At 44.1% G+C, this 72089-nt stretch overlaps 1 protein-coding gene and 1 pseudogene across 1 annotated transcript; both read right to left on the reverse strand.

Annotated features, from left to right (window-relative positions):
- Positions 1-19140: 19140 nt before the first annotated feature.
- LOC148508376 (uncharacterized) lies at positions 19141-19750 on the reverse strand (annotated as a pseudogene).
- Positions 19751-28096: 8346 nt separating this feature from the next.
- Positions 28097-33488, reverse strand: LOC148508377 (uncharacterized). The gene is given in 6 exon segments (XM_088444648.1): positions 28097-28161; positions 28164-28653; positions 29759-29893; positions 29895-29995; positions 29998-30173; positions 33427-33488. Coding segments are annotated over 6 exon segments (1029 nt in total).
- Positions 33489-72089: the final 38601 nt, after the last annotated feature.

Here is a 72089-nt window from a genome sequence, read left to right on the forward strand (position 1 = left end):
CTGCACCAAGTGAGCAGGTCACGGCCCTCTGGATAGGTACCTGGGAATGGCAGAAGACCGGAAACTATAAAGAATGCAATAGCACTGGAGGTGAATGGAATGAATGAACTCTGGAAATAGAACTGAATGCTATAACACAGGCATGGACTGGAAACAGTTAAGTATGCAGAAAAACACAGACATATACTGGGGATAGCTAAGGCAAGAGCAGAGTGGACTCAGGGAATATATGGGAATGCTAGAAATGATTGGAGCTGATTACCAGAGACAAGACACTGAGCAAAGAACACAGACATATACTGGAGATTGCACAGACAAGAGCAGAGTGGACTCAGGGAATATATGGGAATGCTGGAAATGATTGGAGCTGATTACCAGAGACAAGACACAAAGAGAAGTCAGGCATACACTAGGAGAGTGCTAAATGCAAGTGCAGATTTGCACTGACAAGACACAGGGCAGATTGACACAGATATGTGCTGGGAAGTCCAGTTGTGAGCTAATTAATACCAGCAGGTAATCTGACACCTCAGTGACACAAGGAAGCTGCAATACCAGCAGCACATATACAAAGACACACAGACATAGAAAACAATAGAGTCTGGATACTGGGAGAGAACTACTCTCAGACTAAGAATAGCTTGGAAGCTAATTCTGTAACCTGGAGAACTGTGAATAGGCTGAAGTAACTCTCTGAAAGATTAGCACAGAGCAACGCTGGGATCACTGGAACAGAGAAGAAGTTGAACAGCAACTTCCTGGAGTTCTGGAGGCGGATTTATACCCAGGGGTAGCAGATTACTGGAGCACAGCATCAGCTGACTGAATCATGCTACCATAGGTTAGGAGTACTGTCACATGAGAGGAACTGTCATGGCGGCGCCCATGATCGGAACTCCGATCCCAAGCACACACAGCCAACCATGGAAGCTCGCAAAAAGCACCTAAGGCAGAATACTCAGCCCCACATCCATCACTGCACCAGACGTCTGACCACAAGGAAGTCAGGGGAAGCCGGCAAGGAGGTGAGAGAGGCCGATCCTAGGCTGAACCCTGACATGTATGTTGGTGTGGTTTGGTTAATGGCCTTATGTGTAAGTAAAAGTATTTTGTATTGAATACGGTAGAAAACTGGAAACCAATGGAGGGACTGACAGAGCGGGGCAGCAGACGATGAACATTTGGCAAGGAAGATAAGCCTCGCAGCTGCATTGATAATGGATTGTAATGGTGATAGCCTGTTATTGGGAAGACCAGTAAGGAGACTATTACAATAGTCAATGCGGGAAATAATGAGTGCATGGATTACAGTTTTTGCAGTGTCTTGTGTGAGATATAGTCGAATTATGGATATGTTTTTTAGATGTATGTAACATGATTTTGAGACAGATTGAATGTGGGGAACAAAGGTCAGTTCAGAGTCAGGATGACACCAAGGCAGCTAGTTTGTGGGGCAGGGTGGATTATCAAGTTATCAACAGTGATAGAGAGATCAGGTTGGTAACTGTTAGTCGTTGGATGAAAAATAATTAATTTTGTTTTAGAAATATTAAGTTTCAGGTGGCGAGATGACATCCAAGATGAAATGGCAGAAAGACATTCAGTGACACGGACCAATACAGATGGTGATAAATCTGGGGAGGATAGGTAGATTTGAGTATCATCCGCATACAGATGGTACCGAAATCCAAAAGAGCTGATTAGTTTGCCAAGAGAGGTGGTATACATTGACAATAGCAAAGGACCTAAGACAGAGCCTTGCGGTACTCCAACTGATAGAGGTAGCAAAGAGAAGGCAGAGTCAGATAAACTAACAGTAAAAGAGTGATCAGATAGGTAGTAAGAGAACCAAGAAAGAGCTGTTTCCTTAAGAGCTAGGGATTGTAGTGTTTGTATGAGAAGAGAGTGGTCAACAGTGTCAAAAGCAGCAGAGAGAGAGAGATTACAGATTTTTACTTAGGGTTGGGATGAGCACAGAAGACAGAACTTTACTGATTTGTGAGGTTATAGGATCTAGAGGAGAGGTAATAGAATAGGAGGATGAGAAGAGTGTACATACTTCATCTTCGTTTGTGAGGTCAAATGAAAAGAATGTGCCAGAGGGTTCAGGTAGGGAATTGAGCAGGTCACTAGCTGAGGAGTTGTATGGAGTACGAGACTTTCACCACTGACGTTCTACTATACGTGAGAGTTTTTGTAGATGCCTTGTTAAGTTAGAATGCCACAGTTGATGTCTAAGTCTATGTGGTGTATGATGGTTAGCTGTAGCTACTTCATCGAGGGCCTTTTCTAGAATCTGGTTTAGGTGTGATGCAGCAGTCTCCGGAGAAGTGGATGTAGAAATTGGTGAGAGTCGTTGTTGTAGAGAGGTAGATAGTTGTTGAAAGTTAATAGCATTAATATTTCTGCGGGTTTTAGGCAGTTTGGTTGATTTCAATGATTTCAAGGTTAATGTAATGGAGGAGAATGTGCAGGTGATAAGGTTGTGATCTGAGAGAGGGAAAGGAGAATTAGTGAAATCAGAAACTGAGCATATTCTAGTGAAAACAAGATCAAGGCAGTGGCCCTCCTGATGAGTAAAGGAGTCAGTCCATTGGGAGAGGCCAAGATAGGAGGTTAAAGTGAGTAGTTTGGAGGCATGAGGAGATTGTGGACCATCAATGGGGATATTGAAATCACCCATAATGATGGTGGAGATGTCTGAGGATAGGAAGTGAGGGAGCCAGGCAGTAAAATGTTCCAGAAATTGTTGGGGTGGCCCAGGTGGGTGAGAGATAGCAGCAACTTATAGAGAGAAAGGGTTGAAAGTCCTGATAAAATGTACTTCAAATGATGTAAATGTGAGTGAAGACACCTGTGGGAGAACTGTGTAAGTGAAAGATTGGGACAGTAATATTCCTGCCCCACCCTTTACAATTACCAGGCCTGTAGGTGGGTGAGAAGTATAGGTCACCATGTGAAAGTGCAGCAAGGGAGACAGTGTCTGATTGTGTGAGCCATGTTTCTGTTATCGCAATGGGATAGTAAGGAGGGGGACTAGTTTTGTGTTAGGGAATCAATATTAAGGGCTGTTCCCCAGACTGCAGCCTCTTCTTCAAGACAATGCTTCCCTTCCTCCCTCTTTTGGTTTGTTTGTCTCTTGGTGGCAGGAGTGAGTGTCAGATCTAAATCATGCTGTGCTAACAGTGGTACACTCTCCTTCTCAGAAGGGCATTTACTGACTTAGGCTGTATGGAAGTCAGCGACACCACTTTGCTGGGTGGGTCATCCTTTAGTCATTGTATAAGGGAGTAAAAGGGAGTAGGTGGAAACCATTTGTTGGCAACTTTGTGCAAATGTGAGGCCACTGCTAGATTAAACGATATGAGTGTGGTAGTATGATCTGATTGTTTTCTCCTTGCCACCATACAAGTTATATTTGTAAAGCTTCTTTCATCTTTTTTTGACTAACAAAATACCATCTGTGGTTGGCCTTATGTGTATATTTTGCAGACAGAAGTGGAGAAAAGCAGGGAAAAGATAGTTCTCTTCCTGCTTTCTTCATGCTGCTCTATCCTGGCTCCTCCTCCATTCATCCTAACAGCACCTTTAAAGGTGACAACACATGTTGGGCACATCCTTAATTCCTCTCTTCCTCTGTGCCCACCAACTGTATCTCTGTGCTCTCTCACCTTGGGCTCCTCTCACTGGTTCCTCATATCAGCTTGCTCTGCTGGGCTGCCCGTCTCTTGAGCTAAGTCTGTCCCACACTGCCCCGTGTATCACTTGATAGATATTGGGGGTAACGTAAGACATACTCTGCTCATACGCAGTGGAAATTCTACATCTCGCACATGTGAAAGTAGTAACTATATTCCTCACCATGACAGCCATTGTTTCACATGGCTGGTAAATGGCATACAAAGGATAATAATAATGATACAAAGGTGGATCCAAAAGTCCGTGTGCTGACATAGTAGTAGATGTTGCCCTGTATTGATTTTCTGTATGTACTAGAGGTCTTAGTAGAACACTGTGGAAAATTACACCACAATTATTTTTTGATTTTGAAAGATATTGAATAATAAACAGAATATCATCACTAACATTTTGGAACAACATCACTAAAAGTTGGGAACAACATCACTAAATGATGAAAAATGGAGAAAATTGAAAATCAAGCTGTCATTAAATATCTGCAAATGAAGAAGATGACGTCTACTGGAATTCATACTCAAGCTCAAGGAAAAAATTTGTGGGAAGACTCTTGCGTCTGATGATGATGTCATGACTGTTGTACTGGACTGGTTTGAGGACCAATCACCAGACTTTCTCCTGAACAGAATCAAGAGTTTGGAGCATAAATGGCAGAAGTGTATTGAATTAAATGAAGACTATTATGTTGAAAAATAAATGCCATTTTAAATTTCTCTGTTATTCATGGTAAGGAGTCAGGACACCAACTTTTGGATCCACCCTTGTACAGTACAAAGTGAGCTGTTTTTCTAACACAGGAAAGTTATTTTAATCTTTTTGCTTTTAAATTTTTAGGCATCTAAAAAAATTAAAAATGTAGAGAAAATCTTTGGCCATAACACATTCATATTCCAGAATTTTAATTTTGCTGTAGTGTATCATATACTGTATTTATTATTGTGTTTTAGATAGTCTGTTGCTCTTTTTATATATGATTAACTAGGTTTTATTGCATATTTACTTATATCTACATACTACAGCTTTAAGGCACGTTTTGTGTATACTTCTTATTTAACACTTCAATTCTCTTTTGGGAGAACATTCTGAGATTCTAACAACTGTTCTATGACAATGTACTTCCTTACATTCCCCTGTAGATATTCACTCTCCTGCTTCAAAGTATGACCTCTTGTTCTAGCACTTTTCTTTTCTCAGAACTCTTTTTCCCATTAAAACTTTTTTTGCTGCATTTGATTCTTGTCTTTTGACTACTCCTTTTTTTTACAGTTTTAGTTTTTTTATATTATAGTTTCATAATGTTATTTATAATAGTAGCAATACATAATAACTTGTATAGGTATAGGTATAAGACCTTTTACCTGAAAAGTCTTTATCTGGAATTTTATAAAAAAACAGACAAAAAAGTAAATAATTGCTGCTATTTGGCAATGATGTCATGCACACAGATTTGATCAGGAAAAAAAAGCGTTTTGGTATGGTCACTGTGAGGAGCACTGATATAATAAGTAATGAGGAGGGGAGTATTTAGGGCCAGTCAGTATAGTTTAGGTAAAATCAGTTCTAGATTAGAAAAATCATCTGAATTTCTCAAATATTAGAATTCAGTTTCCACAACAGCCCTAACTGTGTGGAGTTTGTATATTCTCCCTGTGCTTGCATGGGTTTCCTCCCAAAATATACTGGCACGCTAATTGGCTGTAAACAAAAATGACCCCTAGGGGTAAATTTACTAAGATTCGAGTTTTGTCGAGTTTTTTCGTTTTTAAACTCACTTTGCTTCACCAAACTTGGGTGAGTTTTCCCTTATCAAACCCGCAAATTTACTAAGAAATGAGTTTAGCTGAAATGAGTTTTTCGATGGTGAAGCATATCGAGTTTTTTCTTCCAAAATGTAAGTTTAGAGGTGAGTTTAGAGGTGAGTTTAAGGAGAGTTTAGGTGAGATTACTCACCCGAGATTGCAGTGTTTTCTCTCTTCCAAGCAGCCTGCACATATCAGTGAGATATGTCTAAGCTGTTTGTGTGTTAAGACCTGTAAAAAATGGGTTAAATAATTTATTAAAAAATGACATAAGGTTCCCCCCCTAAAGCTTAACCAGCCCCGGACTTGCCAGCCTGTCCTGGTTCCTAAAATTATGGGAAACAAAATGAATATGGTTCCACCATAATTTCAGAACTAGTACCAGGCAGCAGAGCCAGACCTGGTTTTAAATATAGGGTTATTAAAAATTGCAAGAGGTTTACCCTATATTTAAAACCAGCTCCAGATCTTTTTCTAGCAGGGGACTAATGCCACAGCCAGGGGAGTCCTTTCACCGCGCCCCCCAGCCGCAGCATCAGTCCTGAACACTAGTCAGTCCAGGCCAGGGATCCCTGGGGAGTTGGGGATCCCTCCAATAAAGGGATCCACCTCCCCAGGGCACCACTGGCCAAGGCTGATAGCCTGGGGCTATCCCCACCACTCCTGGGCGGCGGGTGACAGGTTGATAGTGTAGGTGTAGTGTGTAAAAATAAGAATAATTCACATTGTCTTTACAGCGGAACTACAGGTCCCAGCAAGCCTCCCCCACATGCTGGTATTTGGAGAACCACAAGTACCAGCATGCGGGGCATTAATGGCTCAGTGGTACATGCAGTTCACCTGTAAAGAAATCAGTAAAAAAACACAACACACATTTTGAACATAAAGTTTTATTACATACATACATACACATACATACTCACCTGCTCCCAGATGTTCACGTCCCCTGGGACCCACGTGGGCTTAGCCAATGTGCGGCTCCTCCACATGGGTCCAGTGTCAGGCGGCCGCTGAATGGCTGGCCGCCGGACACTAATGATAGCTCAAGCCCGGAGCTGACATTAGCGCTACTGTAACAATATGCTGTAGCGTCTTGTTACAGTGTCTCCGGGGCCCTCTTTGGAATACTGCCGAGAACATCGTGGGACAAAAGTTGAGTATTGTTTTTTTTTTTACAGGTACTTCCATTGGATACTTTACGTTGAGATGGGAACGTGAACATCTGGGAGCAGGTGAGTATGTATGTGTATGTATGTGTGTAATAAAACTTTATTTGCACGCTGTGTGTTGTGTTTTTTTACCCATTTCTTTCTAGCTGAACTACAGGTACCAGTGGCCCCTTAATGCCCTGCATGCTGATACTTGTGGTACTCCAAGTACCAGCATGCAGGGGAGGCTTGCTGGGTATACTATAAAGACAATGTTGTTAATTAAATTTTTAACACTACACCTATACTATCAACCCGCCACCCACCGCCCTAGGGTGGTGGGGATAACCCCCGGGCTATCAGCCTAGGCAAGGGGTGCCCTGGAGAGGGGGTCCCCATTATTGGAGGGGTCCCCCAACTCCCCAGGGATCCTTGGCCTGGGCTGACTAGCGGTTAGGGCTGATGATGCAGCTGGGGGCCCGGTGAAAGGGCGCCCCTGGCTGTGGCATCAGCCCCCCGCTAGAAAGGGTCCAGTGCTGGTTTTAATTTTAGGGGTACCCCATCACAAATTTTTTACTCCTATAATTAAAACCAGGACTGACCCTACAGCCTGGTGCTGCTACCTAATTTACGGCGGAACACTACTCGTTTTGCTCCCCGTAATTTTAGGTACTAGGACAGGCTGGCAAGTCCGGGGCTGGTTAGTCTTTTGGGGGGCGGACCTCACGTAATTTTTTTAAAAATAAATAACACTACTTAAACAAGTTAAAAAAAACAAACAAAACACAAATCACAGCTCAGAGTGTTTAAAACTTCTTTTTCACAGTGAGTTTGCCACAATCTCACACGAGTTTGGAAAACTCGAATCTTAGTAAATTTGCAAGTTGCATCTTTTTCATCTAAAGTACTTCCTATTTTGGCCAATGGTGAGTTTTTTCGAGTTTGCAAACTCACATGAGTTTCAACAGTGAAAAAAGAGAACTCACTTCAAACTCACTTGAGTTTGTCTTTAGTAAATTTGCAAGATGAAAAAATTGCAAACTCACACAAACTCGACCCTTAGTAAATGTACCCCCTAGTGTGTATGTGTGTGTGTGGTAGGGAACATAGGGCCTGATTCACTACGGATCGTAATTCTGCTTATACGCACGCATGGCAGTTGCTAATATTAGTGGTGCTATTTAAATGTTTGCATTCACATTGCGAACGCAGCCCACATAAGGATGCTAACTTCTCCTTACTCACATCCGTATACTAGGGCAACATAGCGAAACAATAGGTAACATCGAATAATCGGACCTATATGTACACTTGCACAAGCCCTGACCTTACTCAGAAATTGCTAACAGCCACGCATGCTATCAATGCTATGGCTGTTTATGGCCATGCAGTGGATAATTTATGTATGCCCCTGCAACGGTGCTGAAATGCACTGATACGGCCCCGTCACCACCCACAAATGTAACTTTCTGTCAATCACTCTGCTCTGGGTCTGCATAGCCTCTGCAATCACAGTTCCCATCGCAATTGTTAGTTCGCGCATATGCACTACGATGCATATGTATTCGCAGAATGCAACAATCGACCGATTGAGTGTGTATTAGCAACTGCGTTCCTTGCTGAATCAGGCCCATAGATTGTAAGCTCCACTGGGGCATAGCCAAATATTCCCTGTAAAGTGCTGCGGAATATGTGTGCGCTATATAAATATCTGGTAATAAATAAATAATTTCTCAACTATATTTCATATATATATCCATCAATAGCCTTATATTTTGTGGGGTGTCACTACAGAACTCTTATAAGCATATACGTAGAACAAGAAGAAAATAGTTGAAGTGAGTAGCACAGTTGTGCTATAATGCAGTAGTGCTGTAGTGCAGTAGTTCTGTAGTGCTGTAGATCAGTAGTTCTGCAGTGCAGTAGTTTTGTAGTGTTGTAGTGCTGTCGATCAGTAGTAGTGCTTTAGTGCAGTAGTGCTGTAGATCAGTAGTGCTGTAGCGCAGTAGTGCTGTAGTGCAGTAGTGCTGTAGATCAGTAGTGCAGTAGTGCTTTCGATCAGTAGTGCTGTAGTGCAGTAGTTCTGTAGTGATGTAGATCAGTAGTGCTGTAGTGCAGTAGTTCTGTAGTGATGTAGACCAGTAGTTCTGTAGATCAGTAGTGCTGTAGTGCTGTTGATGAGTAGTGCTGTAGTGCAGTAGTGCTGTAGATCAGTAGTGCTGTAGTGCAGTAGTGCTGTAGATCAGTAGTGCTGTAGTGTAGTAGTGCAGTAGTGCTGTAGTGTTGTAGATCAGTAGTGCAGTAGTGCTGTAGATCAGTAGTGCAGTAGAGCAGTAGTTCTGTAGTGCTGCTGATCAATAGTGCTGCAGTGCAGTAGTGCTGTAGTGCAGTAGTGCTGTAGATCAGTAGTGCAGTAGAGCAGTAGTGCTGTAGATCAGTAGTGCAGTAGTGCTTTCGATCAGTAGTGCTGTAGTGCAGTAGTTCTGTAGTTACAGTATGTAGATCAGTAGTGCTGTAGTGTAGTAGTTCTGTAGTGATGTAGATCAGAAGTGCTGTAGATCAGTAGTGCTGTAGTGCTGTTGATCAGTAGTGCTGTAGTGCAGTAGTGCTGTAGATCAGTAGTGCTGTAGTGCAGTAGTGCTGTAGATCAGTAGTGCTGTACTGCAGAAGTACTGTAGTGCAGTAGTGCAGTAGTGTTGTAGATCAGTAGTGCAGTAGTGCTGTAGATCAGTAGTGCAGTAGAGCAGTAGTTCTGTAGTGCTGCTGATCAATAGTGCTGCAGTGCAGTAGTGCTGTAGTGCAGTAGTGCTGTAGATCAGTAGTGCAGTAGAGCAGTAGTTCTGTAGTGCTGCATATCAGTAGTGCAGTAGTGCTGTAGATCAGTAGTGCAGTAGTGCTGTAGACCAGTAGTGCTGTAGAGTAGTAGTGCAGTAGAGATGTAGTGCATTAGTGCAGTAGTTCTGTAGTGCTGTAAATCAGTAGTGCTCTAGTGCAGTAGTGCAGTAGAGCAGTAGTGCAGTAGAGATGTAGTGCATTAGGGTCTCATTCAGACCCGCTCGCGAGCGCAGGATGCTCGCAAGCGGGTCGATGTTACCCCAATGTGCATGTGCACGACAGAGGGAGCTCCGTCGTGCGCATGCGTGAGACCCGGACAGCAACAGCCAAGCTGTCGCTCCGGGTCTTGCACCAAAGGGGGTGTGCTGTCGATGGTGGGTGTGCCGGGTGCGTGGCTGCCAGACGGAGGTGTTCCCATGGGAACGCCTACCATCTGGTCCGGCCCCACTGACATCACTAGTGATGTCAGTGGGAGTGATTTTGGCTCTGATAGAGCCAAAATCACTCCATGGCTTGCGGCAGCGAGACCCTACCGCAGGGTCTCGTCGCAAGCCCGATGGTCGCGATGGTCTTGACCATCGCGACCATCATCATGGACGCTCGCATAAGCTGTGGGTGGTAACCCACAGCTATGCGAGCATCCGAAAGGCCGCTCCAAATTTAAATAGGACGGTCCTGATTCAGAGCGAGCGCTCTGGTCAGAGCGTCCGGCTCTGAATCAGGGCCTTAGTGCAGTAGTTCTGCAGTGCTGTAAATCAGTAGTGCTGTAGTGCAGTACTCACTTGAATTCTCTTGGACTCTCTTTCTGCTGTATGTATATGCTTCCTAAAGACAGCTCAATTGAAAATATTAGTAATATCTCTGGTGTATAAGTACATACAACACAGAATTGGGGCTGATTTGGAGTCAGACGCAAAGTGGCTGTGTTTGTGCGATTCTGTGGTAGCCAGATTTACTACATTATGCTAGTGTTGGTTTCAGTAAGGCTAATGTGAGGATTTGGGCGGCTTCAAGCTGGAAGCCGCTCCGCTCACTGGGCCTGATTCAGAGCCGGACGCTATTTGCAGTCGTTCGTTCTGAAAAAAGGGGTGGCTATTCAAATGAACCGTTCGCTCTTTGCGGTCTGTTCACACCTCTAGGTCTGAACGAGCGAACAAAACTTGCGGTCGTTTTTTTTGGAAACTATGCGTAGATGCCCTATTGCGCACGTCATCTCCTGGAAGTGTATGCAACCATCGGTACATCGGGGTCCATCGGAACTGACCGCAGCGCTTGCGGTTGACTGCACCATACCGCAAGCACTGCGAGCACTTCGGTGTATAACAGTGTCGATAGCTTCAATGTTACGTTTAGTGATGGTGGCTTTCGGAGGTAGAGGAGGGGAAGGAGAGAGGGATAGTTTAAAAGAGAGAAAGTGATGGTCAGAGATGGGGAATGGGGAATTGGATTAGGCAGAAATATCACAACGGTGAGTGAAGACCAGATCAAGCAAATGCCCACTCACATGGGAGGGTGAGGAGGTCCATTGGGAGAGGCCAAATGAGGAAGTGAAGGTGAGGAGTTTGGAGGCAGAATATTCTGTCAATTGGATATCAATTGGGATATCAATTGGAATATTCTGTCAATTGGATATCAATTGGGATATCAATTGGAATATTGAAGTCACCTAGGATAATAGAGGGAAGGTCTGAGGAGAGAAAATGAGTCAGCCAGGAAGCATCGTTGTCAACAAACTTGGAGGGAGGGCCAGGGGGATGGTAAATGACAGCTACTCAGAGGTGTATTGGTTGGAAGAGGCGTATAGCATGAACTTCAAATGTAAAGAATGTAAGGGATGGTTCTGAGGGTATGAGTTGGTATGAATAACCAGGGGATAGAAGGACCCCAACACCACCAACACCACCCCCCTGGCGACCCCCAGGCTGGGGGGTGTGGGAGAATGTAAGGCCCCCATAAGAGAGAGCTGCAGTAGAAGTGGTGTCAGAGGGTAAAATCCAGGTTTCAGTAATGGCAAGGAGATTCAGGGAGTTGGAGATGAAAAGGTCATGGGTGTGGGCCAGTTGGTTACAGACTGATCTGGCATTCAAGAGGGCACAGGATAGAGTGACAGAGTTGATAGGAGAAATGTGAATGAGATTATCAGGGTTGCTATAGCATGGAGATAAGATTATTTTGGGAGACTGAGATGAATAGAGTGTAGGGATCATGCACATTCCTGCGCTAGGAGAGGTACCTGTAGGATGTGGGCAGGGAGGGAAATTAAGGAGACGTGGATAGAGGTGGGATGAAGTGACAGGGAGAGAAGTGAGGGAGGAGAGATTATCAGGGGGTAGTAGGATCCTGGGGGGTATAAGAGGAAGAAGATGGAGTGATGGCAGAAGAGGGGGAGCAATGCAGAGAGAGAAGGGGAGATAGGAGGAGGTGGAGGAGACCGGGGAAAAGGATAGAGGTGGAATCAGGGGGCAGAACAAAAGATTAGGTGGAAACTGAGTTGAAGATAACATGGTGATGGTAAGGATTAGGTAAATAGGAGAAGGAAACTTTGAAAGTGTGAATGAAGAAATTATATAAGAGAACATGCAGATTTCCAGGAATGTTACAAAAAGTATCAACACAACAAAAATATATTATTGAGTATAGTAAAAGTGGAGATTAGATGGGAGCAAAAATTGAATATTAGAGTAGAGAGTGGTAATAGCTAGATGATGTAAGACTAGGCAAAAGGGCCAGGGCCGGATTGAGGGCCACATGGGCCTGGAGCAGAAAATGACCAAGGGCCTATTATGAGAAGCAGAGAAGGCGTGGTCAGTGCTGTGTGGGTGTGGCCAGTGCCATGTGGGCGTGTACACCTCTATACTCTCAGCCCCAATGCCCCCCCTAATTATGTAAAAGAAAAAAATAGAAATACAGTGTTACTATTATATGATGTATGGCTGGCCGTGTGGAGAGCAGATGGCCAGTCATCATGTTGTCATGACAATGGGCCAATTTTTATGTGGAGGCCTGGAGCTGTAGCTCCATCTGCCCCATTGTTAATCTGGCCCTGAAAAGAGCTAAGGTAAAAATACATTATTAGAGAAGTGAACTGACATTAACAGTGTTCATTAAGATTGTATGTTAAGCAGATGTAGTTCAAATAGTAGCAAGTGAGGCTCAAAGTTTTTGTAGCAACCAGAAGATGCACAATAATGCATAAATTAGCTTCTGCGCATATGCTATGTATTAAAACTCGCTATATCCATCCAGATATTCATCTGCCAAATAGGTTTATAACTAGGTACTAGAGATAAAATTGCTTGCATATGTGTACATACAGTATGTTTAAAATGCAGCAGAGTTCCGGAGAGTATAACCCGCAATATCCCTAATACTAATCCCTAACTCCAACCTTCCTGCTAGTGCCTAACCCTAACATCCTCCCCTGCAGCCTATTCCTAACCTTCTCGGTGTGGCCTAACCGTTGGCATCACCAGACTGTTGACTCTTTGTACATATAAACGTAGGGGGAACACTTTTTTCTTTAGCTTTAAGGAAACAGATTTATTAAAAAAAAATATATGATTTTCTATAACAGTGTTAGTTTTCTTTCCATAAAGTACACTTCCATCTTCTAGCATCCAGTTACATACATGTATGAAATAGTTTCATATTTATTACCACAGTCGCTGGTCAAAAGTTAAAGAACAGTCGTTTGACCTCTGATTTTTAAAAAAATGTGTTTAAAGGGGTTGGATACAGGATTTCGGCGCTCGGGGCCCCGGAGGTCAGAATCTTGATGCTGGCATCCTGACAGGGTTAGGATATCGACAACTGTCGGTCAGTATTTTAACCCCCCCTCCCCCTACCTCTAATCCTCCCTCCCCGATGCCTAAACCTAATCTCCCACTGCACCCTAAACTTCTCCCCTTAATGCCTAACCCTAAACATCCTCCTAGTATCTAACCCTAACCCCAGTACTTGCCGTCGGTATGCCGGCAGTCGGGATTCTGACCGGTGTTGGGATTCTGGCACCGGCATTCTAAGCGCCAGCATCCCGACTGTCAGTATTATGACTGTATCTCATTTAAAGATGGGCCTGATTCAGAGCAAAAAGGGCATAAAAAAGGAGCAAAAAAACCCAAATAATCTGCATCTTTGGCAAAACCACACTGCAATACAGGTTGGCAGATTTAAAATGATGTGCACTAAGATTTAAAGATGATAAGGGGTGTGTCCTAGCTTAATTGTAGATTTCAGTGTAAAAGCAACCTGCCCAGTATTTGTGGGCTTCATACAAAAGCAGCCAGTATTTTCCCTGCATGCAATAAAGGAGAAAACATTCTTTGCATTCCTTGTATTGCAACTTGGTTTGTTCCGTGAGTACATTGGTCTTTTGTTATTTGCTCTTATCTTTGTATCAAGCCCAATGTGTCTGATGCCTATGGAAAAGACATTAAAAAATATATAAAGTAAATATGTTAATATATAAAGTAAATATGTTATCTTTCATAAAATAGATTGATACAAAAGTTTAATGCTTTTTCAATTCAAATTTATAGTGAAACTTCCTGCAGCCAAGTTTTAGTGAATAAATATCAGCTGAGTGCTGAAAAGAGGAATAGGTTTTTTTTAATTAAAATCTTGCTAACCTTATTTTTGCTTACATTTTCCCCATTAGGTAAACAAGTCTAAAAGAAAATGTTATTAAGAGTAAGCTGGAAAAATCACCAGACCTGGATGTCAGTCTTCTATTTGGGACTTATTTTCTATTATTGCCTCATTTTATTCACTCTCAGCAACTTCTTGTTGGCAGTGGAATGTTCAGCTGTGGATTTGCTTTTCCCCCTCTGACATTAACAGACACTGGGTAGCTCCGCGCTTTGTCCTCCGATGACAGCTACAGAAAAGGAGGCTCAGATCAACACTCCTTTTCCACTCTTTAGTTACCAAGATTGTAAATAACACTCCTTGCTTGCTAAAGATGTGTATTAGACTGAAGAAGAAATGTAGATATATTTAACAACCATTGAAAAAAATGAAAAACGTTTTTCCATAAACCACCCACAATAATAATTGACAGATCATTACTTTTATTGCTACATTTAACTGAACGAAGTCTCCAGTGTTAAAATCTAGCAAATTGCTGGGTGACTGATAGCGCTCAGAATACTGAGAATGAGACAATTTGCAATTAGTTACAAATGTGGAAGGCTTTCTCTGTCTTCAAGAGCTGGATCAGTGATCATTTTGCTACTTAAGATGACAAATGTCCCTCACTTGGGTGTTCTTATAATGGTGATATTATTACAATAATTACACCATTTAATATGAATGATTAGTCATTCTAAAAGTGCTATTACTATCAAAATAATCTGTAATAGTTGGCTCCATCATTGTTATGACATGATCTTTCCTACTGTTTGTTGACCTTTCAGTTGAAGAGGGTGGTTACATTCCCAGCCCCCAAAAGCTTTAAGAAGCTGAATCCATGGTTTCGTTCCCAGCTGGAATGTTTAGAAACGCTCACGCCTAAATACTTTGGTGAACTACTTAAACACCAACAAGAGCCTTGTGGGGCCTTGCCCAACTTTAAACATATCTTTTTTTGTTCCGAATTTTGCATTCTGCTGCCATTCTGCAGGCTAATTGTGGTTCAAATTAAAGATACCAAACTTATTGAAGTTTACTGAATTGCACTGAGTTGGTTTTTGTTCCATTCTCTCTTAACTTCACCCCCGACTGGGACTGGGCAGCTTTCCTTCCACTGGAGCGTGCTTTAAAATAGCCTAAAGAAGAGGAGAAAAAGGGGGAGAGAGTAAACCAAAAGGTGCAGCTTAGTCCCATAATTAGCCTTGATCCTCACAGTCTAAAATATTTTAATGCCAGGTTTCTAATTGCACTGCAGCAAAGTGGATAGGGAATCCAGAAAAGTAATTAGGTCTGTGCTCTGAAGTGTGGAGAACATTTAAAAGTGAAATCTTGGGTACTAGTACATTCTTGGCAGCTCTAATTGTTGTATCTTATAGGTCCTTCTAATGGTAGAGGTGATGGGCTCCTTGCAGTGTCATTAAAACTGTGAAAGTCACTTGCTCCTCTTTCACCTACAGTTTAATATTTATTTAATAAATAAATAAATAAAATAATGCAAGTGTCACACTGTATAAAGACAAAAAAATCTTGATCATATTTATTATGTATTTTGCTCTGATGTTATTTATTGTTTTGTTATACTTTATCATTAGTAAATAATAAACAGAATTAGTTTTTTACATTAAATTAAAAAAATATTTTTGCAAGTTTTTTGAAAACTAATTTTGCTGTTAATTATTTTTGAAGTTTAAATTCACAAAATGCATGTAGATGTGATGTTTTTGTAGATTATATTTTAATAATAAAATAATGAAATTGCTCAATAAATAATACAAAATATGTCACAATATGAAAATAAATTGTCAAGCCCAAAACAAATAAGTAAACATGAAACAGTTACTATAAGAGCAACCAATATGTAATTTTGAGAAAAAAAGCTTTGTGATGAGCAGAAATGTGATTATGTCAGTATTTTACTTGAAAATAGTTTAATAAATAGTATACCCTTGATTAAAAAAAATGCACATTCTGGGCCTGATGCAGAGTGTTCATTATGCTGGCTTGTGTAGTGTATATTGCATGCATCTTGCTCTGTGTATATACAAAAAACAGATGTATGGATATGTGCTTAAGCAAACCTGTGTTGTTCTGGCACTTATACTACGAGCCTACACCTACAGATTGGAGAAGGATGGGGTGTTGGATCGTAGGCCGCGTACAGTAAAGTCTTGTTTATGTAATTGTGAATAAATGCAGATGGTTGCTGCACCAGCGAACTGATTGTAATTGGCTGTTTGCGTATATACTATAGACAGAGAAACTGAAGGACCATTTTCTTTGTTCTAGCATATAATGGAAGATATGTACTAAGCCTTGGAGAGTGAAAAAGTGGAGAGAGCTCCTAACTGTCACATTACAGGCTGTGTTTGGAAAATGTCAGTTAGGAGCTAATTGACTGGTACTTTATCTCTCTCCACTTTATCACTCCCCAATATGTTGTGAGCAGGTGTTTTTTGCACAGGAGATGGAGAGATGTTTTTGCTGTATTAGAGATGTTTTTAAGTTTTATTGATGCCCAATTAATGGGCAATGTGTATTTTGCAAGTAAAACATTTAAACATGGGTGTAAGTAAGATGTTTAATTTCAGGATAACCGTATTAAAAAAAATACTTTACAATCGGCATGAAGTTATACATAAGTTGTCTATGACAGTCATATGTTCAGTCAGTCATTCATTCAATCAATCAATCAATCAATCAATCAATCAATCAATCAATCAATCAAATCATATCTTCAGATCATGCAGTCACTCAGTCACTAGAGGGCACTAAATAATTGGAGACTATCAGGTAGGTATACCATTGCTGAGTTAATTATCATAACATATACTGTATTCAGCAAAGAGGAATAAACAAATGCTATCACTTAAATGCCATATTTACATTTTTTTGGGTAATGTGTATTAAATGTACTGACTTTTGACCATCCCTTGCTTCAGGGAATTAATTTAAGCCATTACTCTATTGGTTCAGTTTTCATAATCATTTGCTTCAACTTTTTTGGCCCGGTCAAATAATGGGGGCTGTATTTATAAATATAAAAGTATTAGCAGTAGCCATGGGCTACAAACTAGGGCCCTCATTCAGAGCCGGACGCTCTGAGCAGAGCGCACGCTCTGAATGAGGGCCGCCCTCCTAAAAAATGGAGCGTCCTCCTGGACGCTCGTATAGCTGTGGGTCACCACCCACAGCCTATACGAGTGTGCAGTTTGATGGCCGCGATGGTCTTGACCATCGCGACCATCGAAACTGCGAGCCGGAGCTTGAGGTTGAGGTTTTCAACCGCAAGCTCCGGAGTGATTTTGGCTCTATCAGAGCCAAAATCACTCCCACTGACATCACTAGTGATGTCAGTGGGCCGGCTTCTGACGGGAGGCGTTCCCGTGGGAACGCCCCCGTCAGGGAGGCACGCCCCCGGCACGCCCACCAAAGGGGGCGTGCTGTCAAACAACATTGACAGCACGCCCCCTTTGATCAGACACAACGAGCAAAGGACTTTCCTTCGCTCGTCACGTCTGGCGCATGCGCACGACGGAGCTCCCTCCGTCGTGCGCATGCTCAGTGCAGAACATCGACCCACTTGCAAGCGGACAGCCGCTCGCGAGTGGGTCTGAATCAGGGCCTAGGTTAGAAAGAGCTGCTTAGGCACTAAAATACACCGGAATTACTTGCCTGGTACACACATTTTTTATACAGAGTGCTGGTTAATCTAAAGGTGCTCACTCACTAAATGACTCGCAAACAATGCGATGTCATTAACGATTTCCCTTTATATCCCCGGAAGCCCTTGACAAACGATATCATGCATTGAACTGTACAATCTGACAAACGATCTAACGATATATTGTGTGATGTAAATGTTTCCCAAATCGTTAGATCGTAATTGATCTATCTGATGATCATCTTAAAGATTTCTTTTACATTTTTAATAATGGGTTGGACTATAGGGGATATATAAAGCGGCCGCCATTTTAGCTCTGTGCACTTCTTCTCTATGACTAGTGAGGCTTGGTGTATACCTGCTGAACGCTGTACATTGCTATTGTGCTCTGTTTTGTTTTTGGCTTGTCTTAACAAAGTTTGTTTATTCTGCATTCTATCCTGTATTCTATCCTGCAGTGATGGATAGTTATCGGTATAGACTTCTGCTTGCCTATGCTGGGGTGAAGCTGAGAAGGAGAGGGCCCAGCAAAGGAGGAGGCTGAGGTCCTGCTGGACGAAGGAGTGACTGCTGCAGAGGGATAGTCGCTCCTACATGCCGCTGCTGATTGAGATTAGGGAAAACAACCCAGATATTTACCGCAACTTTCTACACATGGATGACGCCACCTTCCAGGACTTTCTACGTCTGGTGACCCCTATATCCAGAGGCAGAGTACCAAGTGCGGAGGGCATCCCTGCTGAGGAGAGGCTGGTGGCTACCCTGAGGTTCCTGGCTACAGGAAGGTCCATGGAAGACCTGAAGTTTGGCACCCGCATCTCCCCTCAAGCTTTGCGTCTAATAATCCTTGAGACATGCAAAGCGATTGTGAAAATACTGCAGTACAAGTTTTGTGAGGAAAGAAACCAGACCACACTTTTCTAGAGACTGACAAAAGTTTTTTATTCAACTTTTTTTTTATAAATTCTTTTTTTGGTTTATAAAGTGTAAAACACTTTAAAAATGGTTTTTGGTGCCAACATGGCTGCTTTCTTCTATAAATTATAAAACAAATGTACAACTGTACAAAGAACCAGACTGCTTTCTTCAGCAGACATTCCGTACACAAAAGTGTGTAATACAAAATACAATGCAATGTGAAAATCTTATTATCATCAAATGTTATCAGCCCCAATACACTATGATATATTTTGCTTCTGGCACAGATCGGAATAGACATGTGATGTAAGAGCAAAATGAGGTCCCGGGCCTATCAATTTGCACTTACATCACGTGTTTATTGACCTACTTCAATCTGCGACAGAAGCACAATATACCATACAGCCCCCTAGTTATTGGGGCTGATAGAAGTTGATGATAATTGAAATAAATTTTATAAATTAAAAAAGTCAGGAGTATCCTTCACTGACTTTATCAAGGCAGTGAATATTGTGGAGGGGTAGGTGGGTGGGGGAGCAGGGTGTGTTGAGATGGATGGGTAGGTGGTCAGGGAAGCAGGGTGTACTGAGGTGGATGGGTGGAAGGGTGGGGAAGTAGGGTGTAATGGGGTGGGATATATCCCTCTAGTGGGAGGGGCACTGGTGCTGGTTCCAGGCTGCGTCAGGCAGGTATCTGCAGTTAGGAGCCGCTTTCTCCCCTGGGATATAAGGCTGGAGACTATACGCTCAAATTGTACCTGCATGTCAGTGTCCATCTGCCGGACTGCGCTAGTTATGTATGTAGCAAGGTGATCAAAATGATCAGGTGGTTTCCATAAAGCTTCTTCAGCCTATTCCAGTATGTCATTCTCGCATTGTGCGTCATTTTTTTTTTCTGCGCTGTTTCTTTGGAGGTGGTTTGGTTGTTGGTGGATCAGAAGAATGCCCTTTGCTCTCGGCGAGTAGGCTTAGTTCAGGCATGTCCGGGAATTTTTTTATTTTTAGTTCCCTACAAGCGTGAAGGAGTGGAAAGCCATCGCAGAGGAATTCAACAGGCGTAGGCATTTTTCAAACTGTGGGAGACCGATCGATGGGAAACATACCCGGGTAACCCGACCTACCAACTCAGAATCTTACTACTACAACTATAAGGGGTACTTTAGTATCGTTCTCAGGGTGGTGGTAAATGCCAACAACTTGTCTTTGTGGATGTTGGCAAGAATGGCCATGCTTTAGGATGGTGGTGCCTTCAAAAATACGCCATTCTATGAGAGACTTACCTCCAAGACCCTTCATTTGAAGCTAAGCGCGGCCTAAATTTTGTATTTATGGCAAATGAGGCTTTCGCACTTCACGAAAACATCATGAAGCCATAGCCACAAAGGGGCCTGACAAAAGAGTGGCGGAGCTTCAACTACAGGCTTTCTAGGGCCCGGCGTATAGTTGAGAACACCTTTGGAATACAAAGCAACCGTTTCCACATATTCCACGCCCCCATCAACCTGCACATTGACAAAATTGACTGGGTGGTGTCGGCGTGCTGTGTCCATAACTTTCTCTGGCACAAAACCACACAGCAAGGACAACAGGCACAGCAGGACCAGAAGACCCAGAAAAACCAGATGTCTTCTATGGCAGCACGTCCTCTGCAAAACAGGGGGACCATATGGGCAAAACAGGTCAGGGTGGAGTACCTGGCCTATTTTAATGGAGTGGGTGCAGTGTCATGGCAGGAGGACTCAATTAGATAAATCAGAGGAGGAGACAATTTTGACATCAGAAATAAATTTTAAAGAAAAACAGGACTTTTACATTTCACAAAAACATTTTGCTTGGAACTAGAGATGCGCTGTTTGTTTTTATCTGGAAATGTTTGGATCTAAAAAACAGCATCTTTTTGGCTATCTGCTATCATGTGTTTTGGATAGCCAATAAGAGAAATCTCAACTAATAAGAACTTGCGAAAATTTTGGTGAAAAGAACCGAGGAAAACCGAACCCGCACATCTCTACTTGGAATGGTTTCTGAACTTACCAATAGTGCCTCAGATGAGTCACCCACATCTTCGGCCTCCTCTGCAGTGTCTTTCTCAGCCATTATCACAAGGCCTGTCCTCTGCGGCTTGTTTCAAAACCTCAGCTTATTAAAGTACTACAAGGTGGGTTCGTACGTATATCTCATCCGCCCCTTCACCGCACTTTTTCGAATCTTCAATTTTCTTGTTCTCCTTTGTGAAGACAGTGCGGAGGTTTTGTATCTTTTGGCAGACCAATCCACCATTGCAGGACTGTAATATGGCCTGCAGTAGTCAACCAAGTCCTGCAGTGCCTGAGTTTTCTTTGCTTTGTTGGCATAGTCCCTGCTTTTCACTTGCCACAGACATTTGTTCTCTCTATAGAGATTAATGAAACCTGTGATAAACTGGTTGTCTCTGTCCAACGCCATTTCTCTGCAAAAAGATTAACAGAACAATAATTTAAAATTTTTGGAAAATTATTGTGTCCCACAAACTTTTAAATTCTTTTGAACATTTTTAAATTTGTACATAGTTAGATGTTTATAAAGTTCAGTTAGTAATGCATTTGTGGGTATATTTTGATGTTTAATAAAGTGTTAAAAAGTAAAAATTTTATTATTTGTAATAAATACACATATATGGAACAGTAGCATGTAATTCACAGTTGGGGGACAGTAGCATGATACACACTTGGGGCACATTACCATGTAGTGCACATTTGGGGGACAGTAATGTGTAAACACAGTTGTGGGACAGTAGCATTAGGTACACAGTTGGGGGACAGTAATCTGTAAACACAGTTGTGGGACAGTAGCATCAGGTACACAGTTGGGGGACAGTAATGTGTAAACACAGGTTTAGGACAGTAGCGGCAGGTACACAGTTGTGAGACAGTAATGTGTAAACACAGTTGTTGGGACAGTAGCGTCAGCTACACAGTTGGGGGACAGTAATGTGTAAACACAGGTGTGGGACAGTAGTGTCAGGTGCACAGTTGTAGGACAGTAATGTGTAAACACAGGTTTGGGACAGTAGCATCAGGTACACAGTTGGGGGACAGTAATGTGTAAACACAGGTGTGGGACAGTAGCGTCAGGTACACAATTGGGGGACAGTAATGTGTAAACACAGGTGTGGGACAGTAGCGTCAGGTACACAGTTGGACAGTAATCTGAAAACACAGTTGTTGGGACAGTAGCGTCAGGCATAAGGTACACAGTTGGGGGACAGGAATGTGTAAACACAGGTGTGGGACAGTAGCATCAGGTACACATGTGGGGGACAGTAATGTGTAAACAAAGGTGTGGGACAGTAGCCTCAGGTACACAATTTGTGGGACAGTAATGTGTAAACACAGGTGTGGGACAGTAGCGTCAGGTACACAGTTGAGGGACAGTAATGTGTAAACACAGGTGTGGGACAGTAGCGTCTTGTACACAGTTGTGGGACAGTAAAGTGTAAACACAGGTGTGGGACAGTAGCATCAGGCACACAGTTGGGGGACATTAATGTGTAAACACAGGTGTGAGACAGTAGCATCTGATACACAGTTGGGGAACAGTAATGTGTAAACAAAGGTGTGGGACAGTAGCATCAGGTACATAATTGTGAGACAGTAATGTGTAAACACAGGTGTGGGACAGTAGCATTAGGTACACAGTTGGGGGACAGTAAAGTGTAAACACATGTGTGGGACAGTAGCGTCAGGTACACAGTTGGGGGGCAGTAATGTGTAAACACAGGTGTGGGACAGTAGCGTCTGGTACACAGTTGTGGGACCGTAATGTGTAAACACAGGTGTGGGACAGTAGCGTCAGGTACACAATTGTTAGACAGTAATGTGTAAACACAGGTGTGGGACAGTAGCATCTGATACACAGTTGGGGGACAGTAATGTGCAAACACATGTGTAGGACAGTAGCATCAGGTACACTATTTTGGGACAGTAATGTGAAAACACAGTTGTGGGACAGTAGCATAAGGTACACAGTTGGGGGACAATAAAGTGTAAACACATGTGCGGGACAGTAGCGTTAGGTGCACAGTTGGGGGACAGTAATGTGTAAACACAGGTGTGGGACAGTAGCATCAGGTACACAGTTGGTGGACAGTAATGTGTAAACACAGGTGTGGGACAGTAGCATCTGATACACAGTTGGGGGACAGTAATGTGTAAGCAAAGGTGTGGGACAGTAGCGTCAGGTACACAATTGTGAGACAGTAATGTGTAAACTAGGGGTGAGCGGGTTCGGATTTCTGAAATCCGAACCCCCCGAGCCCCCCCGATCCGAGTCCGATCCGAGTCAGGCTCGACTTTTCCCGCCTGACTCGGATCTGAAATCGAGGCAAAACGTCATCATCCCGCCTTCCGAGTCTCGCGGGATTTGGATCCTATGTAAGGTACCCGCGTCGGCGCCATTTTCTCACTCGGCTGTGGACAGTGAAGAGGGAGGGTGGGAGTTAGGGCTGTGTAGTGTAGTGTAGTGTAGTGCTGCTGTTGTCCACTACTTCAAAGTCCATAGGGCCTGGCTGTGTTGTGCTGTACTGCTGTTGTTAATAGGGGCTGTGTCCACTACTTCAAAGTCCATAGGGGCTGGCTGGACTGTGTTGTGCAGTCAGTTCTCCATAGGGGCTGTGTCCACTCCAAAGTCCTGTGCAGTGTCCCAGTCCAAAAGGGGTGCTGTAGTGTTGTCCAGGGGGTGCTCTGTCCATCAGGGGTGCTCCCCCCAAGTGCTAAAAAAATAATATATTTTCTGTGTTTGTGAATTGTGAGCGCAGTAGACGCACGTGCATCAACAAAGTAGTGCCAAGCGTGCGCCTGTGTCATAAGTAAAGGGCCGGCTGGCTTGACCGTTAAAGGGTGCTGTAACCCCCAAAGTACACTCCAGTCCAAAGTAAAAAAAAAATTATTTTCTGTGTTTGTGAAATGTGTGCGTAGTAGCCGCACGTGCATCAACAAAGTAGTGCCAAGCGTGCGCCTGTGTCATAAGTAAAGGGCCGGCTGGCTTGACCGTTAAAGGGTGCTGTAATCCCCAAAGTACACTCCAGTCCAAACTAAAAAAAAATAATTTTCTGTGTTTGTGAATTGTGTGCGCAGTAGCCGCACGTGCATCAACAAAGTAGTGCCAAGCGTGCGCCTGTGTCATAAGTAAAGGGCCGGCTGGCTTGACCGTTAAAGGGTGCTGTAACCCCCAAAGTACACTCCTGCCCAAACCAAAAAAAAAATATTTTCTGTGTTTGTGAATTGTGTGCGCAGTAGCCGCACGTGCATCAACAAAGTAGTGCCAAGCGTGCGCCTGTGTCATAAGTAAAGGGCCGGCTGGCTTGACCGTTAAAGGGTGCTGTAACCCCCAAAGTACACTCCAGTCCAAACTAAAAAAATATTTATTTTCTGTGTTTGTGAATTGTGTGCGCAGTAGCCGCACGTGCATCAACAAAGTAGTGCCAAGCGTGCGCCTGTGTCATAAGTAAAGGGCCGGCTGGCTTGACCGTTAAAGGGTGCTGTAACCCCCAAAGTACACTCCAGTCCAAACTAAAAAAAAAATAATTTTCTGTGTTTGTGAATTGTGTGCGCAGTAGCCGCACGTGCATCAACAAAGTAGTGCCAAGCGTGCGCCTGTGTCATAAGTAAAGGGCCGGCTGGCTTGACCGTTAAGGGTGCTGTAACCCCCGAAAGTACACTCCAGTCCAAACCAAAAAAAAATTATTTTCTGTGTTTGTGAATTGTGTGCGCAGTAGCCGCACGTGCATCAACAAAGTAGTGCCAAGCGTGCGCCTGTGTCATAAGTAAAGGGCCGGCTGGCTTGACCGTTAAAGGGTGCTGTAACCCCCAAAGTACACTCCAAACCAAAAAAATATATATTTTCTGTGTTTGTGAATTGTGTGCGCAGTAGCCGCACGTGCATCAACAAAGTAGTGCCAAGCGTGCGCCTGTGTCATAAGTAAAGGGCCGGCTGGCTTGACCGTTAAAGGGTGCTGTAACCCCCAAAGTACACTCCAGTCCAAACCAAAAAAATATTTATTTTCTGTGTTTGTGACTTGTGTGCACTGTGGCTGCACGTGCATCAACAAAGGAGCAGCGCGAAGCGTGCACCTGTGTCCCATAAGTAAAGAGCTGGCTGGCTCATTTCTTAAAGGGTGGTGTAACCCACAAAGTGCACTACTCTCCAGCAAAAATAAAAAAATATTTTCTGTGTTTGTGTGCGCTTTAGCCGCACGTATATTTCAATATAACATAAATGGAGGACCAAACTTTCTCCGATAAAAATAAAATAGGGAAAGATCAAGAACCACTTCCTCCTAGTGCTGTTGCTGCTGCTGGGAGTTGTTCATCATCCCAGAGAGGAAGTAGGAACATCACTACTTTTACTAAACAATTGACCCTCCAACAGTCCCTAGTGATGAGGATGAAGTACGACAGCAGTCATCCTGAAGCAAAACGTATAACTGAGGCCTTGACTGCTATGTTGGTGTTAGACGTGCGTCCGGTATCCGCCATTAGTGCAGTGGGATTTAGACAATTGATGGAGGTAGTGTGTCTCCGGTTCCAAATCCCGTCTAGATTCCACCTGCATCCTCAAAGCAGCAGCGACAAGCGTGCGTCTGTCTGTTAAAGGGTGGTGACACCCTCAAAGTGTGCTACACAAACAATAAAAATATTGTTCTTTTTTTTTCTGTCTTTGTGAAATGTGTGGGCTGTAGCCGCACCTGCATCCTTAAAGCAGCAGCGACAAGCGTGCGTCTGTCTGTTAAAGGGTGGTGACACCCCCAAAGTGTGCTACACAAACAATAAAAATATTGTTCTTTTCTTTTCTGTCTTTGTGAAATGTGTGGCCTGTAGCCGCACCTGCATCCTCAAAGCAGCAGCGACAAGCGTGCGTCTGTCTGTTAAAGGGTGGTGACACCCTCAAAGTGTGCTACACAAACAATAAAAATATTCTTCTTTTTTCTGTCTTTGTGAATTCTGTGGGCTGTAGCCGCACTTGCATCCTCAAAGCAGCAGCGACAAGCGTGCGTCTGTCTGTTAAAGGGTTGTGTAACCCTCAAAGTGCGCTCCACAAACAATAAAAATATTCTTTTTATTTTTTCTGTCTTTGTGAATTGTGTGGGCTGTAGCCGCACTTGCATCCTCAAAGCAGCAGCGACAAGCGTGCGTCTGTCTGTTAAAGGATTACATCGGTGACAGCATCCAAGTAGGCATGTCAGACAGTCCGTACCTGTACTGGCAGGAAAAAGAAGCAATTTGGAGGTCCCTGTACAAACTGGCTCTATTTTACCTGAGTTGCCCCCCCTCCAGTGTGTACTCCGAAAGAGTGTTTAGTGCAGCCGGGAACCTTGTCAGCGAAAGGCGTAGGAGGTTGCTTCCACAAAATGTGGAGAAGATGATGTTCATAAAATGAATTATCAACTCTTCCAGGGAGACCAGCCTCCAGAACGTACAGAGGGACCTGTGGTTCCAGCGGGGACGAATTAATACTCTGTGAGGATGAGGATGTACACACTGAAGAGGGTGAGGAATCAGTGGATGAGGAGGATGAGGATGACATCTTGCCTCCGTAGAGCCAGTTTGTGCAGGGACAGATTAATTGCCAGCTTGTTTTGTGGGGGCCCAAACGAACCAATCATTTCAGCCACAGTTGTGTGGCAGACCCTGGCGCTGAAATGATTGGTTTGTTAAAGTGTGCATGTCCTGTTTATACAACATAAGGGTGGGTGGCAGGGCCCAAGGACAATTCCATCTTGCACCTCATTTTTTTCTTTGCATTATGTACAGTTTGGGGACTAGTTTTTCAAACTGCCATTCTGTCTGCCACTGCAGTTTCACGCCTAGATGGGTCACGTGTATGTGCCGCCCACTCGTGTCGCTTAGCATAGTCATCCAGCTACCTCGGTGCAACCTTTTGGACATAAAAACACTATTGTGAGGTGTGAGATGTTCAGAATAGACTGGAAATGAGTGCAAATTAAGGTTATTGAGGTTAATAATAGCATAGGAGCAGAAAAACCTACAAATTCTGTGATTTTAGCTGTTTTTATGCTTTTTAAAAAAAAAATACAGATCCAAAACACAAAACCCAGAACCCAAAACACGGAAGGGTGGTTTTGGCAAAACCAATCCAGATCCAAAACACGAAGAAAGATCCAGATCCAAAACCAAAACACAAAACACGAAAAGTGGCCGGTGCACACCCCTAGTGTAAACACAGGTGTGGGACAGTAGCATCAGGTACACAGTTGGTGGACAGTAATGTGTAAATACAGGTGTGGGACAGTAGTGTCAGGTACACAGTTGGGGAACAGTAGCATCCTACCTTGTTGGGGGACATTATTGTTTTTTACCCATTAGCAGCATATTATACATATATGGGGGACAGTGTAGGGCAAACATATAGGTAGGTGTTCAGTGTATATAAACATTTGAGTTCAATGAAATATACTTTATTAGTGGGCCAACAGAGGTGTACAGTCTATTGCTGTTCCGGGGAATATACATTTGGGTGGGCAAACATGGGTGTTAAGGGAAAAAAAACATTTGTAGGCAAACATTGGCACTGAGTCCATCCAGGGGCTGTGTGCTGAGTCCATTCAGGGGCTGTGCTGTCCAAAAGTTAAAAAGTCATTTTTTTGTGCTGTACCCCAGTGTATCCATATAAGCATTGTGACGCTGCAGGTCATACCCCAGTGTATGCTTCCATACCCCAGTGTATCCATATAAGTACTGTGATGCTGCTGGTCATACCACAGTGTATGCGTCCAAACCCCAGTGTATCCATATAAGTACTGTGATGCTGCTGGTCATACCCCAGTGTATCCAGATTCCATATAAGTACTGTGACACTGCAGGCCATACCCCAGTGGATAAATTCAAGTACTGTGACGCTGCAGGCCATACCCCAGTGTATCCATACAAGTACTGTGACACTGCAGACCGTACCCCAGTGTATCCATATAAATACTGTGACACTGCTGGCTATAACCCAGTGTATGCAAATTCAATATAAGTACTGTGACACTGCAGGCCGTACCCCAGGTTTTGGTGCCAACATGACTGCTTTCTTCTATAAATTATAAAATAAATGTACAACTGTAAAAAAACCAGACTGCTTATTCAGCAGACATTCCATATACATAGTGTGTGATACAAAATACAATGCAATGTGAAAATCTTATTAGAATCAATTGTTATCAGCCCCAATACACTATAATATATTTTGCTTCCGGCACAGATCGGAATAGGAGAATAAACATGTGATGTAAGAGCAAATTGAGGTCCCGGCCCCATCAATTTGCACTTGCATCACATGTTTATTGACCTACTTCAATCTGCGACAGAAGTACAATACAGCTCCCTAGTTATTGGGGCTGATAAAACTTGATGATAATTGAGGTAAATTTTATAAATTAAAAAAGTCAGGAGTATCCTTCGCTGACTCTATCAAGGCAGTGCATATTGTGGAGCGGTAGGTGGTGGGGGAGCAGGGTGGGTTGAGATGGATGGGTAGGTGGTCAGGGGAGCAGGGTGTATTGAGATGGATGGGTGTAAGGGGGGGGAAGTAGGGTGTAATGGGGTGGGATATATCCCTCTAGTGGGAGGGGCACTGGTGCTGGGTCCAGGCTGCGTCAGGCAGGTATCTGCAGTTAGGAGCCGCTTTCTCCCCTGGGATATAAGGCTGGAGACTATACGCTCTAATTGTACCTGCATGTCAGTGTCCATCTGCCGGACTGCGCTAGTTATGTATGTAGCAAGGTGATCAAAATGATCAGGTGGTTTCCGTAAAGCTTCTTCAGGCTGTTCCAGTATGTCATCCTCACATTGTGCATAATTTTTAGTTTTTCTATGCCGCTTCTTTGGAGGTGGCTTGGATGCTGGTGGATCAGAAGAATACCCCTTGCTCTCAGCGAGTAGGCTTAGTTTAGGCGTGTCTGGAATGTCCAGGCCTGGGGTGGAAATCTGTTGGGGAAAAAAACATAAAGATCAAGTTTTAACCATTTTTATTTTTTTATTTTTAGTTCCCTACAAGCATGGAGGAGTGGAAAGCCATCGCAGAGGAAATTGACAGGCGTTGGTATTTTCCAAACTGCGGGGAAGCGATCGATGGCAAACATATCCGGGTAACCCCACCTACCAACTCAGAATCTTACTACTACAACTATAAGGGGTACTTTATTATTGTTCTCAGGGTGGTGGTGAATGCCAACTATGAGTTTGTCTTTGTGGATGTTGGCAAGAATGGCCATGCTTTGGATGGCGGTTCCTTCAAAAATACGCCATTCTATGAGAGACTTACCTCCAAGACCCTTCATTTGAAACCAAGCATGGCCTAAATTTTGTATTTGTGGCAGATGAGGCTTTCGCACTTCACAAAAACATCATGAAGCCATAGCCACAAAGGGGCCTGACAAAAGTTTGGCGGATCTTCAACTACAGGCTTTCTAGGGCCCGGCATATAGTTGAGAATGCCTTTGGAATACAAAGCAACCGTTTCCACATGTTCCACTCCTCAATCAACCTGCGCATTGACAAAATTGACTGGGTGGTGTCGGCGTGCTGTGTCCATAACTTTCTCTGGCACAAAATCACACAGCAAGGACAACAGGCACAGCAGGACCAGAAGACCCAGAAAAACCAGAGGAGATATTTCAAATGTCTTCTGTGGCAGCACGTCCTCTGCAAAACACATGGACCACATGGGTAAAACAGGTCAGAGCGGAGTACCTGACCTATTTTAATGGAGTGGGTGCAGTGTCATGGCAGGAGGACTTAATTAGATAAATCAGAGAAGGGGACAATTTTGACATCAGAAATACATTTAAAAGAAAAACAGGACTTTTACATTTCACAAAAACATTTTGCTTGGAACTAGAGATGTGCGGTTCGGTTTTACTCGGATATGTTCGGATCTCAAAAACAGCATCTTATTGGCTATCGGCTATCACGTGTTTTGGATAGCCAATAAGAGAAATCCGAACTAATAAGAACTTGCGAAAATTTTGGTGAAAAGAACTGAGTAAAACCGAACCCGCATATCTCTACTTGGAACGGTTTCTGAACTTACCAATAGTGGCTCAGACAAGTCACCCACAACTTCGGCCTCCTCTGCAGTGTCTTTCTCAGCCATTATCACAAGGCCTGCCCTCTGTGGCTTCTTATAAAACCTCAGCTGATTAAAGTACCACAAGGTGGGTTCGTACGCATATCTCATCTGCCACTTCACCGGTCTTTTTCGTATCTTCAATTTTCTTGTTCTGCTTTGTGAAGTCAGTGTGGAGGTTTTGTATCTTTCGGCGGACAAATCCACCATTGCAGGACTGTAATATGGCCTACAGTAGACAACCAAGTCTTGTAGTGCCTGAGTTTTCTTTGCTTTGTTGGCATAGTCCCTGCTTTTCACTCGCCACAGACATTCGTTCTCTCTATAGAGATCAATGAAACCTGTGATGAACTGGTGGTCTATGTCCAATACCTTTTCTCTGCAAAAAGATTAACAAAACTATAATTTTAAATTTTAGGAAAATGATTGTATCCAACAAACTTTTAAATTCTTATGGACGTTTTTAAATTTGTACATAGTTAGATTGTTTATAAAGTTCAGTTAGTAATACGTTTGTGGGTATTTTTGGATGTTTAATAAAGTGTTAAAAAGTTTAAATTGTATTATTTGTAATAAATACACATATATGGAACAGTAGCATGTAATTCACAGTTGGGGGACAGAAGCATGATACACACTTGGGCTACATTACCATGTAGTGCACATTTGGGGGACAGTAATGTGTAAACACAGTTGTGGGACAGTAGCATTAGGTACACAGTTGGGGGACAGTAAAGTGTAAACACAGGTGTGGGACAGTAGCATCAGGTACACAGTTGGGGGACATTAATGTGTAAACACAGGTGTGAGACAGTAGCATCTGATACACAGTTGGGGGACATTAATGTGTAAACACAGGTGTGAGACAGTAGCGTCAGGTACACAGTTGAGGGACAGTAATGTGTAAACACAGGTGTGGGACAGTAGCGTCTGGTACACAGTTGTGGGACAGTAATGTGTAAACACAGGGGTGGGACAGTAGCATCAGGTACACAGTTGGGGGACATTAATGTGTGAACACAGGTGTGAGACAGTAGCATCTGATACACAGTTGGGGGACAGTAATGTGTAAACACAGGTGTGGGACAGTAGCATCAGGAACACAGTTTGTGGACAGTAATGTGTAAATACAGGTGTGGGACAGTAGTGTCAGGTACACAGTTGGGGAACAGTAGCATCCTACCTACATTATTGTGTTTTACCCATTAGCAGCATATTATACATATATGGGGGACAGTGTAGGGCAAACATATAGGTAGGTATTCAGTGTATATAAACATTTGAGTTCAATTAAATATACTTTATTAGTGGGCCAACAGAGGTGTACAGTCTATTGCTGTTCCGGGGAATATACATTTGGGTGGGCAAACATTGGTGTTCAGGGAAAAAACATTTGCAGGTAAACATTGGTGTTCAGTTGATTTGACATTGGTGGACAGCAGTACACACATACCAAAACAATGTAGAATGGGGCCTGCAAATTGTAGATCAGTCCCAGAGCTGCTCTGTGTGCTTCCTCTCCAATCGCCCTCACAATGCTGCACAAAATGGAGGATGGGAGTGTCCAGAAATACAACTCACATGACGCTGATCAGAAGATATATCGTTAGATCGATTGGCAGTGCAAAAACACAATCTGCACCAAATCACTTACAAGATTGACAAATCTTACGTGTAATAGGTAAGATCTGAAGATACGATTAACGACCCACGGGACCGCACATCGGGTTTGTTTTCGTTCGTGAAGTCTGCATGATTTGCACAAATTTGAATTATTTATTACTTCATTAGGCATCCCAGACCAATTGCCAACCCTCTGTGAAGTTTTCATCAAAATCCATCTAGTGGAAGGCCTAGGAGAGGCTCCCCGGGTCAAAGTTCTGCCCAGCATTCTCGGGTCAAACTTCTGCCCAGTGTACACCAATGGGAGCTCCAACCGGGACCTCAAACCCCTAGTATGTCTTCTGAGATCCAATGTTACCACATGGTGGTTTTCATCCAAATCCATCCAGTGGCAGGCCCAGAACAGGCTCCCGGGTTCAAAGTTCTGCCCAGCATACACCAACAGAAGGTCTGACTAGGACCGCAACCCCCCCTAAAACCTGGCCAGGATCCAACTGGACCACCTCGCATTGGTTTCATTGCAATTGGGGCAGGGGTGTCTGAATGCATAATCGGACAGATAAACAAACAAACAGACCAATGAATTTTATATATAAGATGTACCCAAATACAATAGTGCAAAAATTAAATTTTTAATTTTATATATGTACTGTATATACACTACATGGCCAAAAGTGGTCACCCGATCTAATTAGTGTTTGCCCATTTCAGCCACACCAACAGCTAACAAGAGAATACATTAAGCAGGGCTGTAACTAGGGTGGTGCGGCTGGTGTCGTCGCACAGAGCGCAGTTTGCCCTGTGGGCAGAACTGGCCATCACTACCATTATCTGTAAGTGCCCCCACTGCCTAGCACCCATTGCAATGCATATTAGTAGCGTTGCGCCCAGCTCCTACACTGCCAGGCTTGACAGTCAAGAAGCATTTGTGTGAGGTAACGGGTGATTGGGGCTTAAACTTATATATGTCATGACCATTTATGGGGCATGATGCAGCCTGCGTTTACAATTCCATACCCAGTAAAAATGGTTCTGGTGTCTCATTTCCCATAGTCAATGTGTGGGGAAGCAGACGGGAAGCAGATGGGAAGCCGACGGCTGAAATCCAGAACACCAGTTTACCGACTGTCTAATCCCGGCAAGGTACTAATGACAGGCATCGAAATCCCGACGCATGTCATCAGAGGTACGCCAGGAGCCCGACACCCGGCATACCGATCAAAGGTAAGCTGGGTGCCGGGCACGGACAGCCGCGGGGGGGAGGGTTAGGTTAGGGGCTCCCATGGGGGACTTAGGGTTAGGAGCCCCCCGGGAAGGTTAGGGTTAGGCTAGGGGAAGGGGAGTTTAGGGTTAGTCACCCCCGGGGGGAGGTTAGGATTAGGCACCCCCCGGGAGACTTAGGGTTAGGCTGCGGGGAAGGGGGGGTTAGATTTAGGCACTTAGAGGGGGTTAGGGTTAGGCACTTGGGGGGGAGGTTAGGGTTAGGCACCCCTAAAGGAGGGTTAGGGTAGGGAATTAGGTTAGCGATACTTACCAGAAAGAACGATCGGGATCTTCACCCCTGCTGGGCTGGCGCTGTCGGGATACGGCCACCGGGAAAACATACTGATTCCATTTTGTGAGACCATAGGATTGCTCAGATGACTGGTTATCGACCGACGTGAGTGCGATGGTAGCGTCCCCGTATGCTAATGCTCACTGGGCGTCTCAATACAAAGCTAGGCGGTTGTGACATTTGCACATTTTTATAAGAGCGCTGCATAGGGGATCGCAGCTGAGAAGCCATTTGCATCCACCTCTAAGTTAGGCCCCAAATATGAATAGTTTGTGCGCCGAATGTAATTCCTTCCAGTGGAACAGCACGTGACTGGTATATAGAGCAGTAAGCATACAATAAGCAGAATAATCAAAACACTTCTTTCCCATTTATCATACAAAACATTAAGAGCTCGGTAACTAGAAACTCCACCGTTGTTTATTTCTGTATAAAATGGAATAATTTGGCAAACCTGCAAATCTGCACTCTTTCATATTTTCCTTCATCCTTCTTTTTAAATACCTTTGGATGCATGTTCGCCATAAAATGAAGTATAGCTTTCATAAAAAAAAGTATATAAACAATTAAAGATCAGATCTGCACAATACCAAAAACTGTAAAAAACAAAGCATGTGGACTTGGTGAGAATAAGTAACAGATGTGCTGAGACATGAAAATGCAGTAAAATAAGCAAATGTGTACAATATAAAACAGCTTGGAAGTAATTAAATATTACATATTGCAATATTCTCAGAAACAAACACAAAATAGAAAATGCTTTATGGCTGTAAAATGCCTAATTTTATAATATTTTAGGAAGTTAAATGTTCTATTCAGTGACAACATGTACTTCAAATGAACAATTTTAAATAACAATCTTTGCAAAGGGCATTTTTAAATGAGGAATTGATTTCCTAAATCTTTAAAGTTAGTAAACATGCTGCAAGTGGTGTGTAAGTATAAAGCAATTTTTGATTATTATAGCTAAACCTTAGATCCCCTGAGCGAAACTGTTTTTCCAGCCAAAGAATACACAATCTTTAAAAGGTACAGACAGTAATGCTTTTTGTCATATGAGTATACAGTATATTGTAATCTTTGTGTGTATGACATCACCATGGAGAGGAACTCTTTTGTCATATATACGTATACTATACAGTATATACTAACCTTTGTGTGTATGACATCACCATAGACAGGAACGCTATTGTCATATGAGTATACAGTATACATAAACCTTTGTGTGTATGACATCACCATGGACAGGAACTCTATTGTCATATGAGTATACAGTATATACTAACCTTTGTGTGTATGACATCACCATAGACAGGAACGCTATTGTCATATGAGTATACAGTATACATAAACCTTTGTGTGTGTATGACATCACCATAGACAGGAACTCTATTGTCATATGAATATACAGTATTTTCTAACCTTTGTGTGTATGACATCACCATAGACAGAAACTCTATTGTCATATGAGTATACAGTATATTCTAACCTTTGTGTGTATGACATCACCATGGAGAGGAACTCTTTTGCTATATATACATATAAAATATATACTAACCTTTGTGTATATGACATCACCATGGAGAGAAACTCTTTTGTCATATACACGTATAAAGTATATACTAACCTTTATGTGTATGACTTCACCATAGACAGGAACTCTATTGTCATATGAGTATACAGTATATACTAACCTTTGTGTGTATGACATCACCATAGACAGGAACTCTATTGTCATATGAATATACAGTATATTCTAACCTTTGTGTGTATGACATCACCATAGACAGGAACTCTATTGTCATATGAATATACAGTATATTCTAACCTTTGTGTGTATGACATCACCATAGATAGGAACTCTATTGTCATATGAATATACAGTATATACTAACCTTTGTGTGTATGACATCACTATAGATAAGAACTTTATTGTCATATGAATATACAGTATATACTAACCTTTGTGTGTATGACATCACCATAGACAGGAACTCTATTGTCATATGAATATACAGTATATTCTAACCTTTGTGTGTATGACATCACCATAGACAGGAACTATATTGTCATATGAGTACACAGTATATTCTAACCTTTGCGTGTATGACATCACCATAGACAGGAACTCTATTGTCATATGAGTATACACTATATTCTAACCTTTGTGTGTATGACATCACCATAGACAGGAACTCTATTGTCATATGAATATACAGTATATTCTAATCTTTGTGTGTATAACATCACCATAGACAGGAACTCTATTGTCATATAAGTATACAGTATATTCTAATAATACAAAAGAAGATACTGTAGGTATGGTAAAAATCACATACTAGTTATAAATTACTATAAAAGGTTTATTAATAATAAATTGACCGGTCAAATAAAATAAATGTAAACTTCACATATAATTTCCATACACAAGAAATACACATTCATCATTAAAATAATTGTAATAAATTAGCCTGTAAAAAGACATAAAAAATAGCTTAATTAAATTGTTAAAGGAGATGGATCTATAGGTTTCCAATGAATCAGATGTTGAAGAAACAATTGCTGTGTCCACACCTACAATATATCAGAGTAATCTCAGGTAAAGCCGTGTCCCATTTACTCCAGGTGGTCAAATCTCACAGTCTTGAAATATATCATTTCACCATTAAAAGGTTCAGCTTTTATATCTCCATATAGATACGAACATAGGAGCTCATTCAGACCCGGATCTCTCCGCTCTCACGCAGCTTAAAGGGGCCGGGTATGCAAATGCCACGATCGCACTGTCTGGTGGAAGGATGCCCTGTATGCCTTAGAGAGCGACGGCAATGAGCGCACGCCAGAGTATAAAGACTCCCAACTTTCTTTCATAGCACACGTCATGTCCAGGAAGTGTATGATTAATCGGTGACATTGAGAGCCATCGGAGCTGCTCGCAGCGCTTGAGGTAGACTTTACCCCACCGCAAGCACTGCGATCATGGCAGACTGAAATACAATACAATACCTCTCACCACCCCTATGTGTATCTTATATGTTTACACCTTTTTTATCGTTGTTTGTTCTACTATTAAATTATTTCTTCTAGGGGTGTGCACCGGCCACTTTTCGTGTTTTGTGTTTTGGTTTTGGATCTGGATCTTTCTTCATGTTTTGGATCTGGATTGGTTTTGCCAAAACCACCCTTCCGTGTTTTGGGTTCTGGATTTTGTGTTTTGGATCTGTATTTTTTTTAAAAAAAGCATAAAAACAGCTAAAATCACAGAATTTGTAGGTTTTTCTGCCCCTATGCTATTATTAACTTCAATAACCTTAATTTCCACTCATTTCCAGTCTATTCTGAACACCTCACACCTCACAATAGTGTTTTTATGTCCAAAAGGTTGCACCGAGGTAGCTGGATGACTATGCTAAGCGACACGAGTGGGCGGCACAAACACGTGACCCATCTAGGCGTGATACTGCAGTGGCAGACAGGATGGCAGTTTGAAAAACTAGGCCCCAAACTGTACATAATGCAAAGAAAAAAAAGAGGTGCAAGATGGAATTGTCCTTGGGCCCTCCCACCCTCCCTTATGTTGTATAAACAGGACATGCACACTTTAACAAACCAATCATTTCAGCGCCAGGGTCTGCCACACAACTGTGGCTGAAATGATTGGTTCGTTTGGGCCCCCACAAAACAAGCTGGCAATTAATCTGTCCCTGCACAAACTGGCTCTACGGAGGCAAGATGTCATCCTCATCCTCCTCATCCACCGATTCCTCACCCTCTTCAGTGTGTACATCCTCATCCTCACAAAGTATTAACTCATCCCCACTTGAATCCACCACCACAGGTCCCTCTGTACGTTCTGGAGGCTGGTCTCCCTGGAAGAGCTGATAATTCATTTTGATGAACATCATCTTCTCCACATTCTGTGGAAGCAACCTCCTACGCCTTTCACTGACAAGGTTCCCGGCTGCACTAAACACTCTTTCGGAGTACACACTGGAGGGGGGGCAACTCAGGTAAAATAGAGCCAGTTTGTACAGGGGCCTCCAAATTGCCTCTTTTTTTCCTGCCAGTACAGGTATGGACTGTCTGACATATCTACTTGGATGCTGTCACCAATGTAATCCTCCACCATTCTGTCAATGGTGACAGTATCATATGCAGTGACAGTAGACATGTCAGAAATTGTTGCCAGGTCCTTCAGTCTGGACCAGATGTCCAAACTTGGTCCTGCCTGCCCTGCATCACCGCCAGCGGGTTGCTTAGGATACCTAAGTTTTTTCCTGGCAGCCCCAGTTGCGGGAGAAAATGAAGAAGGAGCTGTTGACGTGTCACGTTCCGCTTCAGCTGACAGTGTGTTCACCAGCAGGTCTTTGCACCTCTACAGGCTTGTGTCGGCCGGAAAGAGAGACACCACATAGGCTTTAAACCTAGGATCGAGCACGGTGGCCAAAATGTAGTGGTCTGATTTCAACAGATTGACCACCCTGGAATCCTGGCAAAGCGAATGAAGGGCTTCATCCACAAGTCCCACATGCCGAGCAGAATCGCTCCGTCTTAGCTCCTCCTTCACTTTCTCCAGCTGCTTCTGCAAAAGCCTGATGAGGGGAATGACCTGACTCAAGCTGGCAGTGTCTGAACTGACTTCACGTGTGGCAAGTTCGAAGGGCTGGAGAACCTTGCACAACACGGAAATCATTCTCCACTGCGCTTGAGTCAGATGCATACCCCCTCCTTTGCCTATGTCATAGGTGGATGTATAGGCTTGAATGGCCTTTTGCTGCTCCTCCATCCTCTGAAGCATATAGAGGGTTGAGTTCCACCGCGTCACAACCTCTTGCTTCAGGTGATGGCGGGGCAGGTTCAAGGGAGTTTGCTGGTGCTCCAGTATTCGGCATGCAGTCGCTGAATGGCGAAAGTGGCCTGAAATTTTTCGGGCCACCCAAAGCGTCTCCTGCATGCCCCTGTCGCTTTTCAGAAAATTTTGCACCACCAAGTTTATTGTGTGAGCAAAACATGGGATGTGCTGGAATTTGCCCAGATGTAATGCCCACACAATATTGGTGGCGTTGTCAGATATCACAAATCCCCAGGAGAGTCTAAGTGGGGTAAGCCACTGGGCGATGATTTCCCTCAGTTTCTCTAAGAGGTTGTCGGCGGTGTGCCTCTTACTGAAACCGGTGATACACAGCGTAGCCTGCCTTGGAACGAGCTGGCGTTTCTGAGATGCTGCGACTGGTGACGCTGCTGCTGTTGCTGCGTAAGGTGATACATCTACCCAGTGGGCTGTCACAGTCATATAGTCCTTAGTCTGCCCTGTTCCACTTGTCCACATGTCTGTGGTTAAGTGGACATTGGGTACAATGGCATTTTTCAGGACACTGAGGACACTTTTTCTGACGTTTCTGTACAGTCTCGGTATCGCCTGCCTAGTGAAGTGGAATCTAGATGGGATTTGGAACCGGGGACACACTACCTCCAGCAATTGTCTAAATCCCACTGCACTAATGGCTGATACCGGACGCACGTCTAACACCAACATAGCAGTCAAGGCCTCAGTTATACGTTTTGCTTCAGGATGACTGCTGTCGTACTTCATCCTCCTCGCTAAGGACTGTTGGAGGGTCAATTGTTTAGTAAAAGTAGTGGTGTTCCTACTTCCTCTCTGGGATGATGAATGACTCCCAGCAGCAGCAACAGCAGCAGCGGCAGCAGGAGGCGTAGCAATGCAGGATCCTCCGGAGGAATCTGGGATAGGAGAGTCAGTCATACCATTGACATGGCCTGCAGGACTACTTCCGATCCTGACTAAGGAGGAAATTGACGAGGAGGGAGTTGACGGTGTGGTTTGCAGGTGCTTGGATACAACAGGACAACGGGATTTAGGTGTCCCTGGACTGCTTACGGTCTTACCCAAAGTTTCTGAACTTGACAGTAACTTATTATGAATGCGCTGCAGGTGCCATATAAGGGAGGATGTTCCTAGGTGGTTAACGTCCCTACCCCTACTTATTCCACCTTTACATAAGGTACATATGGCAAGACAGTTGTTGTCCGGATTTGGATAGAAATATTGCCAGACCAAAGAGGTGGAATGTTTGGTCTTCTGCCCAGGCATGACCGTGATGGGCTTTTTCATCCCACGGACAACAACTGTCTCCCCTGGAGCCTGATTTAAACAAACCACATCACCATCAGAATCCTCCTCGCCAACTTCCTCCTCAGCGCCAGCTACACCAGTATCCTCATCCTGTTGTACTTCAACAGTGACATCTTCAATTTGCATATCAGCATGTGGACTGTGGGTGCTCCTTTCAGCACTTGCAGGGGGCGTGCAAATGGTGGAAAGAGCCACCTCTTCCCGTCCAGTGCTGGGAAGGTCAGGCATCGCAACCACCACCACACTTGGACTCTCCATGGGGATTTGTGATATCTTCTTAGAAAGCACAGTTCTTCGCTGTGCTTTTTCCAGCTTAACTCTTTTGATTTTTTTAGTGGGAGGAGGGCTTCCATCGTCATGTGAAGCTGAACCACTAGTCATGAACATACTAGGGATCGACCTTAGCCGTTCCTTGCCACTCCGTGTCGTAAATGGCATATTGGCAAGTTTACGTTTCTCTTCAGCTGATTTAAATGTTTTTTTCAAGGTCATTTTCCTGAACTTTGTCATTTGGGATTGTATGTGCCCTCTATTATGACATTGGGCATTGGCCTTGGCAGACGACGTTGATGGCATGTTATCGTCTATGTCATGACTAGTGGCAGCAGCTTCAGCACTAGGAGGAAGTGGTTCTTGATCTTTCGGTATTTTATTTTTATCGGAGAAAGTTTGGTCCTCCATTTATGTTATATCGATTTGATATATACGTGCGGCTAAACACAGAAAATATTTCTTTATTTTTGCTGGAGAGTAGTGCACCTTGTGGGTTACACCAGCCTTTAAGAAATGAGCCAGCCGGCTCTTTACTTATGGGACACAGGCGCACGCTTGGCGCTGCTCCTTTGTTGATGCACGTGCGGCTACTGCGCACACAATTCACAAACACAGAAAATACTTTTTTTTTTGGTTTGGACTGGAGTGTACTTTGGGGGTTACAGCACCCTTTAATGGTCAAGCCAGCCGGCCCTTTACTTATGACACAGGCGCACGCTTGGCACTACTTTGTTGATGCACGTGCGGCTACTGCGCACAAAATTCACAAACACACAAAAAATATTATTTTTTTGGTTTGAACTGGAGTGTACTTTGGGGGTTACAGCACCCTTTAACGGTCAAGCCAGCCGGCCCTTTACTTATGACACAGGCGCACGCTTGGCACTACTTTGTTGATGCACGTGCGGCTACTGCGCACACAATTCACAAACAGAGAAAATAATTTTTTTTTTGGTTTGGACTGGAGTGTACTTTGGGGGTTACAGCACACTTTAACGGTCAAGCCAGCCGGCCCTTTACTTATGACACAGGCGCACGCTTGGCACTACTTTGTTGATGCACGTGCGGCTACTGCGCACACAATTCACAAACACAGAAAATATTTTTTTTTTTGGTTTGGACTGGAGTGTACTTTGGGGGTTACAGCACCCTTTAACGATCAAGCCAGCCGGCCCTTTACTTATGACACAGGCGCACGCTTGGCACTACTTTGTTGATGCACGTGCGGCTACTGCGCACACAATTCACAAACACAGAAAATAATTTTTTTTTTGGTTTGGACTGGAGTGTACTTTGGGGGTTACAGCACCCTTTAACGGTCAAGCCAGCCGGCCCTTCACTTTTGACACAGGCGCACGCTTGGCACTACTTTGTTGATGCATGTGCGGCTACTGCGCACACAATTCACAAATACAGAAAATATATATTTTTTTGGTTTGGACTGTAGTGTACTTTGGGGGTTACAGCACCCTTTAACGATCAAGCCAGCCGGCCCTTTACTTATGACACAGGCGCACGCTTGGCACTACTTTGTTGATGCACGTGCGGCTACTGCGCACACAATTCACAAACACAGAAAATAATTTTTTTTTTGGTTTGGACTGGAGTGTACTTTGGGGGTTACAGCACCCTTTAACGGTCAAGCCAGCCGGCCCTTCACTTTTGACACAGGCGCACGCTTGGCACTACTTTGTTGATGCACGTGCGGCTATTGCGCACACAATTCACAAACACAGAAAATATATTATTTTTTTAGCACTTGGGGGGAGCACCCCTGATGGACAGAGCACCCCCTGGACAACACTACAGCACCCCTTTAGGACTGGGACACTGCACAGGACTTTGGAGTGGACACAGCCCCTATGGAGAACTGACTGCACAACACAGTCCAGCCAGCCCCTATGGACTTTGAAGTAGTGGACACAGCCCCTATTAACAACAGCAGCACAGCACAACACAGCCAGCCCCTATGGACTTTGAAGTAGTGGACAACAGCAGCACTACACTACACTACACTACACAGCCCAGCTAGCCCTAACTCCCACCCTCCCTCTTCACTGTCCACAGCCGAGTGAGAAAATGGCGCCGACGCGGGTACCTTATATAGGATCCAAAACCCGCGAGACTCGGAAGGCGGGATGATGACGTTTTGCCTCGATTTCAGATCCGAGTCAGGCGGGAAAAGTCGAGCCTGACTCGGATCGGACTCGGATCGGGGGGGCTCGGGGGGGTTCGGATTTCAGAAATCCGAACCCGCTCACCCCTAATTTCTACTAATATTTGAATTAAAAGTTAGAATAGTTCCCTTTCTATGTTTATTTTTTCCTCTTTATATAATATTTTATAGTTTTCAAATGTTCAGTAATGGTGTGAATGTGACAGAGGGCCTGATTCACTATGGTACACAATATTGCATACGCACGTAGTTTAAATACGATAGTATGCTAATCCATTGCGATCGCAGTGCAAATTCAGCACTACATAAGGACGCCCACTTTACATTGCATAAATCCTTAGCAGAATAGTGAAAACATCGGTACAACCGAGTACCATCGCAGCCTCATGCACCCTTGCACACACCCTGTCCTTACTCAGAAATTGATAACTTCCACACATGCTATGAGACATCACACTGCGTATGGATCGCAGTGAATAATGTATGCACTCTCCTGTAACAGCGTGCAAACACACTGGCATGCCTGCATTTCCCCGACCACCCCACCGTCACCACCCACAAACGGCACTTCCTGTTAATCAATCTGCGAGGTGTCTGTGTAGCCTCTGCAATCCCAGTCCCGATCGCAATAGCTAGTTCATGCATACGCACTGTGATGCATGCGCAGTACGCAACAATCGGCCGATTGTGTGTGAATTAGCAACTACGTTCCTTGCTGAAACAGACCCAGAGTGCTAAAGCCCTCACCAAATCCTCTCCCGCATACATTTCTGACCTTCTCTCCCTTCACACTCCCGCCCATCCACTTCGCTCAACAAATGCACGCCGCCTCTCTTGCCAACTGATTACTTCCTCCCACTCCCGCATCCAAGATTTTGCCCGTGCTGCTCTCTTTGGATTGCTCTCCCTCTCCCCATCAGACTCTCCACCTCTCTACAAATCTTGAAACGGGCTCTCAAGACTACTTCACAAGGCCTTCCAGCACTCATCCTAACCCACCTCATGCTCTTGCCTCCCTATCTTCCCCTTCTGTGTCACGCCTGTCTGTCTGCTCTTTACAATGTAATTGTTTCTTGTCCACCTATTAGTTCTATGTACTATGTAAGGCGCTGCGGAACACTTATGGCACCATATAAATAAAGGATAATAATCATAATAATCAGGTGAAATCCCTTTTACCCATATTCTTATTGTTGATTATTAAGGTGATCTGATGATGCTTAAAGAAGAAATAGAAGATTTAGTAAAATTTGTAGTACAGCAGGGACTGGGTGAGACAGGTAATGATTAGCCATCAAACCATTGTGATGTATGTATGTTTGTCTATTACTGTATGTATATAAATGCATGTGAATGTACTGTATATGTACTGATATACTGGTATACTACACTCCACTGTATGTGGCTAAGCTGACACCTCTCATAAATATTATCTTAAATGTATTCTGCCATGGTTCTGTCTGGTAAGAAGCTCTAATGGGTCTATTTAGGGAAAAGTGAGCTAAACAGTATGAAAGTATCTGCAGTTTTCGCTGTTAGCTGTCATTATCGTACTGTATTTACAGTATATGAAAAGACATGCTGGACTGACCATGTGGTAAAGGCAGGGTTGCCTACCGAAAATTGGGTGGCGCTTCCGGCTCCCGCAAGACCAGGCAACTCTCCCCGGTTGGCTGCTGCCCCCCGCTCCCCCCGTGCAACCCCTCCTTCGCACCCACTTATTGAGCGAAAGTGGGCAGTCCAGGGGGGGAATTGCAACATCATAGCCCCACCCCTGCTTTAAAATGCTGGTAATATCAGCATTGTAAAGCATGGGACAGGGTTTGCGCCACCACGTCCCCCCCACCATACACTTACACCGCCGCAATGCCCCCTTCTACACAAACCTGTACCTGTGTACCGAAAGTCATTACGTATGGGTAAAGGACTCTCCCAGGAAAGAGAAAACTGGTTCTTTTATGCCATCTTTGGCAAATGTGAATGATGGTAACATATGACTGAAGCCCAGTGCACGTGAGCCTGCCAGCGCATGTGCAGAATATGTAAGAGGAACCTGTGAAAGCAATGCAGCACAGACGGTGTAATGGTTAGCGTTACTACCTCACAGCACTGAGGTCATGGGTGCGATTCCCACCACGGCCCTAACTGTGTGGAGTTTGTATATTCTCCCTGTGCTTGCTTGGGTTTCCTCCGGGTACTCCGGTTTCCTCCCACACTCCAAAAATATACTGGTAGGTTAATTGGCTCCAAAACATAAAATTAACCCTAGTGTGTATGTGTGAGAGTATGTGATAGGGAATAGATTGTAAGCTCCACTGGGGCAGGGACTGATGTGAATGGTAAGATATTCTCTGTAAAGCGCTGCGGAATATGTGTGCGCTATATAGATAACTGGTAATAATAATAAAATGCACTCTGGGGAGAAAACAGATAGAGGCATGTTTCTTTCCTACTTTTCTCCAGTGCATCCAGAGATGGCATTATGGGCCTGATTCAGAGATATACAGATTTACAGAGCCGCACACAACTCTGATGCAAATACAGAAGGAGGTGTCAGACACCTCTTTGCTGCATTTGCGATCCCAGTACTGCGACCGACATGGAAGGCTGGGTTCACCATTGCAACCATCGCGATGCTTGCTCCTTTGGCCAGGCTATGGGAGCTGAAGAACGGGTCCTGCACAAGCGAAGATATGGAAACATCGGAGATGTACTTTCATCATCGCATGAACATAAATCTCTGATTCAGGCAATATGTTATTAAACAAAAGATAAGAGAAGCAAACATTCTCTCAACTTCATAAATATAATTCTTTATCATTTCTGCACAGCATTAATCTTATAGGTGAAACAAACATTCTCAGCATTTTTCTCTTCTCTCTGGGTTTGGCAATGCCATGCTTACTGTGGAGCTGACAGAGAGCTACCTAGAGGATCCCAAACCACTAAACTTTGCGAAAGAGTAGCCCATAGGCTACTATGGGCTAACTCCATCTTCACAGGCTTGGTAAATCTGATGGTTTATCAGCTCACTTAGAAACTTATGAGTGCTGCTTTTGCGGTCGGAGCACTATGGGGATGGCTGATGAGAGGGCTGGCAGACAGACAGAAAGCAGGAGGTGTCTCTGATATCTCCTGCTCTCTATATTGTTACATAGCAACAATACTGTATGGATTTCCCTTAAACATGTGTATATTTGAAGGGCAGAATTTGTTAATTAATAGGCCCCATAATCCGTCTATTATGGGTTTTATTTTTAATTTGCAAGCTTGTGAGCAGGGCCCACTTACAGATGTGTCCTCCTACATCTGTCCTAAATTCACCACACAGTGCAATTTACATCAGGTCTGACCAGCCGTAGAAATTGCAAGTCCCGTTGCACGCAGTGAGTACTCAAGAAGTGTATGTAATCGCAGTGGCTAATTTATGCACGCCCATGAAATGGGGTTCAAGCGGACATACACGCCTGCGTTTTTATGACCACTCCCCTGTCACCACTCCCCAAATGCTCACATTCTGTCACTCACTTCGTGATGGCTTATTCTGTGCGTCCATAATCGCAGTGCGATCGCAGTGCAGCTTTTATGCGTGCGCACTAGTGAAAAATCGTCTGATCTGTGTACGCAGTTGCATCTGCGAATGCTGCTGAATCAGGTACAATATGAGCTCATCCACACTGCATCTACCGTTACAGTATCTGTTTGTTGTAATTGGTGGTGAAGGTCTTCCCCATAGAATTTGTAGTTCATTTTGATTAAAAAAATCAGTTTTTCCACAATTTTTGGAAGTAGCCTCCTACGCCGATCGCTCACAAGGTTGCCGGCTGCGCGAAACACTTTTTATGAGTAAACACTGGAGGGTGGGCAGCTTAAGTACACCATAGCTAGTTTGTACAAGGGGCTATAAATTGCCTTTTTTCCTCCCAGTATTCAAAGGGACTGTGTGAGATGCTAATTTCTACACTTGATCATTAAAGTGATACTCCATTATTCTATTTATTCTTACTGTATCAGATTGAGTAATGGTAGAGGTATCAATTAGAAATGTGCAGGTCCGATTCTCAGAGAACCGACAACAACCAAATTTAGGGGTTCTGAGTCGAACCGAGTCCGAGTTCGAAATCACTTTGGGGTACCGAGTTGAACCAAGTCCCGATTCGGAGCTTCCCACGGTTAGGAACTTAGATTTAAAAACCAAACTCGAATTCTGGATTGCATGCTAACAGGTCAATATGATGTAATTTTAGCTGTTTTTTTATTTAAAAGAAAATACAGAACCAAAACCAAAACACAAACATGAATCAAGATCCAAATCCAAAACACGGGGGTTGGCGCCCATCTCTAGTGTCAATATATGTAGGCAATTCTTTTAAGCCTGGCCAGATGTCATAATGTTTCACTTTGGTGCCCTGAGCAGACATGACATCAGGTAACATGTCCCTCCTTTCCCTATCTATTTGCTTGACGAGTACATCATGATGGCCTGTAGCTCTTCCTTCAGTCTCTGTTGGAGGCATGGCAAATTGAACTGTTTTTGCAGCTGCTGCAATATTCTACATGCAGTGGCTGAATGCTGAAAATGCCCTGAAATTTTGCAGGCCACAGCCAGCACCTTCTGCTGCATGGACCTGTCATTTTTTAAGAAATACTGAACCAAGCTTATTGTGTGCCCAAAACATTGTACTTGTGCAAATTCACCCAGTTGTAAATCTAGTACAATGTTACTTGCTGAAATCTCTTTCTGAGTACACACTGAAGGGTGGGCAGCTTAAGTGAAGCAAAACCAGTTGTGCAAGGGCCTCCAAATTGCCTTTTTTTTCCTGCCAGTAGTCAAAGGGACTACATGGATGTTATCATTAAAATAATCCTCAACCATTCTTTGAATGGTGACCGCATCAGATGGAGTTGCGGTAGAGGTGTCACTAATTTTAGGCAATTCTTTTACACCCGACCAGATGTCAAAATGTTGTGTTGACTCATCGGTATCATCAGTGGGTCTCTTAGGAAAGTTGAGTTTTTTCCTGGCAGCCGCAGTTGCTGGAGAAAATGTAGGAGGAGACGTTGCCATGTCACATGCCACTTGAGGCGACAACTTGCTTGCCAAGACCTTTTTGTATCTCTTCAGATCTATGTCTGTTGGAAAGAAAGACACAATATATGACTTAAACCTAGGATCGAGCATGGCCGTCAAAACATATTGATCCAATTTTAAGATGCTGACAACCCTTGGTTCCAGGCATAGTGAATAAAGGACTTGATCTACAAGTCAAACATACTTCATTGCAGCTTCTCCTTCAGTTTCTTGAACTACTTTTCCAAAAGTCTAATTATGGGAATCACCTGACTAAAGCTGCCAGTGTCTGAACTCAGGGCCTGATTCAGAGCCGGACGCTATTTGCGCTCGCTCGTTCAGAAAAAGGGGCCGGCTATTTAAATTGAGCGCTCGCTCTTTGCGGTCTGTTGACGCCTCTATGTCTGAGCGAGCGAACGAAACATGCGCTCGCTATTTTGTAAAGACGCCCCCTGGCCGCTCGCATCATACGTCATCTCCGCTATTTATTTGATTAATCGAGTACATCGAAAGGCATCTGAACTGCTCGCAGTGCTTGTGGTAGGATTTTCCTACCGCAATCATGCGAACAGTTCAGGCTAAGAAACAACCAAGTGACTTGGTCGATGACGCTGCTTTGTTAATTATGCACACCCTTAAAACGCCCGTTTTGACCGTTTGGCACGCCTGCGTTCAGATCACCACTCCCCGTTTTCAAGCACCTTCCCCTGTTACCACCCACAAACGCCTCATCCTGTCACTCAAATTAGCAGGCACTCGCTATTTTGTGAGCGCTCGATTTTCGACCGCAATGACTGGTTGGTGCATGCGCATTACGACCCATATGCATGCGCAGATGTGCGAACATCGCTCGGATCGAACGAGCGGCCGCTTACGAGCGGCTCTGAATCTGGCCCTCAATTCATAATTGACAACTTCAAAAGGGTTTCAGCACCTTGCACAACACAAAAAGTATTCTCCACTACGCTGGAGTAAGGTGCATTCTCCCTATGTCATGGCTTGTTGTGTAGCTTTGGATGGCTTTTTTCTGTTCCTCCGTCCACTGAAGCATATAATGGGTGAAATTCCAACTTGTTACTACCTCTTGCTTTAGCTGGTGGCAAAGCAAATTAAACTGTTCTTGCAGGTGCTGCAATCTTCTACACGCAGCTCTGAATGGTGAAAATGTCCCAACATTTTTCTGGCCACAGACAGCATCTCCTGCACATTCCTGTCAATTTGAAAACAATTCTCCACCACCAATTTCATTGTGTGAGGAAAACATGGGACATGTTCGAAATCACCCTGCTGTAATGCTGTCACAATAGCCTCTTAGTGAAGCCGGTGACGTAGAGAGTCGCCTGCCTCTGAATGAGCTGGCATATGTTAGATGCTGCTGCTGTTTGTGCTGCTGAAGGCAATACACCCACCCAGTGGGCTGTTAGAGTCATGTAATCTTTAGTTTGCGCTGTCCTGCTTGTCCACATATGTCCACATATGTGTTTAATTAGACAGTGAGTACAACAGCATTTTGAAGGCCACTAATTAAGTTTTTTTTAATGCCCATGTACAGGCGGGGAATTTTTTTCTAGTAACGTGGAATCTAAATGGGATTTGGTAGCGGGGACACAGGACCTTAATTAACTGTCTAAAACCCGCTGCATTAATGGTGGATATTGGATGCAGATCTAATACTAGCATACTGTAGCTGTTATGGCGTTAGTGATCTGCTGTGCAACTGGGTGACAGCTATCATACTTGCTTCCTCTAGCAAAGGATTGTTTAACAGTCAATTCTTTTTTTAAACTGTTACTAGTAGTAGTCTTCTTGGTCCCTTGTTGGATGAAGATCCACCCCCAGAAGCAGCAGCAGGCCTAGCACTCAAGGATTGTTCTGAGGAATCCTGGATAGGGGAGTACTCAGTTAGCCTTATTGGATTCATGACTGCTGCTGATAATGATTGATGATATTGATGATGAAGGTGTTGGTGGTGAAGATTGCAGGTGCTTAGATCTAGCGGAGATTAGGGAGCTAGTTAATGCTGGACTAGTTGTTAATTTTTTAGCATAAGTTTCTGATTTTGTCAAAAACTTTTCATGAGCGTGCTGCAAATGATGTAATAGGGAGGAGGTTCCTCAATGATTAAAGTCCCTACCTCTACTTACTGTGGCTTTTTCAAATGCTACAGATGACAATACAATTGTCCAGATTTGAGTAAAAATTATTCCACATATAAGAGGTGGATTTTTTAATTTTATGCCCAGTCATGACATTGGTCTTCTTATCACGGGCAAGAACTGACTCCACTGGTGTCTCAAACAAACAACATCCTTATCATCAACATCCTTATCATCAACATCCTCATTAGTGCCAGTGTCAGCTACACAAATATCCGCCTCATCCTGTTGCACTTGAACTGTAGCATCCTCAATGTCTAGGTCAGCACCTTCATGATATGTGCTGCTCATCCCCACATTAGCACAAGGTAAAGAAATGGAGGAAGGAGGCTTCTCTACTAGTACAGTATCAGAAAGGTCAGGTTCACACATAGCATACGTGGAAACACTTAGACTCTCCTCATGGATTTTTGATGTTTCTGAACAACACACAGTTTTTTCTACTTCCTTAGTGTTTTTTTCTCCACTGATATTCCTGTTTTAATTTATTTGACACCTTTTCTAGAGTGAGACACTCATGCATCGTCATGTTAGGCAGAAGAAGATGCCTCTCTGACAGCAGTTGCAGAACTACCACTTAGAAATAATAATAATAGCCTTTCCTTGCCACTATGTGTGGTATATGTTATGTTGGCACTTTTATGTTTTTCTGCCTGAAACTTTCCCTTTTTTAAATGTGTTTTTTTTTCTTTAGCAATGTAGTAAAATGTTTTTTTTTTATTTTAGATGCCCTGACTGAAAGCCTCAAAGTCCTTGAACTTCGGCTATAGCAGTTGACATTGAAGCAGTGTTGTCATGATGACTGGTGGTAGCAGCAGCACAGTGCTAGTGCATGGCTGCTTCTCCTGCTGCTTTATTGATTGATTGTTATGTTCCATATCGATGCCAGGAATTTTTTTCACAAAAAATATTTTAAAAATAAATAAAAATTCCCACCGACTGCAACACATGGCGCAGTCAGTATAAGTGGTAGCCCTTGACCTATTGACCATTACTGTTATATATAACAGACACAGTATCATGGCTACAGACACAGTATCACAGTCTAAAGTTTTTAGCACAAAAAACATCTTTTTTTTTTACCAAAAAAATACGCCCACCAAATGCGACACACTGCGCAGATAGTATAAGCAGTGGCCCTTGACCTTCTGACCATTGCTGACTGTTATATATCACAGACACAGTATCATGGCCACAGACACAATATCATGGCCTGAGGTTTTTAGTACAAAAACAATTATACATTTTTTCACAAAAAAAGGTGCCCACCGACTGCGACACAATGCGCAGATAGTATAAGCGATGACCCAAGACCTACTGACCATTACTGACTGTTATATATTATAGACACACTATCATGGTGTTGGAGTCAAATAATTGGATGTAGTCGTTTCCAATTAATATCCATCAATACTGTTGTCTTTGTCTGAAAATATGCGAATAGCATGCTACTGCGTGGTAGGGCGTATTTAACCACAACATATGCGAACACTTCTACACACATGTACACTTACACATTCACTTATAAAATAGTTCACCTTAAAATAGTTCCAATACACAGTCGTTTATAACCAAGGTTAATAGAGTTTATAGTTAAATATAATAATGTTAAATATACTTTAGGGAGATCTAAGGTTCAGGATACAGAGAACATATCATGTTTGGCATCATTCTAATCCCCTATTTATCCTCAGAGATCCGTTCCAATCAGCCAAGAGATTGCACCTTGCATATATACGAGTTATGGATGATAGGGAATTAATGATCAGAATGGTATTGTGTGTGTAATGTAAATAGACCAGTTTGAACTAGTTTTCGGCGGGAAGATACGTATGCAGCTGTTGGAGAGCTGACCCCCACCCTTGGAGGGCATCGTTTGAACTGACCTATGTCCTGCATTATACCAGACTGACCTGAAGCCTGAACCAATAGAAACATGCCCAATCGTCTTTACTGTTTTTAATGTAACACCAACTGTATATAAACTGAGCTCTGGGACTAGCATAGGGTCTATTATTTTTCTTGACCACAGACCAGGATTGAATGACTGCATGGTGGATCCAGAGCACCAGCGTTTATAATCGGCTGTGCTTATTTTATTAATTGTTACTCTGCTACCTTTTGCTATTAAAATAGTTTTGTGAGTTGGAACCACACTATTGGCATTGGACAGCAATAATTGAATAGCGACTAAACGGACATAACAACGGACACAGACACAGGACCTCATTCAGAGTCGGTCGAAGCGGCCACACGGTCGTACGCCACCGATGTTCGCTATACTGCGCATGCATACAGTTCGCAATGCGCGTGCGCAAACTAGCCGCTACGATCAGAAATTTCTCCCTCCTTGAACACAGCCAGGTCGGTAGTTTGAGTGACAGATTGAGGCGTTTGTGGGTGGTAACAGGGGAAGGTGCTTGAAAACGGGGGAGTGGAGATACGAACGCAGGCGTGCCTAATTATGCGGACGGCGTTTTGTGGGAGTGCATACGGTTTATGAGAGTGCATAATTAACAAAGTAGTGTCATGGCACATGTGACATGGGAGGTTTTTACACTGACATGATCGTAGAGCTTAAGAGAGGGTATGGTCAACCTTAAGCTCTATGACCAGTTCCGATGGTTGCCGATGGTCTCGATTAATCCTTATATGCCCGGAGATGACGTGCAATGCGTCAATGAGAAGGGGGCGGATTTTATTTTGTCTTCCGACCGCTTCCTCCCCTTGGTCGGCCAACTACCGATCCGAACTTAGGGACGCAACTTGCGAGGGAATCATTTGCATATATGGCCCCTTTTCGCGTACGACCGTGCGGCCGCTTCGACCGACTCTGAATGAGGTCCACAGTATCATAGCCTGAAGATTTTAGCACAAAAAAGACAAGTTTTTTTTTAAGCCACACACAAGTACTGTTAATCATTAAATGATGTTACTGCACTATATAAAAAGACAAACAATGATTTGCTTATTGCCTATTCAACAAACTAGCTCAGCCAGTTTTACCCATCAAAGTCAGTGTCACTAAACCTGTCCTACTCCTGACTCTCACTGTCTCACTAACTGTCACTGTCACTCACTATCTGTCACTTACTAGCTAAGTTAACTAGCCTACCCTCCTTCCCCTCCCACGGTCCTGTGACAAATGGCAGTGGGAGGGATCTATATTGTATCGAAAACACGCAAGATCCTATGCCTGGAAGATGAAATTGGGCCTCGTTTTCAAATCCTCCGATAAGGTAAGTTCGGGTGGGTTTGGTTTCCAGGAAACAAAACCCGCTTATCTTTAGTTTGAACTATATGCACAAATCTTACACCCTCCCCACTGGAGATGTGCAAATCTGAACTTAGGGGTTTAGCGTGGAGCCAAGCTGGAGGCAAAACTTTATATTCAAAGCGAACGCTCTGGCATACCTGCTTTTCCCAGACCACCCCCTCATCACCACCCACAAATGGTGCTTCAATCTGCGAGGGGTCTGCATAGCCTCTGCGATTGCAGTCCTGATCACAATAACTATTATGCATACGTGCACTGCGATGCATACCCATGTGCAGTATGTAACAACGATTGCGTGTGTATTAGCAACTGTGTTCCTTGCTGAGTCAGGCCCATAGTCCTCCTTAGTTGCATTTGGCCCCCCACGATCACACTACCCAGCCCAATCTGCCGAGCAGATGGACTGTCTGTAATTGGGGATGTTTAATTATCAGGGCTCATTCTACCTCTGAGTTCCAAATCTGTTACTCTAGCCATCCTTTTGTGCTTAGTGGAAGGGCAGTGGAACATATTCTTGTCTTGGACCCACATGCGGTCAACATTGTCAATGGAGAAGGTAAGCGTGGTAGACATGCTAAGTGCTAGTCATCAGTCTTGTTAGCCAGTACATGTTGACCTGTTCCAAGGCTGATTATTCTAATTCTAAAGTGGAAGTTTTACAGTTTACTCTATAAATTATCAAAAATAGAACACTGGTCATATTAATGAAATGGCATATACAGTAGGGCCTGATTCAGAGTTGTAAGCTGTTAGCACCACTGTTGGATCTTTGGACACTGCAATTATGCTAACATATCCTAATGCTACAGGAGAAGTCTTGTGTAAATAGATGCCTGCAGACAGCTTCTGTGATCTGCTGCTGTGTCCGAGGACGCAGCATCGGATTAATATCGGGCAGCCATCAGCCATCTGAGTAAACCTAAGCTTACTTACAGTGGCCGAGGGAACTCCTCTGCCAGGGCCAGGTAATCTGCATCTGAAGAACGGACCCATAGTAATTGAAGTAAAAGCACACAAATGCTAGAATAAGCATGAGAGGACATAAGCACCCTGTTTTTTATTGTGCTAATACTGGTTAGAACTGGCTTTGGGTTGCAGTCTCGTTATAGGTTATTGTAATGGATCAGTCAGTACTGAGCCTATCAGGGACCTGTTTGGGCGGGCTCTGTTTGGGAATATTAAGGTACTGGGAGGAGTCAGCTTCCTCTTTTCCAGTTGTGATCTCCTCTGGATAAGTACCTCAGTGTTGCAATACTTAATTATTCTAATTAATTATTCTTGCCACTGCTTGTTTTTTACCTTTATTTACTATCACATCTATATTCTGCACTCTCCTATCTCTCATCTCCTTTATTATTTCATCCCACCCGTGTATCCCCCCCCACACGCTCCTCGCCTTCCTTTGCTGGCTCTTTCCCCTCTGCATTCCTTGATACCCCCTTCTGTGCCCCATCCATCATGCCGCATCTGCGTCGTAACGCCCCCCCCAGCGGCTGGTAGATGCAGCGAGGCCGCTTGCGGTGGCCGCCGCCTCTCCCGCGCGTGTGTCATCCAGGGCGCTGGCAGCGATCGCTTACAGCGCGGGCCCTGGCGCCCTCGCGCCTTCACCGTAGGGTCTCCAGGTTTGGCTGGCCCGCGGTGGGGGCCCATCTCCCAGAGCCTCACAATCTCCAGGGGTCGGCAATGCTCCCGCTGTTGGCCCCGCCCATCAAACAGTGGCGGCCATTTTAAGTGTGCAGGGCCTTCAGGGCCCTGCGTTAATGGCCGCCGGCACAGGGAGCGGGGAGAGTGGGGTCGCTGACCCCAGCCCTGGACCCGCCCCTTAATAAATCAAGCGCTTGCAGACCCCCAGCGCCTGCGCAGCCATTCATCGCGGCCCTCCACTGCCCTAGGGACAGGGAGGGTGGGGCTGTTCACCCCTATCCAAATGCAATCCCCCTCTGGGAATTCATTGTTCTCCAGCCCGGCTGGGCTGCAGGCTTCCCCTATAAGTCGCGGTGCTGCTGCGGATGGACATCGCAGTGTCTCCGCTCGCAGCACCCATGTTACTCCGCAGATCTTGTTACCTGTCACGGCACCATTGCCGCAGGTGCCAAGTGTTAGCGGTCCTGCGCAGCACAACCTGCCTGTGTACGGCCCTGCATTGGGAACGCAATGGTCCCCTTATTTTGGCCATAGCTTCGGGCAGCAGGCGCTCCCACCCGCCCTTCCGGCATTTACGCAGCAGTACTTTGACCCGCAGTTGTCTCAGGCGTCGGGCCATTTCGTGCAGCAGGCGGTGCCGCCCTATGCGGGCCAGCAGTTTTATACCGCTCCTACGTGGTTCCGCCTTCAGCATCCAATTTCCCACCAGGCGCCAGGCTATTTCTTGTGGCAGGATCCCATCCCGCAACCCCCTCTGCCAGCGGCCCCCCTCCGATTAGGCCACCCACCCCGCCTCGCTTGAGCCATGTACAAACACTGGCTTCCCCGCCCGCATTAGACCCACCTCAAGCCCCAGCAGTGGCTTCTGTTTCTGAGTTGAACGGTTCTAACGGTGTTGTTCCTAGTTCACAGGGTCCATCGACTCTGGCCGTTCCGGCTCCAGATGCTGCGGCCACAGTGGATGTCCAGGCATCATCAATTCCAAACACGGTGTGCGCACCGCGCAACGTGAGTCAACATGCGGCTTCAGCCATGGGGCCCGCTATCCCATCAACTTCTGGAGCAGGTGAGACAGCATTGCATCAAAGCACTGTTGATTTGTCACACTCTGAGGATTCGTCCGATTCATCTAGTTCAGTTGAGAAACCGCGTAAGCTAATGCGCTATTTTGTACAACAGTTAAAAGGGAAGCGTAAGAGCCCAAGTAGAGCCCGTAGTTCAGCTGGGAGCTCGGTTCTGGATGCAACAGGTGATGCGGTGCACTGCTCTAACACTGCCATTTTAAGAGGCGTTAGATCAAAAGTTAGGGAGCGTATTAGGAAGGGCAAGTACGTCGACATGTTTTCTATTATGCACGATGCCAAAAAAGCTTTGGATCTGGCTAAAGCTGGGGGTGCAGCGGCCGAGGAAACTCGGCGCAGCTACGCAAATTGGCTTTGTGGGATGTACATTTTTGCGGCTTGTTATACCGAAACTAGGCCTGCCGAGTTTTTGAACATCCTTAAGTATTTGCACCTAGTTCATAGCATGCAGTTGTCCGCTAGGCATAACGCTTGGCGTCAATATGACGAGGTTTTCCGTAAGAAGAAGGATGGCCAAAAGATTCTTAGCTTTGGTTGTAAGGACGTGGAGGTTTGGCTTGAGGTCACCCAGCAAAACAAACCCACCACTGAGACACCAGTTGGCCGTAAACAGCCCTGTTGCAGGGTTTCCGGGAGGGTGTTCGTTTGCCAATAGTTAGGCCAGTTTTTGTGTTAACGAAAAGGAACCTTAAATCGGGCAGGGATTACCTTGGTATTGTGAGGGACAAAGTGATGGTGGAGGTGGATTTGGGCCGCATGGCCGGCCCTTTCCGGTCTCCTCCCTTAGGTACTCCTCCCTTAGGTACATGGAAGTAGGTACATTTCGGTTGATCCAGCACCTGTCCTATCCGGATGGGGGGTCCGTTAACGATGCGCTGGATCCGAACGATTGCAGCATTGCTTACCAATCTTTTGAGGATGCCCTTCGGATGGTGCAGGAGTTTGGTAGGGGAGCGCTATTGGCGAAAATAGATATAGAGTCTGCTTTCAGGTTACTTCCATTGCACCCAGAGTCTTTTAAGTTCATGGGTTTTAAGTTTGACGGTTCATATTTCGTAGATAAATGTTTGCCAATGGGTTGCTCCATTTCCTATTCCTTTTTCGAGTGTTTTAGCTCATTCTTGCAATGGTGCATTCGAGCGGGTTCAGGAAAAACTGGGATAGCCCATTATTTAGATGATTTTTTATTAGTTGGTCCAGCTGATAGCGACATTTGCAGTGAGCTGCTTTTATCAGTTCAGGCTCTTTTTCGCGTTATGGGTGTTCCCATTGCAGTGAAGAAGACAGAAGGGCCTACTACAGTTTTGTCCTATTTAGGTATCGAGATTGATACCATGATGGGTTTATGTTGATTGCCCCACGATAAAGTCGCTAAGATGTGGGAGCATTTAGGGCTCTGCCTCTCTGCAAAGAAGATTTCATTGAAGCAGTTGCAGTCATTACTCGGCCTGCTTAATTTCTCTTGCCGAGTGATCCCTATGGGTAGGATCTTCTGTCATAGGTTAGAGAGGGCCACGGCGGGTGTTAAAAAGGCACACCATTTAATTTGTTTGACTAGGGAGCTTAAGGAGGACATGCGTTTGTGGTGCGCCTTTTTGCGGGATTTCAACGGGGTGAGGATTTGGTTACCCAATTCGGTGGCCAAATCTGAACTCCAGCTTTATACAGATGCGTCTGGTGCTTGTGGTTTTGGGGCTTTTTTCAAGGGGCAGTGGTGCGCGGAAGCATGGCCGAAAAGCTGGCATGATGCCGGTTTTACAACCAATATGCTCCTTTTGGAGCTTTTCCCAATTGTGGTGGCAGTAGAGATTTGGGCTGCGGAGCTTAGTAATCATAGCATAAGTTTCTGGTGCGACAACTTGGGTGTGGTTCAGGCCATTAACAACCAGAGGACCGTCTGTCCTCAGGCTCTCAGGTTACTTAGGCATTTAATACTTTTATGTCTGAGGGGGAACATTGAATTCAGGGCCAGGCACGTCCCGGGCATTGAAAACGAGATAGCGAATGCTTTATCTCATTTTCAATGGCCTAGGTTTAGATCTTTGGTGCCCACGGCCGGCGTTCACGGCTTACCTTGTCCTGCTCTTGTCTGGCAGATCATTGGGCCGGCATCGATGGAGTGGCCTTGAGAGCTTTGGCACTGAGCACCTTAAGGTCCTATACGGCCGCGTGGGATTCGTGACTGGCCTTCTTAGCCGAGGTAGATCAGGGTAAGACCATTGAGGACAGCATGTTACAGTTCGTTTGGTCGTGGCATGAGCGGGGCTGGTCTAAGGCGGCAATGTCCGGTGCCTTGGCTGGCATTTCATATTTTGCGCGGCTTGGTAGACCCAACCAAGTCATTTATTCTTGCCAAAGCATTGAAGGGTTGGGCTAGGGAGCAGGCGGGCCCAGGTGACTCTCGTAGGCCGGTCGACACCGGTTTATTGAAGAATCTCCTGGTGGTGGTAGCAGGAGTAGCCCTGGGCGAGTATGAAGTGGGATTGTTCAGTTTAGCTTTCGTTTTGGCATTTTTCGGGGCAATGCAGGTAGGTGAGCTGGCGGCTGCTAGCAAGAAGTCAACGCACACAGGGATTCTTTTGGCTAATGAGATGGTAAAATCAGATTTGATCTTGCTCAAAATTCAGAGATCAAAAACCGACCAATTAGGTAGGGGGCATTGGTTGTCGATCCCTTCGCATCCGGACCCGAGCATATACCCCGTAAGCATAGCTAAGTGTTACAATCACCAGCGTCCGCAGGGCGGTTTGCAATGGCTAATTCATGAGGACCTTTCACCGCTATCGCATTTTCAATTCTCTGCAATTTTTAAACGGTGTTTGATAGCACTTGATTTGCCGGTAGAGCATTATGGCACACACTCGTTTAGAATTGGCGCGGTTACTTGTGTGGCAGCAGCGGGTTCTTCCAGCGACGCAATCAAATGGTTGGGTCGTTGGAGGTCTTCCACTTATAAAGGTTACGTTAGAGGCGACATGCTGCCTATTTAGACAGCGCTTCATGCGAGTTTGTTTTTTGGGAAACCCAGTGCCTTAAGCTACCCGCCGCTAAGCCACCTTTTGCCCTCAATTGAGGTTTTGGTGTTGTTCACCTCCATCTGGGTCACTCAAACAACTCAGTTTTTCCCTGCCCTCGTTGTTGGTTACTTTATCTTGGATATATGCACTAATGTTCCTTTAATAATTTTCCCCTTACAGGTTGTGGTAGGGAATTCGATAGGGTGTGGATTGTAGGGCATTCGTATGTGTATTGGGCTTGCAGACACCCCCTTGCTCGCGATGACCCCAGTAATGTGCGATGGATTGGGGTGCGAGGCTTTAGATGGAGTGGCCTTTTGACTCTTCTTTGGGATTCAGAGAAGAAATGGGGTGCCCCGGATTGCTTGATCATCCATCTAGGCGGCAATGATTTGGGCACGTGTAAAGGTGTTGAGATCATCATTGCTATGAAAAGAGACTTTCAGACAATCGCTGAGCGTTGGCCGCAGGTGCAGTTAGTCTTGTTGGAAGTTATTCCACGTAGATTCTGGAGAGGGGAGCAAGGTGGTGCGGCTTTAGATAGGGTGAGGAGAAAACTGAATGCTGCAGTGTCTCGTTATGTAGTAAGTCTTGGCTGGCGTGTCATCAAACACCCCCATATCCGTTATGAAGAGGTTGACTTCTATAGACCAGATGGAGTGCATTTGGCAGGAGAAGGCTTGGTTTTATTTGTCTCAGCTCTTTTGTCTGGTATTGGTGGCAGTTAGTGGTCCTTATTAGCTGGTGGCGGTACATTGTCAGTGGACCCTGTATTTGGCAGAAAGCAGTGCTCCACGGTGGCTCAATTTAGTGCAGCTGAACTTGGCTAGCATCCCCCCTTTGAGAGAGGCGAGTCGGTCACTGCCTTAGGGGAGGACCAGGTCTCCATCTTATGGAGGGATCAGCACTGTGCTAGATTAAGGGGGGATGGTACTACTCAAGACAGCTCACATTTGGTGGTGGATTCTCCACCTCCTTCTTAGTAATACACTCTCATGTGGGCTGTAGCCGAGTTAGCACTGCTTTTTCGCCACCATGCTCGAATATACAATTCAATTCCTGATCCGATTTTAATAAATTTGGCTGCGACCTCTTTTTGCAAATCTATTTCGTTCTCAGTGTCGTTATTTTAGTTGATTAAGTTTAAGTTAAGTATGGTAGAACAATAAAACTATGGGTGACTAAAAGCACACGAATGCTAGAATAAGCATGAGAGGACATAAGCACCTCTGTTTTTTATTGTGCTAATACTGGTTAGAACTGGCTTTGGGTTGCAGTCTTGTTATAGGTTATTGTAATGGATCAGTCAGTACTGTCAGCCTATCAGGGACCTGTTTGGGCGGGCTCTGTTTAGGAATATTAAGGTACTGGGAGGAGTCAGCTTCCTCTTTTCCAGTTGTGATCCCACCCGCCCACCCTGCAATTATTGAATCGGCTTGGGCCGATGTTGTTCGTTGGAATGTTATTTTCTATGTTTTTCTTCCAACAGTTGAGGCGCAGCTGGCGGAAAGCAGTGCTCCTCGGCAGCTCAATTTAGTGCAGCTGAACATGGCTAGCATCCCCCCTTTGAGAGAGGCGAGTCGGTCACTGCCTTAGGGGAGGACCAGGTCTCCATCTTATGGAGGGATCAGCACTGTGCTAGATTAAGGGGGGATGGTACTACTCAAGACAGCTCACATTTGGTGGTGGATTCTCCACCTCCTTCTTAGTAATACACTCTCATGTGGGCTGTAGCCGAGTTAGCACTGCTTTTTCGCCACCATGCTATATACAATTCAATTTCTGATCCGATTTTAATAAATTTGGCTGCGACCTCTTTTTGCAAATCTATTTCGTTCTCAGTGTCGTTATTTTAGTTGATTAAGTTTAAGTTAAGTATGGTAGAATAATAAAACTATGGGTGACTTATGTGCATTCAACAAATAAAGTTCATATTCTTAGATTGTTCTCTGTCTTAAAACAATGAGACATGACTTTCCGGGTGTTCCAGTCTGATTTACTGGCAACTCTGATTGCCAGATAGAAAAGGCAAAGTGCCTGATTCTGTGGTGCAGATAAAGCAAAAAAGAGCAAGTAACTGTGCACATGTTTTTGTTTTGGATCTGGATTCATCTTCGTGTTTTGGTTTTGCAAAACCACCCTCAAGTGTTTTGGTTTTGGATCTGGATTTAAAAAAAAAAATTATTTAAAGTTTTAAAAACAGCTAAAATCATGTCATTTTTGCAATCCAAAACCTGAAATTTGGATTTAAAATCGAAATTCTGAACCATTGGAAGATCAGAACCGTAACCTGGATTTATTTGGATCTTCTCAAAAGATTAGAACCGCAACTCGAATCTATCCGCATTCATGAAATTCGAGTGGATTCAGATTTCTGGAGAACCGAACCTCACATCTCTAGTTGCAAGGCAAGGGGTACAAATACATTTATTTTTTTGTATGCATATTAAATACCCTTCTCAAATCAATATCTCCATGTACACTTTAAATCTGTGCCACCTGCGGTGCAACATGGTTTTGCCAAGGTGCACAGTTTCTTGCTCCTTTTTGCTTTACTACCACCTCAGAATCAGGCCCAAAGTGAGAAACTGTTCTGCCAGTCCTGGATATCATCCAGTGTGCATGCCCTGCCAAATTTACAGCATATATGCTAATGTGCTCTAAATCCAGCAGTTCTGTGTTGAGTAACAAACATCTTAATGAAAATGTCCCTGCTGCTTTTAACCACACAGATATTATTTTATCCAAGCTTTGAACTGGAAAAAAAAATAAATGCTGTTTGCATTGTTATATTGGTACTGGAGTTCATATCTCTGTTACAACGACTATCACAAGGAAAAATAAATAAAATCTCAATTTCAAGAAACACTCTTAACCTCATGTCAAGTCTGAGTATTAACAAAAACACAAAAAATAAGAAAAGTAAACAAAACACAAATACCCAACAATGTTTGAAGTATTTCTCACAGTTTGGCAAAATCCCAGCAAGTTTCTTGTTCCAAAATAATTACAGATCTGTCATGTATTTGTAGGAAAAAAGAAGAAATTTATTGTAACTTTTAACAGGAGGTCTTTAGATATCAGTAAAACAGGAAAATGAAATGTCCCAGATGATTTCCAACATTTTTTCCAATTCTTTCTAAAACTGGGTTCACGACTTATAGAAAGCTTGTTGGCCATCTTTCATCGAAAAGTCTTAGGACCCGATTACTATTCGGACACAGCAGTGGTGTGGGATGAAGTGGAACAATTTTTAGTTCTACACATGCATCTAAATTGCACTGAGCATGCAATCAGCTGATTGTTGCAGTACATATGTATGTATCACAGTGTGCGGGCGCAAACACTTCACTGTGATCGGGACTGCGATCGCAGTGGCTATGCAGACCCATCGCAGAGTGATTGACAGGAAGTACCATTTGGGGGTGGTGATGGGGGGTGGTTGGCGAAATGCAGGCATGCCAGTGCATTGAACGCCATTGCAGGGGTGTGCATAAATTATCCACTGTGATGCCATACGCAGTCTGAGCTCTCACTGTGTACTAGAAGGATAGCAATTTCTTAGTAAGATCTGATCTTGTGCAAGTGTGCGTGAGGCTCAGATTGTACTCAATATTACCTATGGTTTTGCAGCAGTGGCGTAACTAGGGCAGGGCAAACAGGGCACATGCCCTGAGTGCCGTGGGACCGGTGGGGTGGGGAGGGCGCCGCCGGCCATGGTACCGGCCCGTCCTAGTTAGTCAGTGTAGTGCCGACCACAGTGAGTGCGGTGAGCATTACACATTTACACAGGACTGGAGCTAGGCTTTCCAGCACCGGTACTGTGCTCCACAACCGAGCCCCTTCCCTCCCTCTGAGTGCTTGCCCAATAGCGCCAGGAGGAGGGTGGCTGGTGGGCTCATGCTGTGCATTCTAACACACACATCGCCGCCAGAGTGGCGGTGATGTGTGTGCTAATCAGCAGCCAATGAGAGTCAGACAGACTCTCATTGACTGCTGCAGCGCCCACTGCAAGAGCCGGCTCCCTTCCGGCTCCTGCAGTGGGTAATGGGAGAGACGTCATGATGTCTCTCCCATAATGCAGAGCGTGCCAGCCCGGGAGAACTGACGTGTGGAAGGCGGCGGGAGCCAGAGCGTGGATTCAGGTAAGTATTTTTCTTATATTTTTTGTTTAATTTCAGTGTGTATTTGTTGGGGGGGCACTTATACTGGGGGCACTGCGTCGGGGGGACTATTACCAAGGAGGTGACTACTATTGGGGGCACTGCTTTGGGAGGGGACCACTACTGGGGACTACTACTGGGGGGATACTACTGGGGGCACTGCATTGGGGGGGACCACTACTGGGGGCACTGCATCAGGGGGGACCACTATTGGGGACTACTACTGGGCACACTGCATCATAGAGACTCCTACTGGGGGTACTGTATAAAGAGCACTGAATAGGGGGTACTACTACTGGGGGCACTGAATTGGGGGGACCACTACTGGGGACTACTACTGGGCTGGACCACTACTGAAGGGGGACTACTACTATTTTAGACAGATAGTTGAGGTGGTATCTCCGCTACCAAATTCTATCCAGATTCCATTTTAACAGAACAGCAGTTCCTCATCTGTACTTAGACATTAAACAAAAGTAATGTAGGCACAGGAAAATACATTGTATGTACTATCCTCTTAACTACTGATATGTGGACAAGCAGTGCTGGTCAAACTAAAGATTACACGACTGTGACAGCTCACTGGGTGGGTAAATCACCTTTAGTAGCACCAATATCTAACACACATAGCAGGCAGGCTACTCTGTGTATCACCGGCTTCACTAAGAGGTGTACCAGAGTCAATCTGTTGGAAAAACTGATGTCATTGCAAAATAGTTTACCCCACTAAGATTCTCTTCAGGATTTCTAATTTCCAATAATGCAAGTAACATTGTGTCACGGCTGCCGACACTTGAGACTCCTGGAAGGAGGCAGGCCTACTAGGCACAATAAACTGGGGTGGTCTTCGGAATGACCTTTCCATGAAACTCAGTAGCACAGGATAATAGTAAAATAGAATTTATTCACAAAGGAATATAATCAGCAAGGTCTCATATAAAGTCTCAAACAGCACAGAGATTCACATATGAATTAATATTTATAGGAGAGAATCCCCAAATATATATAAGCAGTCTTTAGCATATAAGAACGTGGTAGGGAACCCCAAGTCCAGAATGAGGCTAACACCTCAGGATGACATTAAGGACCTTTGCCAGGATAGAACCCTGTAGTAATGGGAATCTGAAGCAGAGCGGACCCTGCAGAATAGTATAGTTCCAGGACAGGGCTGTGCCCTGCGGAGCAGTGAGAGATGAAGCAAATGAGCCTTGTGGAGTAGTAAAGTCGGAGCAGGGTTAAGCCCTATAAGACGATGAGATTTCAGAGCAGGGTTGAGCCCTGCGGCGTGGCTAGAGTTCAGAGCGGGGTTGAGCCCCGTGATGCAGAGATGATTGTAGCGGGGTTGAGCCCCATGATGCGGAGAAGATTGTAGCGGGGTTGAGCCCCGTGATGCGGAGAAGATTGTAGTGGGGTTGAGCCCTGGGATGCGGAGAAGATTGTAGCAAGGTTGAGCCCTGTGGTGTGGCTAGAGTACAGAGTGGGGTTGAGCCCCGTGCTGCGGAGATGACACTGTAATGGTGCAGTTGACAACTGTAACAAGGATGAGTTCAATATCCACAGGAATGAAAACACAACAGGTAAAGTGCAGCAAAATGATGAAAGCACAATGATGGAGCAAAAAGCAATACTTAGACAATAGGAATGCTGGGCTCTGTAGTGCAGTGGATAACTGGCATCAGAAGTTCATCTGGACTATAACAAGGTCCACAGCAATCCACAGACACAGCGGGGATCTGGCAGGAGTCCAAGAAAAGACCTGAAAGCAAGGTTGCACAGACACTGAGACACATTTAGTAACAGGCTTTATACTAGAGGTCTGTGATCCATAGGAAGTTTCAGAACATGTGACCCAAATGGAATCAGGTTTTAAATAATGAGCAATCTAGGAATCCCACAACCTGATAACACCTGGGAAACAGATGATCACTTTAACACTCTATCACCGGAATGAGAAGCATGCCAGCAAGCAGGATAGCTCCTCCAATGACCACAATGGAACTTTGGCAAAAGTAGTCTATCTTTATGTACTAAAGTAGTTGCAGTCCTGACACATTGTATGAGCATTACAACTGGGTGAATTTGACAATGTACCATGTTTTACACTCACAATAAACCTGGTGGTTCCGAATTTCTTAAGAAATTACAGGTGTGTGCAGGAGATGCTTCCTGTAGCCCAAAAAAATCTCTGGACATTTTTATCGTTCAACAGCAGTTCCATTTGCCATGCCACCAACTAAAGTAAAAGGTAGTAACCAAGTTAAATTCCACCCTTTATAAGCTTCAGTGACTAAAGAAACAGCAACAAGCCATTCAAACATACAAGCTGTCACATAGGCACTGGGAGAGTGGAGGAATTGTACCTTAGTCCAGCACAAGGGAGAATACTTTTTATTCATTCATTTTATGTAAGCTACTGAAACTATTTGAAATAGTAACCAATGAAGTGAGTTCAGACACTGCCAGTTTGAGTTAGGCGATTCCCTTACTTAAACTACTTTAAAAGCAGCTAGAGAAGCTGAAGGAGGAGATGAAACAAAGAGATTCTGCTAAGTATGTTGGACTTGTAGATCAACTTTGCCAGGACTAAAGCGTTTGCAACATATTAAAACTGGATCACTACATTTTGGTAACCATGCTTGATCATAGGTTTAAGTCATACATAATTTATTTTAAAAGATGATCCTTGTGAGCAAATTGTCAGCTTCAATGGCACATGACACGACAACATCTCCTACTTCAGTTTTTCCTGTAACTGCTGCTGCCAAGAAAAAACTGACCTTTTCCAAGAGACCCACTGGTGATGAGGATAAATCAACTCGGTGCACCAGAGTGAAACAACATTATTACATCTGGTTAGGCTTAAAAAATAGCCCACAATTATTGACACCTCTACCATAACTCAATCTGATACAGTAAGCATCACCAGAATGTTGGAGGTTTATTTTAATGACTACGTACAAATAGCATATCACACAGTTCCTTTGAATACTGGGAGGAAATAAATGGCAATTTGGAGCTATTTGTACAAAATAACTATGGTGTACTTAAGCAATTGGTGAAGGAGGCTACTTCCTAAAAATGTGGAGAAACTGATGTTCATAAAAATGAACTACAAATTCTACGAGGAAGACCTTTGTCACCAATTACAACAGCCTTCTGTAATGGTGGATTCCAGAGGGGATGAGCTAATATTGTTTGATGATGATGATATTAACACTGATGAGGGTGAGGATGACAATGATAATGACATCTTCCAACTGGGACTAAGATTTACAACACTGTTAGCTGCCTTAAGCCCATTGGTAGCTAGTTTTATAGGGGGCCCAAACAAACAAAGCACTCCAGCCACAAAAGTGGAGGTCCCTGTTGCTGAAGTGCTTGGTTTGTTAAACTGTGCATATCCCTTTTAACATACAACATAAAGATGGGTGCAAGGTCCCAATGGCAGTTCCATCATGCACAACTTTTCATTATGGGCTTACCAAGATTGTGTGTGTTTGATAGGCAGTATATACTGTATTACTGTACTTTACTGGGGTGTTTTGTATCATACAATGCCTTCCATCACCATCTTCTCAACTAGATATATAGGTCCCATTTCCTTCAGCTTCTCATCAGATACAGAGTAGTATTATCAAATCATAAAATCATATAATATATAATTATCGACTTCGACTAGGCTGTTATTTTGCCTTGAATCATGAGGCTTGTGATTTGTTGTTTGGATTCTGTTTCCATTTAAAAAATCTCATTGGGATTTTGAAAGCTTGTTTTCTAATAGTGTTTTCTATATCTCAGATTAGTTTTTTTATAGTAATATTAGAACTGTAATCCAGGGGTGCAATTTTATACCAGACGCCTAGAAGTAAAATAGATGGTGTCCCCCATGACTTTGGTTTGTGTCTCTCTAGCCACCAGTGTTTCTCCAGCTCCAGCCAGCCCCCTTCTGTCTCTTCGATCCCCCAGTATCTTTCCAGCTCCAAACAGCCCCCTTCTGTCTCTTTAGCCCCCAGGGTCTCTTTAGCTCCACCCAGCCTAATTATGTCATGCCAGCCCCCCAGTATCTCTCCTGCCAGCTCATTTCTGTCTCTCCATCCCCATCAGTATCTCTCCAGCTAGCCTCTTTTGTGTCTCAAGCCCCCCAGTGTCTCTTCAGCCAGCCACTTTTGTCTCTCTACTCCCAGTGGCTTTCCAGCCAGCCAGCCACCTTCTGTCTCTCCAGCATCCCAGTGTCTTTCATGCCAGCCCCTTTATGTCTCTACGGTCCTGGTGTCTCTCAAGCCAGCCGCCTTTTGTATCTCTAACCCACCAGAGACTCTCTAGCCAGCCCCATTCTCTATTTTCAGCTTGCCCCTTCTGTTTTTCCAGCCCCTCAGTGTTTCTCCAGCCAGCCCACTTCTGTCTGTGTCTTCCAGCCAAGCTCTTTTGTGTATCCAGACACCCAGTGTCTCTCCAGCCAGCCCCTTTGTCTCTCTACCCCAGTGTCTTTGAAGTCAGCCAGCCACCTTCTGTCTCTCCAGGCCCCAGTGTCTCTCCAGCCATCCCCTTTTGTATCTATAGCCCCCCAGAGACTCTCTAGCCAGCCCCATTCTGTGTTTTCAGCTTGCCTCTTCTGTCTCTCAAGCCCCACAATGTTTCTCCAGTCAGCCCTGTTCTGTCTTTACAGTCAGCCCCCTACAGCAAGCTCCTTCCCCCATACCCCTTTGACTCTTGCCCACAGACATTAACCTTCTCATGGGTCTTCTGGCTGTGCCTGTTCCTCTTTGCACTGTGACTCCTTTTACCTTTCAGTGGTGCAGCACAGCTTGGCATCATGGCTTCATACTTGCTATGTTGCAAATCATCTGGAACCGCTGGTTACTTACAAGAAGTGATAAAACTTTACTGCAGCAACAGTCACTGCCAACAGTGCCTGAAGACAAGAAATATTCACTCCCTGGACTCCTGCTGCAGTGATCAGCAGGGTACAGGGAACTATATATAGATGGATTAGATGGATTTTTCTGTGTGTCCCTTGTACCACCTGTCACCATGCCTGGTCCTGGTGCCCATTGACAGCTGGTGCCCAGAGTCCAATGACTCCACTGCCTCTGGGAGTTCTGCCAATGCTGTAGTCAATCTATTAATTAACTGTTTACCTCTCTTCCACTAAATAATCCACCTCAAATTACCTGTGCTGGTCTACTTCTTGATTAATGAAAACATTCTATAGAATCATATAGTTTACATCAAACTGCCATCGTGTGTACCACTGCAGTGCCACTATGTTTCATAAATGTGCTATATTCTTTTTGGATCTGGATTGGTTTTGCCAAAACCTCACCTCCGTGTTTTGTTTTCGCGTTTTGGTTTTGGATCTGGATTTTTTCTTAAAAAAGTAAAAAAAAGCTAAAATCACATAAAATGGGCCTTTTTCTGTTCCTACAGTATTAATAACCTCAATAACATTTATTTCCACTCATTTCCAGTCAATTTTGAACACCTCACAGCTCACAATATTGATTTGTTCATCTTGTTTAGGCCCAAACTTTGCACCAAGATAGCACAAACACATGGCAGTTCAACTTCAAACATGGCACTTCAGGAAACACTTTCATTATTGAAGAGAGTCCTGAGGGAGTTGGAGTATATATGTAGTTGAAGGTAGGGCAAGGACAGGAAGGGTTGATTTAAACTTAATTTCGTTTTTTGATTCAAAAGAAAATTTATGAGGGAGAAGGGGAGGGGAGGAGGCACTTACAAAAAAAAATTGATACAGTACATTTACATCAGTCCTTGCCACAGAAGAATCCTTGAGCATGCCTGCTGCTGCTGGGAGTTGATTTTCTCATCCCAGAAGGGGTCCAGGAATAGTGCTTTCCAAAAAAAATAAACAATTGACTTAAATAATGGTTTGCAAACCTTCTATAAAGGCATTTCCCAACCTCTACAGGGACATAAAAAAAACATAGTTAGTTAGTGTCCTCAAAGTGCCACTTAACCAGCACAGATATGTGGACAAGTATAAAATCTATGATTTAAGGGCAGGGGTAGCCAACCCTGGTCCTCGAGAGCTACCAACAGTGCATGTTTTCCATGTCTCCTCACAGAATCAAAGCTATAATAAATAACTCCACCTGTGGATCTTTCTAAATGTTTTGGTGATTAATGAATACACCTGTGCACCATCTAGGGTCATCTGGAAAATATGCGCTCTCGAGGACCGAGGTTGGCTACCCCTGATTTAAGGCCTTACGTTGTGTCATTCTTGAGAATCCTGTGCCTGCTTCAATGGCTATGAGTGGATTTTCATCCCAGAAGGGGACCATGAAGAGTACTTCCAAAAAACAATTGACTTAAATAATCCTTTGCAAACCTTCTGTTCTGTAAAGGAATTGGGTGGACCACACATGGCTGATTGATCAACCATGGCGACTGGATTAGTGTCATAAGGAAGAGGAGGCTGCAAACTGGGTGTCATGTTATGAGTCGGCCATATGGGGTATGTTGCTGTTAAGGGACCAGGCTGGTTATCATTATCAGTGAACACATTATTATTATTATAGTTGTTGTTATTTTGGGTTGCCATCTCCTGAAGGGTGTTTACCAACAGACAGAGACTACCTATCAGCTCAGGCATAGACACTTCCTGAGGAACAGAGCTCTGTTCTCTGGAGGGAAGCCAAATAGGTGGGAGCCCCTATTCCAACATCTGAAGCTCTTATCTCTCCACATCATCTATTATAGATAAAAAAAAATTTCATCAGGGACATCTAGCTCCTCTTTCTGTACCCTGCTCACCCTTTTTGGATAAGATGGATGGTTTGGAAGAAGAAGGCCTAGCAACAGATGGGGATGGTCATTATCAAGACCTGGTCCCCCCAGTGGGTGTAGTCTGGGAGGTATTGGTTGGCATACAGGCAGCGGAATAACAAAGGCCTCCATGTTGTCTGTGCTTACTATTCCGTATTTCAGTTTGCAATTCAGGTAGGAATAAAGTCGGCTACAGAACACAAAGACAGAATCACTGGATGTCTTAGTGCATTCAGGCCAAATATGATCCATGATTTCCCAGACCATTCCTGACAGATGAATCCTTTGCTTGTAATAATCTTTGGTAATTCCTGGCAAAGGTGGGTGTTATAGCCAGACACTTTGAAGGATGTAACTTTGAACTGCTTTATAGAAAACATGTGAATGAAACCTTTCCACACTGCAGAACATGATGTATAAATCCCTTGAAGTTCAGCACCTAGAGCATCTTTTTTCATGTTCTCTGAGGCCTCTCCTGACTGTGAAGAAAGATTCTCCACACTGTAGTCTTCCATTGTGACTTTTTAATGGAGATTTCAATGTTGTCCACTGGCTGAGATCCATCTCAACTGAGGGTTGGGTTTTCTCCATGCAAGTGAGACAATTCACATCCAGAAGGTGACTCTTATGTTTAGCCATGGTGTCAGTCTCTCTTTTGGCAGAATTTGCACAGTCTTGGTCTTGGGGGTGCCATGATGAATCAGACAGATCCTCCAGGGTAACCATCTGATCTGGTGTTGTATCTATTTCTATTAAACCTTTGTGTGTGAGTTTAGTCATCTGCTGCTTGTGGTTGAGCTCTTTTTCTGCTTTCTAAATGATCTCCAGACACAATGTAAAACTTAAACCTTAAAATGAAATGTTGCATTTAATGCTCTGTTCCGCTTGTTCTAATAACACACTTGACTTATAATCTTTGCTTTTGTTTATGTTTTTGAATAGAACAGTTTTAGAATTTAGGATGTCTACTCTATATAGGTTTGTAAATAATTATAGGCTTTAGTTTTTTTAGAGCATATAACTTTATAAGCTGTTAGGATAACATTTCTGCTATGTTTAAGATTAAAAAAAACAACAACTTTATGTAACCCAATAACTTTAAAAAAAAGTTTTCATTGCAATATTCATGCAGCCCCTTGACAGACAGCAGCACAGCACCCCTGCGCAGCTACGCCGATGACAGGTGTGGCTAACATGCACACAATAAAACTTGTTTATTATTTTGGGCAGCAGCCCCTCGACAGACAGGAGCACAACACCCCTGCACACCTACGCCGATGACAGTAACAGCAAGGTGTGGCTGACACGCACACAAAAAAAATTTGACAAAAAAAATACAATATATATATTTTTTTTAAGCTCAAGAACTTGGGCCCAGGGTACAGATTGATCACAACTGGAATCAGGCAGTGCTAGGTTGCAACTTGTGTTGCTGGCTGGATCTTGTGCGGTTAAGCCTAACACGCACGCACACACACAGACAGTAAATGATAAAAAAAGACAATTGATTTCTATTTCTTTTAAGCTCCAGAACTTGGGCCCAGAGCACCGATTGATCACAACTGGAGTCGGGCAGCACTAGGTTGCAACTTGTGTCGCTGGCTGGATCTTGTGTGGTAAAGGCTAACACGCATGCACACACAGAAAAATATTACACAAAAAGACACTTTTGTTGTTTGTTTGTTTTTGAGTCCAGAACTTGGACCCAGATGGATGCAGCAGAGCCCTGATATATCTGCACCAGCCCAGCTGGACACAGCAGACAGCACAGCCCAGAATGGATCAGGAGCACCAGCCCAGGACACAGCAGACAGCACAGCACCACCAACCCAGGACACAGCAGACAGCACCAGCCCAGAATGGGTCAACAGTGCACCAGCCCAGGACACAGCAGACAGCAGACAGCGCAACACCAAACAACACCAGCAACTCTCCCAGCCCTACACAACCAACCCTCCTGTTCAGTCTCTACAGCCGGAGTGAAATGGCATCCGCCACGTGGTCCCTATATACTACATTGATCATAGAGATGTAAGCTCGCGAACTGTGAGATTTCTGACTCTATGATTTTGCCTTGGTTTTGAGATCCGAGTCAGGCGGGAAACCCCGAGCCTGCTTGGATCTGACTCGGATCTGCTAAATTCGGGTGGGTTCTGATCTCTGAAATCCGAACCCGCTTATCTCTAATTTAAATTATAGTCATAATATCACATTTCAATGATATATCATAAGTAATAATACAGAATAATGCAATGCCATTCCAAGCATTTATAACAGCTCCATGGACAGTACATATTACATCTCCATTCCTTGTGACCAGCATATAATACAGATCAACAGCCAGGCATTTATCATAGGTCCATGTATAGTGTAAAGTACCATCCAATGTCATTATTTGGTGCATGGAACTTCTTGTGTATTGGCCAAATAGAATATGTTACAGTATCTAGTTTAGCCACTACGCAAAGAATATGAACCTATATAGCTCCATGCTTCCAGTATGCACAATATGCAGAACATTTTGGTACTTTTATTCTGGCTATTGTCACTGGATGACATTATAAAGTGTTTGAGTGATGTTTTTTTTACCTATGTAAGAGAAGTTAACTCCTCGGATTTCAGCATTTTTCTAAGGTTCTAGACATGCAGAAAGTCACTGTTCTGCATGGAATCCAATTGGAGGTGCAGAAATGTGAGCTGTTTTGTAGATGTAGGTGTAAATTTACTAAAATTAGAGTTTTTAGAAGTGGAGATGTTGCCCATAGCAACCAATCAGATTCTAGCTATTATCTTCTAGAAGGTGCTAGTTAACTATTAAAAGTAAAAAAAGCCAATACTGTCTATAACAGCGCCATCCTATCCTTGTCATAACATTGTTGGCGAGGAGTATGCTCCTGCATTGTCTCCTCTGCCATACATTTCTGGCATTAGGATCTGGAGGCTCAACCTCCAACCTATGAACTGCGCAACTTACTGCGTTAAGTGTCACAGTACTGTGCAGATGCACTGTACTTAGCTCCACTGAGGGTGAGAACTATGGGGGTGATTCAGCAAGGATCGCAATTGCAAAGCTTAAAATGCGATTCTTGCAATCATACAAATACAGCACGAGGTGTATGACACCCCCTGCTGCATTTGTGATCCCAGCACTGCAACCATAGCACCATTAATGGATGGCGCCGGGCCACCAGCCAACTGAGTAAGCCTGGCTTGCGAGCCCAGCAGACTGCGTACATCCACGCAGTCCCTGGCCTGCCACTCCCAGAAAATGGGGCAGACACACCCCGTTTCCAGGAAGACTGGCTGACCCCG

Source organism: Taudactylus pleione, unplaced genomic scaffold (assembly GCF_031769625.1).
Source record: "Taudactylus pleione unplaced genomic scaffold, aTauple2 ptg000370l, whole genome shotgun sequence".
Taxonomy (NCBI): Eukaryota; Metazoa; Chordata; class Amphibia; order Anura; family Myobatrachidae; genus Taudactylus; species Taudactylus pleione.